The sequence below is a fragment of the Bidens hawaiensis genome, unplaced genomic scaffold (assembly GCF_021521415.1).
Source record: "Bidens hawaiensis isolate Kalapana, Puna unplaced genomic scaffold, B.hawaiensis_p1.1 tig00033830_1, whole genome shotgun sequence".
NCBI classification, from domain to species: domain Eukaryota; kingdom Viridiplantae; phylum Streptophyta; class Magnoliopsida; order Asterales; family Asteraceae; genus Bidens; species Bidens hawaiensis.
In genome coordinates, this window is record NW_027495812.1 from 164,851 (window position 1) to 230,245 (window position 65,395).

Sequence of the window (65,395 nt, forward strand, 5' to 3'; positions counted from 1 at the left end):
TTTAAGATGCTTTAAATATGAATTTGAACTTAACACTTGTATTTATTTTCTCTCGTAATTGCTAACAAAAGGTTAACCTGACATATTATCTTGTAAACAATAATAAATTAAAAAAAAATTAATTGGGAACAAATAAGATTTCAAAGAGATTATGACCATCATTCATAGAAGTAGGTGGACTACTTTGACAAATAAACGAGGGGAATTTAATTTTGTGTGGTCAACGTTTTAATAATTTAAAAATGAAAATTCTCAATTTTCTACTTCTAGAAATATGCAAGGTTACCGATGCCACCTCATCACTTAGCAAAGAATTAGTGGTCTTTGCTTCTTTGAAAGTGGAAGTGAAGAATTTTTTTCAACAACAAATCTTTTCGCCTTGCATAGTTGCATTCACCAAATTTTGCAAGAATTTGAACCCAAAACTACGCTTTTGAACGTTTAAGTAACCAAAATATATAATTTTTAATAAAATAGTTATATATCAATGCACCACCATAAACATACAACATCATAAATATTTATTAGAAAGAACTGAAAACGAACATTGCCAAGTTCGGATAGAAAGGTTACGCTGTTTCAAATAATAAATAAATAAAATCGTACAAGAGTTAATGGCCATTTTCGTCCATGTGGTTTGCTATTTTCGTCACTTCAGTCCAAAGTTTGAAATTTTGTCAATTTAGTCCTTATAGTTTTAAACATTAGCCAATTGCACCCCCATCTAACGACATCCAACTATTCCGTTAGTTTAAGGGGTATTTTTGTCTTTCTCTTGTTTACTTTTAGTTAATGGACATTTTCGTCCCTGTGGTTTGATACTTTTGCTACTTCAGTCCAAAGTTTGAAATTTTGTCAATTTTATGTTTAATTTAATTCAGTTTTTTTTTTGCTACTTCAGTCCATGATGGAATTCATTGATAAAGTGATCAGGGTAATTCTCTAAAACCAAACTATACAGAAAAAAACTAAAATCGTTTATATGATTAATGCATAATAGTTAGGATATCGTAGCAAACATCTGGGTCGAAATCAACATCAGAAGGTCAAATATCATGCATTTCCATGTTTGCTCAAGAAATTGATGCAATAAATCGCATGTGTATTCTTCAATTCGTGGTATTGTTCTTGAATTCGTCGAACTCAACCCTAGAGTTGTTGTCGATTTGAAGAATTCAAGAACAACACCACAATTTGAAGAACATGTGACATCTGCCCCGATCCGACCCGACCCAGGTACCCGTTTCTCTGACCCGATCTCTTTCTTTTATTATTTAATATTTATACTTATATTTTACTTTTAATAATAATAATATACTTTTCCTTCCCCCCTCTTTCTCTCTCTTTCTTTCCGCCGTCCCGTCCCTCTCCTTCTCTCTTTCCGCCTTCATTTCCCTTTTGTCGCCGTCCCGCCCTTAAGCCTTGTTTCCCTCTTTTTCTTCTAACTCTTTGCTTGTCCTTTGTTCCTTCCCGCCTAAGGTTGTCTGCGCAGCTCCACGCGCCAGACCCCTTACAAGGAATCCTGCGTGAAGACCACCTGTTTCAGCGATACGCGAGACGAACTCTTCTCGCAGCGCGCTAAGAATCGTAGTTCATCCCTCGACGCGCAAAGAATTATAGTTCTTCCCGCGGCGCGCTAGGAATTTTAGTTCCTCCCGCGGCGCGCTAAGAAATGTGATTCTTCCCGCGGCGCGCCTAGAAATGTAGTTCTTTCCGCGACGCGTTAAGGTTGGTTCTGTCTGCCTTCGCGCTCGCGCTCTCTTGACCTTCTGTGTCTGCCTGTGCGCTCGAGCTTTCTCGAGCTAAACCCTTTGAGTTTTCTTCTGTTTAATCTAGCCGTTTGCTTTTGTGTTGTCTTATCTTTTGTGCTGTTGACCTAATCTGCTTTATGTCTGAAAAGTTACTTTCGGCGCAGCATGCGCACCAACCCCATTGGTTGGCAGAAAAAGTGACTGACATAATCTTTTGAGATCTGCTTTTGCCATGCTTGACCAGTACCTTTTTCTGAACCGCCCATGCCTTTTTACTGTTCCCTGTCAGCCTTTTTCTCTTTTTCCCTGCTGCCATATCTTTTGATATCTTTTACTTGCTTTTGGATATCTTTTGCTATCTTTTGTTTTGTCTTGTTCTGTTTGTCTTGGAATCTTTTCCCCTTTTTCTGGATTCATGTCTCCTAGGGTTTCTCTATAAATAATAGTATTATTTTTCCTAACACTACACACACAAACACTTAATCTCTCCTGTTTTCCTTGCTCTCTGCCGCCTCCCTCTCTGCCTCCGTCTTCCTCCCTGTTCTGTCCTGCTTTTCCGGTAATATATATATTATATATAATAATTTAATTATGCTAACTTATATCAAGACTTAAAACAGATCGTTAAAACAATAATCTTTAATTATAGGTTAACTTGTGCTTGTTTAAAGTTGGTTCTTGCTTTATCTTACACCGCATCGTTTATCAAGTGAGTAATCTCGTACCTAATCCCTTTTTGCTTTTAATGTTTTGGGATGTTCATGTGTTCATACAAACTTAGAGTCTTAAACTTGTTTATGAGCTTTAGTCGCGCAGTATCCCATGTGTTGAGGACGTTTACTTGGCTGTTTATTTGTATGTGTGTATCATTAACCGCTTTGTTCGGCCTATTCCGCAGTTTTCATGGATCCATTAGATGAACACGGGAGACCTATCGTTTACGGTTTTCTTTGTTTACACTTGCACAGATGTTTTCTCGTTTTTGTGCTCAATTGGGAGCACGGATTGAACTATGAACTATGAGCTATGATCTATCTAGGCTTGATCACAATCTGATTGCACCCTTGTTAAACACCAGACATACACGTGTTGCGCGCGGATTTATTGTTATCTATGTATTGTATTAAACTTGATTTCTCACCAACACGCAAGTGTTTGACGTTTATTTTAACACATGTTCAGGTTTGCAGTAGCTGTTCTGGAGCTTGTGGACACTTAGGAAGTTTTCTTTATTTTGGACCTAGATTAAAATGTATCAAGACAAGTTTTTGCTGTTCGAATATTATGATTATAATATATTGATTTATGATGTTTTATGTCATCTGTGTTTACTCTGCGCGTGCGCGAATGAATGTATTTATTAAATATTGACACCCAATAGTGTCACGAGTAATGAAACAATATGTGGCGCCCCGATGTATAATCCGCCTTTGGTCGGGGTGTTACAGATTGGTATCAGAGCTCGTTGACTTTAGGATAGGTGGTTAGACGTAACGGCCTAGAATACCTAAGAGTCCCTTCTCGCGCATGAGAGAAATCTCATGTTCGCGCGCTTATTGTTAATTACTCGTTATTTATGAATATGCTCGCACTTGCGCAGTATATGATTTTATGTTTTATTTCGCGATATTTCGATTTTTGCTGAATTTCGATTTTTATTGATTTTTCTTGCATATTCGTTTGTTGGGTTTGAAAATCCGAAAAGTCATGGTGATACATGAATAGTTGATTTTCAATTTCCATTTACGATTATGTTATGAGGTTGGAGACTTGAAAAGTCATGGTGATACATGAATTGTCAACCTCCCATACTCATTTTCTTGTATATTTTATATTGAAGATTGAAAAGTCATGGTGATACATGAATCGTCAATCTCCAATACTTGTTTGCTCGTATATTTTAAATTGGGAATTCGGAAAGTCATGGTGATACATGAATTGTCGATTCTTGATTCGAAATTGTTACCTTTATTAAGTCTGCATTTAGGGTCATTTATTTTACTTTAACTTTGGACAGTAACTGACTCCGTGAAACCAAGCTTTTCGAGGTCATACTTTGCGCTAAAACCAAGATATTAACTAAAAATTAAAACTTTTATAGAATGCCTCCGCTATCTCGCCGATTTCAGAGAAGAGAAGCCTCGCGCATGCGTAGACAGCAACGTTCCCAGGAAATGGCCGCCGCGATAGCCCAAGCCTTGAGCCAAAACAATACCTCCAGTTATAACATTAAGTCCTTTAACGCGGGTAACCCTCCAAAGTTCACAGGTCTTGAAGGAGCCACCGTGATGCTCCAATGGCTCGAAAAGATTGAAAACACTTTCCTCCATACCCAATGCCCTCATGACAGACGAACCCTATATGCCTCCAGTGTCCTGGAATCCAGAGCGCTTACATGGTGGAATGGAGTAGCCCATGCGCGTGGCGCAGAAGCTGCTTCCAGCATACTCTGGGAGGAATTTAAGGATCTCTTGACGCGAGAATTCTGCCCTCCCAACGAAGTAAAGCGCCTAGAGGAAGAATTTTGGAACCTGAAGCAATACAGTGGAGAAGCGCGCGAGTACGCGACGCGCTTCCACGAGCTAAGCTTACTGGTCCCTCACCTTGTTACCCCTTCCCGCCGAGCAATCGAGAAATTCCTTGGGGGTCTCCCCATGGAAATTCAAGATTCTGTATGGGCCAGAAACCCAGTAACCCTTTCTGACGCCATCGAGTTGGCCGCTGTGCTCAGCGACAACCATGTCAGAGCAGGAACCCTGTTCCTGCGGGGAACAGAAAAGACCAAACCCACCAAAACTGCCCCTGAACCCGCAGAAACCAAACCTGAACCCTCAAACCGTAACAACCTCAAGCGCAGGCGCAAGGCCTATGCGCTTACCAACCCGCCCATTGCCCAGCAACCCATCTACCAACCCCCAGTTTATGCGCCTAACCCACTGTCAACCTACCCAACACCTCCTGTAGTCCACAACTATGCCTTAACCAATCCAGCACTCCCTGCCCCGCCACTTAAGAAACCTTACACAGGAAACCAACCCCTTTGCCCAACCTGTAGACTTCACCACCCAACTCAGACCCCGTGTCGACAATGTAACCGATGTGGCCGCATTGGTCACTCAACCGAATACTGTAGAGTCCCTCCCGCCAATCCAATTGCGCCAACACCACCAGTCTACCCGCAGAACCCACAACCAACCTACCAAAACCCACGACCCAGGTCGTGCTATAACTGCGGTGATCCCAGTCATTTCCGGAACGCGTGCCCGAGACTACAAGTTCAGATTACACAAGCGAATCCGGTGAACCAGATTTCAAACCAAGTAACGCGTGGACGAGCTTTTAACATAACCGCGCACCAAGCGCAAGCGAATAATGACGTAGTTAATGGTACATTTTTGCTTAACGGATTTTATGCTTCTGTACTTTTTGATACTGGCGCCGATCGAAGTTTTATCTCTCGCGCCCTCGAACAGAAACTTGCGCGACCGCGCAGTGACTTAAAAGAGGATTTTTCAGTTGAATTGGCTAATGGTGAAACTGTTTTAATTAACTCAGTGATTAAAGATTGCACGCTTAACCTTAACGAAAACGATTTTCTGATTGACCTCATCCCCATGCCTCTTGGAAGCTTTGATGTTATCATTGGTATGGACTGGCTCTCGAAGAATCGCGCCGAAGTTATTTGCGCCAAGAAATTGATTCGCATACCTCGAGAAAATGGTGATCTTCATATTTACGGCGAAAAACCCTCCAGTGGTCTTAAACTTATGTCTTGCGCCGAAGCCCAAAGACTTATGCGGAAGAAGTGTATTGCATTTCTAGCCCATGTGGTTAAACCTGATGAAGGAAAGAAGAAGCTTCGCGATATCCCTGTTGTGCGTGATTTTCCTGAAGTTTTTCCTGATGATCTTCCTGGTATCCCTCCCGCTCGTGAAGTCGAGTTCCGTATTGATCTTGTCCCTGGTGCTTCCCCCGTAGCTAAATCTCCTTACCGTCTTGCACCCGCTGAGATGCAAGAATTGGCCAGCCAACTTCAAGAGTTGACTGCTAAAGGATTCATTCGCCCTAGCTCTTCGCCCTGGGGTGCTCCGGTGTTGTTCGTTAAGAAGAAAGATGGATCGTTTCGCATGTGTATTGATTACCGCGAGTTGAACAAACTCACAATTAAAAACCGGTATCCCTTACCGCGTATTGACGACCTCTTTGATCAACTCCAAGGTGCCTCTTGTTTCTCCAAGATTGATCTCCGCTCTGGTTATCACCAGTTGCGCATCCGCGATGAAGATGTTCCGAAGACTGCTTTTCGAACTCGTTATGGCCATTTTGAATTCTTGGTCATGTCCTTCGGTCTAACCAACGCACCCGCCGTTTTCATGGATCTAATGAATCGGGTGTGTAGGCCTTTCTTGGATAAATTCGTGACTGTGTTTATCGATGATGTTCTGGTGTATTCTAAGACCAAGGCCGAGCATGAGCAACATCTCCGATTGGTATTGCAAAAGCTTAGAGCTGAGCAACTCTATGCTAAGCTTTCCAAGTGTGAATTCTGGTCTGATGAAGTACAGTTTCTTGGTCATGTTGTTAACAAGATGGGTATTCATGTCGACCCATCCAAAATTGAAGCAATCAAGAACTGGATTACGCCATCCTCTCCTTCTGAGATCCGTTCCTTTCTGGGCTTAGCTGGTTACTACCGGCGATTTATTTCGAACTTCTCAAAGATCGCTTTGCCTTTAACAGCTCTAACGCACAAAGGTAAACCGTATATTTGGGGCTCGAAGCAAGAAGAAGCCTTTCTAACGCTCAAGCGTTTGTTGTGTGAAGCTCCTGTTCTTGCGCTACCTGAGGGTAATGATGATTTTGTCGTGTATTGCGATGCATCCAACCAAGGTCTCGGTTGTGTTCTTATGCAACGAGGCAAGGTTATCGCTTACGCATCAAGGCAACTTAAGGTTCATGAAAAGAATTATACAACTCACGACCTCGAACTTGGTGCAGTTGTTTTTGCCTTGAAGATCTGGAGACACTACCTTTATGGTACTAAGTGTATCCTTTACACTGACCATAAAAGCCTTCAGCATATCTTTGATCAGAAGGAACTTAACATGAGGCAACGCCGATGGAACGAACTCATCAGCGATTACGATTGTGAGATCCGGTATCATCCTGGTAAGGCTAATGTGGTAGCCGATGCGCTCAGCCGAAAACCCTGCCAGCTTAACTGTATCTTGCCGCGCACGCAGCTTCACTTCGCGCCGATTCAAAGCAACCTTGAATCGCGTATTCGTGACGCGCAGCGCGCATCCATCAGTAATGGTAACCTTCGCGCCGAGTTAGCGTGTGGCGCGGAAGCGCATTTTGTGCCTAATCTGAGTGGAATTCTCTGCTATCTCAATCGCATCTGGATTCCCTTTGATGAGAATCTTCGCGCTGATATCTTGAGTGAAGCGCACAAATCTCGGTATTCTATTCATCCTGGCGCTGATAAGATGTACAAGGATTTGCGCATAACTTATTGGTGGCCCGGTATGAAAAAGGATATTGCTGTGTTCGTAGCTAGATGTCTGACTTGTTCTAAAGTGAAAGCTGAACACCAACGCCCATCTGGTTTGCTCGAACAACCAGAAATTCCTACGTGGAAATGGGAATGTGTAGCGATGGACTTTATTACCAAGTTACCTTTGACAGCAAGCAAACATGATAGCATTTGGGTAATAGTGGATCGATTGACTAAGTCTGCTCACTTTCTGCCCATTCGTGAAAACTACCGTGTTGAGCAACTCGCGCAGCTTTATGTCAAGGAAATTGTCTGCCGCCATGGTACTCCTTTGAGCATCATATCCGATCGCGATGGCCGTTTTATATCTCGCTTTTGGAAATCTCTCCAATCTGCGCTAGGAACTCGCTTGGACATGAGTACGGCATATCATCCCCAGACTAACGGTCAGTCTGAGCGAACTATTCAGACTCTTGAGGATATGCTCCGATCTTGTGTTCTTGATTTTGGAGGTAATTGGGATTCACACCTGCCTTTGATTGAGTTCTCTTATAATAACAGCTATCATTCCAGTATTGGTATGGCCCCATTTGAAGCACTTTACGGTCGTAAGTGCCGTTCCCCGATTTGTTGGAGCGAAGTGGGAGAAGCTCAAATCACAGGACCCGAACTTGTTCAAGAGACAACCGATAAAATCGCCAAGATCCGTGATCATCTGCTGACTGCCAGAAGCCGACAGAAGAGTTACGCAGATCGTAGGCGAAAGCCTCTCGAATTTCAAGTTGGTGATCTTGTTCTCCTCAAAGTGTCGCCTTGGAAAGGTGTTGTCCGCTTTGGGAAGAAGGGTAAGCTTGCTCCTCGTTATGTTGGTCCATTCAAGATTCTCGCGCGTGTAGGAAAAGTTGCCTACAGACTTGACCTGCCGCCCGCGCTCAGTAATGTGCATCCAACGTTCCATGTATCCAATCTCAAGAAGTGTTTAGCTGACGAGAACCTTCACATTCCACTTGATGAAGTTCAAGTTGATGAATCTATGCATTTCGTTGAGAAGCCTGTTGAGATTATGGATCGCGAGGTTAAGCAAACCAAGCGCAGTCGTATCCCTATCGTGAAAGTTCGTTGGGAGTCCAAGCGCGGAGCCGAGTTTACATGGGAAAGGGAAGATCAAATGAAGATCAAGTACCCGCACCTGTTCTCTGCGCAACCTACTTCGAGATAAATTTCGGGACGAAATTTCTTAAAGTAGGGGAGACTGTGACATCTGCCCCGATCCGACCCGACCCAGGTACCCGTTTCTCTGACCCGATCTCTTTCTTTTATTATTTAATATTTATACTTATATTTTACTTTTAATAATAATAATATACTTTTCCTTCCCGCCTCTTTCTCTCTCTTTCTTTCCGCCGTCCCGTCCCTCTCCTTCTCTCTTTCCGCCTTCTTTTCCCTTTTGTCGCCGTCCCGCCCTTAAGCCTTGTTTCCCTCTTTTTCTTCTAACTCTTTGCTTGTCCTTTGTTCCTTCCCGCCTAAGGTTGTCTGCGCAGCTCCACGCGCCAGACCCCTTACAAGGAATCCTGCGTGAAGACCACCTGTTTCAGCGATACGCGAGACGAACTCTTCTCGCAGCGCGCTAAGAATCGTAGTTCATCCCTCGACGCGCAAAGAATTATAGTTCTTCCCGCGGCGCGCTAGGAATTTTAGTTCCTCCCGCGGCGCGCTAAGAAATGTGATTCTTCCCGCGGCGCGCCTAGAAATGTAGTTCTTTCCGCGACGCGTTAAGGTTGGTTCTGTCTGCCTTCGCGCTCGCGCTCTCTTGACCTTCTGTGTCTGCCTGTGCGCTCGAGCTTTCTCGCGCTAAACCCTTTGAGTTTTCTTCTGTTTAATCTAGCCGTTTGCTTTTGTGTTGTCTTATCTTTTGTGCTGTTGACCTAATCTGCTTTATGTCTGAAAAGTTACTTTCGGCGCAGCATGCGCACCAACCCCATTGGTTGGCAGAAAAAGTGACTGACATAATCTTTTGAGATCTGCTTTTGCCATGCTTGACCAGTACCTTTTTCTGAACCGCCCATGCCTTTTTACTGTTCCCTGTCAGCCTTTTTCTCTTTTTCCCTGCTGCCATATCTTTTGATATCTTTTACTTGCTTTTGGATATCTTTTGCTATCTTTTGTTTTGTCTTGTTCTGTTTGTCTTGGAATCTTTTCCCCTTTTTCTGGATTCATGTCTCCTAGGGTTTCTCTATAAATAATAGTATTATTTTTCCTAACACTACACACACAAACACTTAATCTCTCCTGTTTTCCTTGCTCTCTGCCGCCTCCCTCTCTGCCTCCGTCTTCCTCCCTGTTCTGTCCTGCTTTTCCGGTAATATATATATTATATATAATAATTTAATTATGCTAACTTATATCAAGACTTAAAACAGATCGTTAAAACAATAATCTTTAATTATAGGTTAACTTGTGCTTGTTTAAAGTTGGTTCTTGCTTTATCTTACACCGCATCGTTTATCAAGTGAGTAATCTCGTACCTAATCCCTTTTTGCTTTTAATGTTTTGGGATGTTCATGTGTTCATACAAACTTAGAGTCTTAAACTTGTTTATGAGCTTTAGTCGCGCAGTATCCCATGTGTTGAGGACGTTTACTTGGCTGTTTATTTGTATGTGTGTATCATTAACCGCTTTGTTCGGCCTATTCCGCAGTTTTCATGGATCCATTAGATGAACACGGGAGACCTATCGTTTACGGTTTTCTTTGTTTACACTTGCACAGATGTTTTCTCGTTTTTGTGCTCAATTGGGAGCACGGATTGAACTATGAACTATGAGCTATGATCTATCTAGGCTTGATCACAATCTGATTGCACCCTTGTTAAACACCAGACATACACGTGTTGCGCGCGGATTTATTGTTATCTATGTATTGTATTAAACTTGATTTCTCACCAACACGCAAGTGTTTGACGTTTATTTTAACACATGTTCAGGTTTGCAGTAGCTGTTCTGGAGCTTGTGGACACTTAGGAAGTTTTCTTTATTTTGGACCTAGATTAAAATGTATCAAGACAAGTTTTTGCTGTTCGAATATTATGATTATAATATATTGATTTATGATGTTTTATGTCATCTGTGTTTACTCTGCGCGTGCGCGAATGAATGTATTTATTAAATATTGACACCCAATAGTGTCACGAGTAATGAAACAATATGTGGCGCCCCGATGTATAATCCGCCTTTGGTCGGGGTGTTACAGAACACACATGCGATCTAGTGTATCGATTTCTTGAGCAAACATGGAAATGCGGGATATTCGACTTCCTGGTGTTGATTTCGACTAAGATGTTTGCTATGATATGTTAATCTCTAAACCCTAACTATTATGTATTAACCAAATAAACGATTTTAGTTTTATCGGTATAGTACGGTTTCAGGGAATTACCTTGACCACTTTACCAATGAATTCCACAATGGGGGAGAGTTTAAGAAATGTCTATAAACTAAATACGAGGGGGGGGGGGTATTATAATTATTGTCGAAAGAGTAAATCTAGACCTATTTTGGTCGATGCTTGATGGTTTTGGGTTTGGATTATGCTCTTTGGGGTTATAGAAAAAAATTGAATTAAATTAAACAAAAAATTGACAAAATTTTAAACTTTGGACTGAAGTAGCAAAAGTATCAAATCACAGGAACGAAAATATCCATTAACTAAACTAAACAGGAGAAAGACAAAAATGCCCCCTAACTAACGGCATAGTTGGATGCCGTTATATGGGGGGACACAATTGGCTATTGTTTCAAACTATAAGGACTAAATTGACAAAATTTCAAACTTTGGACTGAAGTGGCGAAAGTAGCAATATATGTCTACAATCTGCCAAATCAAAATTATAAATCAATTTGGAGTTAAAAAGTTACTATTTGAACCGGAATATACAAGATTAAAATCATAATTTACTTTAGTAATAAATCTAACTAATATATTAAAGCAAGACATGTTTTCCACATGACCTTCAAATATGTCATCCACATAGGATGCCAACTAATCAATTTTCATTTATACATATTCCACTAATTAACTAATTTTTTAATTACCATTCATTCAATTTAACAAATTTTTATGTTAAATGATATAACAATTAATACATTTATTAGTATTTAATATTTATTAATTAGCTCAATTATGACTTTTTTAAAATTATATTATTAACAATTTTTTAATACTTCAATGTGGATGACATATTTGATGGTTATGTGAAAATCATGTTTTGTTTTAAATATAATATCATAACTATAATTGTTTCATATGCCATAACATGTACTTCATGTTTGATTTCACATATAACTTATATCGAATATGCAAACATTTTTTATTTGATATTATATTATTTTTTAGCTCGTGTAATACACGGGTTACTACCCTATAATAGAATATAGCATAAATTCAATGAGTTTAGCTAAAGCTCAGGTGCTCAACTAGTATTAAAGAGGAGATGAAGATTTGGGTTTCGGGAGACGAGTTTTTCCCGGAACACAAGATGGTGGGCTTGGGATACCCAACATTGTCTGCGATCGCAAACGTATGAAGTTGCATTTTGCTATTGGGTTATACCCTGGATGGATAGCTGAGCTTTATTCGTTGGTCGTTAAAAAAGAAAAAGAATATACCAGAAAGTGATGTGTATATGGGGTCGTAGAAGCAATAGCATTGAAGGAGTAGCTAGCCGTAGCCTTCCTGAGCTTGGCAAGTCAGCAACCGTGTGCCTTCCAACTTCAAATTTTTAAATTTTCATTTAAAAGTTATCTGCTGCAAAAATTCAGATCTATAACCATATTTCATTAAATCTGCCATAAATGGTTTTCATAGAAAATGCATATAAACGTATATGGTTATGTTTAATAACGAAAATATGTTACTTAAAAACTCATGGCATTCGCCGGTATTATGCTGGTTGTACTGGAAGACAGCCTTTAAATCTTAAATTAGGACTTAGGAGTGATTAACAAAATAAAACCGGGATCCAAATAATTTAACTATAAGAACCGAGAAACGGATCTGAAGAAAGTGGGTCGGTCCTGAGACTAGACCACGGTTTCTCATGGGTCAAGTGATTGGACCATTTAATTGGTTTGGCCATGAACTCCCAAAATTCACTAAAATCGACCAACCTAAAAAAATTTGAGCTCAGTATTCATATGATTTCCTTTCACATCTTTGACCACTGTGAGAGAGAGATTAGACGGCTCCATGAGGTTGTGATTCAACTCTATTTTTAACTAGTTATCCCTCAAAACTGTTCGAAGCGTTTTTAATAATCAATGATTGTATTTCCCAGAATCGGATTGAGCGGGAAACTCAACATTTGATAACTAAGAATCAACCATCATTACAACACGGGTTGATTTATATGGGTTTAGTGGGCTGGTTCCACACGACACACGTTGACTCATGAACTGCTAACCCGGGATCTCTACTATAGGGCATCTAAAAGATTATTCTTATTCCACCCTCTTAAAGGTTACACGCTTCGTTTTCGTAATTGCTAACAAAGCGTTAAACTAGCATGTTATTTATTATTTAAATTTAAAAATAAAAATTATAGATAAAAAAAATTAATTCTTGTATTAGTATTTAATAATTGGGAACAAATAAAGTTTTAGAGATCTACCATCATGACATCATTCATAGAAGCTCGACTAGTTTGACAAATAAAAGGAGAATTTAACTTTGTTTGTTCAACGTTTTAATAATTTAAATATCACAATTTCACTTTATCTATACTATATATATATATAAAGAGAATTCCAATGACCTCTTAATTTTTAAGAGGTCTAACAAACATTGCAAACTTTACAAGTTCTAATGCATGTCTTAACTTCTTTTTTGGGTAAAGATGTCTTTCTAAAAATACTTACATCTTTGGCCCCTTAATTTTATTAAACTTTAACTATATAAACAATATTTACATTTTTGGTCCCTTAAGTTAAACCAACTACCCATCACGCTTTTTAAATGATCGTAATTAATGCATACGTTAATATTTAAAAAAATAAACTACACCATAAAAACGAGAATTTTATTCTCTTTAATTTGAGTATAGTATTGCCATACTTTGAAATTTTAAAAAATTCACATGTTACGAGAATACGAGTTAGGACCGACAACTGGGTTCTGGCCAGGCGTTTAACATCGTCGGATTACACCAACACTAGTTAAGCGTTCGATGTCGGGTTACATGCGTACCGACATATGTTACGAGTCGGTTGCCGCGTTACACACATACCGACGCTAGATTTCGTGCGGTCAAGCACGGGTTACCCGCATACCGAATCCGGTTACGTATCCGATGATGCGTTATGCGTTTATCGTCATCAAGTTACGCTCGTACCGGTACCGGCTATGTGGCCGACGTTGAGTTACATGTGTATCGACATCGGTTACAAGTTTGATATCGCTTTATGCGACCGATGTGGGTTTATGTGCGTTCAAATGTTGGCTTACGTGCATAGCGACCCTGCTACGCGTTCCAATGTTGTGTTTTGTTCATAGCGGGTCGATGAAGTGTTCCATGTCGCATTACATGCATGCTAATGTCAGGTTATGCGTGCCATATCAACCTATTCTGATCATTTGTAAAAAAAATACCACCTAATTCTAACCCGTTTAAATAATAGCACCAACCCATTTTGATATGTACATAATAACGCAATATATGTTTGTAATTTTGCACCTACATAATTACGCATAAACAAAAATAATTATTCATCTTATACAATAATTATGCCACATATTTTCATAATTAAGCATGACTATAATCACACATATTATACGCACAACACACCTAGGTTTAAAGAAAATCACTTTTATATCTTTGAAAAAAAGTAGTATAGCAAAAAAGCGTAGTTTGTTTTTTTAGAAAAAAAATACTTATATAGTTTTTTTAAAAAATGCTTGATTTTATGGTCTTATTTTTTTATATGATAATTCCGTTTATAAAAGTTATCAATGCTTTTAAAAGTGAAAGAATTGTGCTTAATTTTGGTTCTCGTATAAAGAGGAGTAATGCAAATAAAATTCAATGGTTTAAGCAATTACAAGTGTTAAAACACATTAGAAATCTTACAAATAATTACAAGTTAAGTCTTTATAACAAGCAACTGACTTACTTAACTCTTTGGTTGAATAAAGTTTTAGAATTAATCCATCAACACGATTAAGTTATATGTTTGATATTTATGATAATAAATTGTAAAGTTGAGCCAAATTGTGCAAGCAAACAATCTCAAGTTTAATTTAGCGCCTACCCAAGCCAGCTTTGAATGAAGTTCGAGTCCAATTCGAGCTAGCCTTGGTTTGGATCAGATTAGTTCATTAACAACCTTTAAATATTGTTACCTGTCGCATCGTGCGGGCACACTACTAGCTTCTAGAAATATATATACAGGTTAGTAATGCCACGTCAGCACTTTTCTTTTCTTTTTTTTCTAAAGGCAAATTTTATCACCTCATCACTTAGCAAAGAATTAGTGGTCGACAATTTCGCATCGCTTTGATAGGTGCCTAAGCTTGTTCAAATGACATAATCATCACGTAAATACCTTTGAAACTAAAAGTGGGGAAATTAATTGGTAGTCAATAGCATGCTATAAAATAACAGAAATATACTTTAAATTAAAAAAAGTATATATATTAAGGGGAAGGTTCATGTACATTTGAATCTTAACATGAGAACGTAAGAAATAATACCAATTTATAAAAAAAAATGAGAACGTAAGAAACAATACCAATTACAATATCAATCTACATAAATAATGATTTATAATAACAAAGAAAAAAACTTAAAAATTACAACAAAAGAATCAAAATCAAGAATTAAATAATAACAACATATACTAGTAAATACTTATAACAGCAAAAGAAAAAATCTAATAATACCAACTATAAATCAGCAAATACTTCTAACGTCTCATAATAAAAAATTAGCAAATACGAACAAAAATAACAGCAAACACCTATAAAAATAAACCTAATAATAACAGCAAATTGATTATCATTATTTTCATGTTAAGGATAAAATGTATTTGATCCTGTTTCTGTATATTAATGTACCCACAAACATAAATCACATGAGCATCATAAAGAAATAGTTACACGGTGGAGGAAATTCTTTTTTGGCTTATGATATCTATGAAAACGGAAAAGAAAATGAGTGCACGTGTTAAAACTTGTCCATTTTAACCGTGAACACTCAAATAAAAAGGGTAACCTATACACGAGCCTAGTATATTTTATTATTATTAATATCTTTAAAATAAAAAAAATTACATTATCGTGTTAATTTATTGTTTTTCTCTCTTTGGAACCTATAAGTGTATGTTGCATAAGAATAAGAACTTTTTGATGGCAAATTTATTTTAAGCGAGTCATAATTTTTTTATGGCAAATTTATTTTAGCGAGTCATAATTAATTATGTATATGCTATCTAACGCTTATAAATAACCAATTTATTTAAGATTAAGAGTTAAAAAAAATAGTTTTGTTGTTAAAATATCAATAACTTTTTCAAAAGAATCAAAATTCACCTTGAAGGGTTTCAATGTCAGTAACTAAACTATTTAACATGTTAGAAATTAAATATAATATAATCAAAATTGTCACATATCAAGCTCAAATTATGTTTTTTTAGTACTATAGTTTAGGATACAAATAAAAGTACTAAAATTGGCTAAACAGTACTTAACAATTTTTTTAAATACGATTTTTCCTTGTTTTGTCTAAAAAAATTGATTGAAAAAAAGGGTATGTGTAGTCAAGTCTTGCTAATTTCTTTCCAATAGCCACCAAATGAGGTGCATCCAAATTTGTTCAAAGCTTTCAAACTCACGAGAAACATCCATAGACCATATGCTTAAAGAGCATTGTACATTGTGCATTAAAAACTTGTATTTTAGGGAAATATGTAATTTCCCTTGTTTAGGAAGGGAAAATATATAAAAATCCCTAATATTTAAAGTGTTTTGACACACCTTAGGCTAAGGGTAGTGGGGCACGGATGGGGGGCGCGGCCACCTGGCTCGCGAACACCGCTACCACCTTGGCGCGGATGGGGGCGCGGTTGGCCGGCGCGGGGCCGTCCGCGTGGAGAATATAGCTGTTGGTTTGGTTGATGGTGACCGTTGGGCTATTAAAATAAAAAAAATAAATTTCAAACTTTTTGTAAATATCACAATTCATTTTTTTTAAAATCATCCATCTCATTCTCTTTCTCTCAATATTTCTACTAATACCTCTCATTTGATTTTCCAAAGTTTGTTAAAAAATCATGTCGGGTTCGGGAAATTTCAACTACAACGCTCAATTTCAGATGCAGGGGTTGGACTACATGTCTGACGAGGCCTTTCAAGATCTAATGGCATCTCAAAACGCGACTTTTTTCAACTCGGATACACAGCCCGAGTTTTCCGTTCCGGAGACATAACCGGGACCGGATAAACCCACAAAACGCTCTCACAAAGGTAAGAAAACGAATAAAACCGAAGAATCGGGCGGTTCATCGACACCGGCTGTGACGAAGCGAAAGTCTACTCCTTGGAAAAATGATGAAAAATTAGCGTTGGCTAGAGCTTGGATTGAGATATCTCAAGATTGAAACGAGGGTAATTATTTTTTGGTGCATTTTTTTTAATTTAAATTTCAGTTTTTGTTTGCAATTTACTAAAGTTTTGTTATTTTTTTATAGCCGACTTTCATAAACGTCGAGTATTTTGGAGCAAAGTTCGGGAATTGTTTTATGAGCAAGTGGGGAGTAGGGACCGAACCGACAATATGATATCGGGTCAGTGGTCCGATATTCGTAAGTTTGTAGGATTATTTACCAACCTACATAACCGAAATGCAAACCGAATGCGACAAAGTGGGTCCGATGATCTTCAAGTTTTTCAATTCACTTGCGACGAGTGGAAAGCGGAGGTGTTAAGGAAGTACGGGATGGTGAAAACGTTTGACGAGCGCTACTTATGGGACGTGCTCAAGAAGTGCTCGAAATGGATTATGTTAGTTACTCTTGCGGATGTCGGAAAATAATTGGCTAAACGTACGAAAACTAGCGAGTCCGGCTCCTACTTCTCTTCTAATGGCTCGGAGACTCAAATTAACTTCGACCTAAACTTGTCCGAGGGCGATTTGAAAGAGCAAGGCTCTAGCCGCCCCCCGGGTAGAGAACGTGGGAAAAGAACCGCCGATCACGACTTCGGAAAAGAGATTGCTAGAATGTCAATTTGTCTCGAGTCGATTGGTCAGGCTAAACATAATAGAAACTGGATGAGGAGTTTGGAATTTCTAGCTAAGGACTATAGCCACCTACCGCCATCCGACCAAGCGATAATGGAGGAAGAAAAAGATCGTATTCGGAAGGAACTGACGAAAAAAAATTAAAAACGCTATTTTTATGTATTTTGTTTAGAGGTTGTTGCATTTTAAATTTATGTTTTTATTTTCCTTTTTAATTTATATTTTAATGAAATGTTTTAATTTAGTATTATTAATATTTATTTAGGATATAGTATTAAAAAAAAAACTCAACCAAGCCCCGGCTCACCTGGACCATTACACCCTTTGAGGCTTGGTTTAGAGGCTTGGTTGGCATGCCTAGTCAGCGCCACGTGTTATGAAGATGTTGGTTCACTTGGGGCTCAACCAAGCCCCATTACCCTTAGCCTTATGAAAGCCTCTAAAAGTCTTCAACCCAACCCCCTTTAAAACCCCCCCTTTATCTGTCTCAATTTTCATCCATTTTAAGGTTCTTTCAATTCTCTCTCTACATCTTTCTTTCACACACACAACATTTTAAAGTTTGAACCCACACAATCTAACACATGGGCACTTTGGTGGGACATGTTGCACCGGGGTGGCGGGGTTTGGTTTTCTTGTAATTGGTTTATGGCACCTTCTTAACCATATTAAACTTCATGTCCAAAATCCCAAAACCTACCATTCTTTGCCATGGTTTCCCTCTACCAAAATAAGGCATTTGGAACTTTTCTTGATTATGGTTGGTTGCACCATGTCCATAGCTATGGAGCTAGTTATCGGGCCAGATCGCCACCAACCGTTTGATACGGATGGCACCATTCCTTCTAATCATCTCCACAATTTTGAGCACTCATTCATTTCCATGACCTTTTTGGTCTACGCCGCTTTCACAATATTACTAGACAAGTTTGTCCCCAAAGTCCAATATGAACTGACTCAATTACTTGGAGGTCTCGCATTCGGGCAACAACTCCTCCTCTTTCACCTTCACTCGGCTGACCACATGAGCGTCGAAGGGCAATATCATATGTTTCTACAAATACTCATTCTTGTGTCTTTCATCACCACATTTATGGGCATTGGTTATCCAAAAAGCTTCATACTTGGCTTCATTAGGTCCATAAGCATATTCGTCCAAGGTCTTTGGCTAATGGTCATGGGTTTTATGCTTTGGACACCAAGCTTGATTCCTAAAGGTTGCTTCTTGAACTTGGAAGAAGGTCACCATGTGGTCCGATGTCATGGAGATGAAGCCTTAGACCGCGCAAAGTCATTAGTGAATATTCAGTTTAGTTGGTACTTAATATGGGTGACTATTTTTGCAATGTCGTTATATTTGGCTATGCATAAGATATACGAGGGAAGAATTGAGTATCAGCCACTAACAAAGTATGATCAAGATATCGAGGCTCAGAATAAAGCAATCAAACTTGACGAATCGAAAAGCTTTCTTTCTATGGAATTATCTTTTGCCCCAGTCGAAATGGAAAGGTAACGCGACAAGTTTAGGTAGTTTGGTGTGTTGATATAGTTGTCAATAGGTAAGTAGTTTTAAAGGCAAGAACAAGCTAGGAAAGTGTGTGATTATAATGTTTGGATTGATTGATTGTTTTATTAGCTTTAGGTGTGGTTCTTGTTTTCTTGTTTTTCAAGTCGTGTTTCAAGAAAGTAAGGGTTCATACGATATGAACCACAAATTTGTATAGGGTCGTGTGTTATAATATGAAAGTAGTAAATTAAATATGATTTGTTTCTTCCTTTTAAGAACATGTGTTATATATAATATAATAATTTAATGAAATAAAATAATAGTAAATAGATAAACTTCGGAATTTACCAAGATGGTGATGGGTTTGGAGTCGTAGAAGCAAAGCTTAATTTGGCTTGGCTGGATGGAGTAGGTAGCCGTAGCCACTCTCACCTACTTAGCCGCCGTGCCTTTTTTTTTTTGTTTTTTTTCTTTTAACGGCCAACAAACATAGAATGCTTAGTTACTTCATACAGAGTGGCCTAATGGCGAAAGGTCACCGCCAGCTGGTCCAACAAGCCGTACGGAGCCTTTAAGCGCTTCCAAGTTATTTCCAGTTCCGGGGAAAACCCACCCGCTCGAAGCCCCCCTGGTGGTAGAACCTGGACGCCATCAGGATTGAACTGGAGATCACAAAAATCCCCGTCTTCTATCATTGAGCTACCCATGTCCCCCAAAGTATTGTAAATGGGGATTGAACTTGAGTCTCTATTGAGAAACCAAAGCTTCTTACTATTACACCACATTGAACTCGGACCGCCGCGCCTTCACCTTCAATGCCTTTTTAACTAAGATATAAAAAATTTTCAATACAAAAAAAATCAAGGTTTAATCATATAACTAGTATTAGAATTTTCGGTTGAATGCATGTTAAATGATCAATATACATTTCCCCATAATACCCTGTCAACTGCCAAAAATAAATAAATAAATAAATAAAAATTGATAAACATGAGATGTTGGACTTGTCCAAATCATTACCGGAGAAGATGAAATGGGTTATTAATTTTGAGTAAATTATGCTTTTTGATCCTTGGGATTTGGTCTATTTAATCCTTTCCGTATATTTTCACATATCATAAATTAAGGTTTAAATTTCACAGTGGTACTAACCACGTCCATTTTCAGTTAAACATGATCATGCCCTTCATATAAGGAGCATTTTAGTTTTTCCTTTCCCCGCGATAATGATAGTATCTTGTACCTGAAAGGTGGCTCACTTTTTCTAAGTAATGAGGAAGAAGACCGAAACATACCACGTAAGTATCTTCAACGATAAACCATGTTTTAATTAGAGTAGGCCTATGTTCTTTATTCTAGCCCACTGGGCAGTACCCCCTAATATAATTTATCATTCAAACATGGCAGGCATCTTCACCATTAAAGATTGCAAATCGTATTAGACGAACATATTACTAAATATATTTGTGATTATCTTAATAATTCGGGATTTAATGTAGCAGATGGTGATTTTGAAATGTTTTCATCTTTTTTGCAACCCATGCATTGAGAGGAATTTAGAAATCTGTCATCCAAAATGCCCTGGATGGTGTCAAGGGAAAACGATGTTCGGTTTGTGAAGATACGATTACTTGGAAGTTGGAATATAATTTTAAGAAGCTAGTTTCTTGACATGGAAGCTTAAATGAAAGCTTTCATTAGAAGTTGGATGGATAATATAATAGTATTTAAGGATTTTAGTAGCAAAATCTTTACAATTATAGTCTTGTTTGATGTTTTAAGTCTGACCAAAAACATTAATATTAAAACTTAACAAAGCTTTAAGATTGTACTTACGCCATATCCTTCAATCTATATTAAGACCTATTAACACAACATAACTTCACATATAAAGTTAAACAAGTCAGTGTTTCAATGAAACAAGTTCAGGTCATAAACGAATTGGCACGTTAATGAATTAAAAACCTGTTTAAGAACAGGTTTTAAGCCGCCTAGCCCATTTACAACACAAATGACACGCTCAACTATTTGTGTTAATGGAGTTAACTTATCTGCATGAGGATTAGTAGTTTTGAGGTTTGATTAAATTGTAACTTGTGTCATGGTTAACTATCGTATTAAGTTATTTAATAACTTATCTACACGCTTATTATTAGTTTGTTGAGGTTTTTTGATATTGTAATTTCTAATAAATTTTACTTTATAATGTTATAAGCATGAGAAAAATTGCTAAGCATGAGAAAGCGTATCCCGAGATCAACACGTCTTCATTCCTTTTGCTTTTGATACATTTGAGTCCCTTGCCCCTGAAGCTATTACGTTTCTGAAAAGAGTTCATGGGTCGTGCACAGTAATTTATTGACGCCTAAGAACTATAACTTTATTTTCAGTAGGATCGGGTTTGGTATTCAAAAGGGGATGGCGGCGCAACTTGTTGCCTGCTTACCCACTTTTCTATTGTAATTGGATCATTTTGTTCAACAAAAAAAATAAATAAATAAAAATTTTGGGTTGTTCCTAATGTTATTATTGTATATTGACCGAGTTAATTGAGTAATCTTAAAAATATCATGCCATTCTTGTTATTGAAAAATGCTTATACTTACATTCATTTTATTAAGCTGGTTAAACTTCATGGTGCCACCAACTTGTATTGGTGTTTTAGTAAATGACAGGTCTAACTAAATGAGTCACGTTGAATAACTATGCGACTTTTAGCCGCCAACAACAATCTCAAGTTCAATACAACTATTGGCATAACCTGCCACACGGTAGACAAATTCAGATTAAGACACAATATCAGCATTTGCTACATGACCTTAAAACAAAGACCCAAACCCATTATGCAAAGTAGAATGTGTCAATAATTGTGCATCTAGCTTTCATCTAACTCTCACATGTTACACTTAAATAAAAGGTCCATCACATAACAGAATGCTATAACAAACACCTCATCATTTCACTCCAACCGATGCCATCAGGTCATCATACTCAAGATCACTATCTTGCTTTCTAGAATTTTGTAGGTTACCATGCTTATGTGGCACGACAGTAGGGGAAAACGGGTCATACACCTGTTGTGGTCCAGACGTGTTCAAACCAGGCCTACTCAAAGAATATGGCACATTGCCACGAAATGGCTGATTCATATGGCCTGATAAGTTCTGGGGTCGAAACCCCGGTTGACTTTGCTGAATCGGTCCAAAGTTTCCAGATCTGGGTGGGAACGAAATAACTGGTGGACCTGGACCAAACTGCCTAGGCCCGGGCCCCACATGGTTGGGTGGTGGTCTTGGACCATGCCCATGAAAAACTGGCTGTTGGCCTGGACCTTGATGTTGACCCCTTTGATGACTATTTTGTGGCCTATGAAAACCTTGCATGACAGGTGGCGGGGTAAGATAAGGGGTTTGTGCACGATTCGTTTGAAAGGTGAAATCATTGGAACTTGGTTGCTGCGGTCTAAGGGCGGCGGTTACGGGTGGGGACGGTATAGATGGTGGCGGTATTGACGTGGGTGTGGTTGGTGAGGAAAACCATGAAGTGGGACCCGGGTTACGCGGCCCTGTCTGAAACCCAACCGGTGGTGGTGGCGCAATTGGTTGTGGGCCTTGTGGCTGTTGAGGACGAGCCACAGGCTGCATTATCTGTGGCATGTTTACACCAACGGTTTGAGCCGGTGGTTGGGACCAACCAGTAGTGGTCAAAGGTCGTTCAGTGAACGTATAAGGTGGAACTGGTCGAGGAATAGCAGACCCCATTGGATGTGCGTTCGGGATCGGTTCACTTGGAGTTAAAAAGCTAGGCTGACGTGGCAAAGACGAATTATTCCTAGCTGGACCAGGATAGCCCATATTATGCATCTGAACCTTGGGTCGTGGACTAAATGATGACGTCATGGGTCCAGCATTTGAAGGGGTTGGAAAGGGCGGTGCAATGAACTGTGGTGACTGTGACTGACCGGGTGGGACCCATTGATTAGGGTATGGCTGGAACTGAGCTAACGGTGGTGCTAACGCAGGCCCTGTAATTACAGCCACAGGTGCGTCTTGGTTGAGACTAACCGTGTTTAGGTTATCTCCAGAAACTGAATCATTAACACTTGCCTAATGAAAGAATATCTGATATGAGCAAAACAAAATATATATTTTAAAAGATATTATTAAAAAATAACTTACTGAAACTGGTGTGACAAGTAACTCGATAAGAGAAACCGCAGCATCAACTTTCTCATACGTTTCAGCAGTCACAACCACAGACAACTTATCATAGTCACTATTAACTTCATTTCCATCAGATGAAGTTATCTCACTCTAGTTGTAACATAGGAGTAAAAAATAATCAATAAAAAACATTTGGCAAGATAAAAAAATAAAAAGGTAAAATTACCTCTTTCTTTGTATTGGCTTTGGTTCCATAAACTCGTATTTTCGCCCCGGTTTCCTAATACATAAATTGTAACAACGTTTCAAGTAAAATTGGCATCATTATCATTGAGAAAAATGTTACCTTTTCTAATCTTTTTTGAGTATCACCCGCATGCCCAAATATCAGCCCAATAAAATTGTGTCCAGGATATTCTTTGAGCTATTGATCAAAAGAAATAAAAGAAGTCATCCAAAATATAAAGGAGTTCTAACTTCTAAGTTCCAACATGTGATTTTTGAACTTACCGGAATTACAACTTTATCCTCTTTAAGCAACGGCTTGTAATCAGGCAGGGCCTTATAACTTGGATTCAGCTTTAATATTTCTCCTGTCAATCATTAAAAACAACATATGTAACACGAATCCGCGTGTATCATGTATAGAAAGTAGAAACTAATGTAACGGGTTAACGGTTAACCTACCAATAAACTCACGCCTTTCAACTTCCAACTCTAATTTCTGCATATAAAGTTACAATCTTAAGTGGCTTTTTAAGTGGGAAATCAGTAACATAAATATTAAAGTACTAAAAAGAAACTTAACCACAATGGCTTGGTGGTCTAAAGATTCTTGAGCTGCTGATGAATCATGATCAAGATCATCTCCAACCTCCAGAATTCCAGATTTTAGTTGTTGTGTAATTTGATCCAATCTAGTCTACCATGACAGAGGCAGTGATGTCATTAACAGACACCTGGGTATTGGAGTACATGCAGAACATTCACAGCTAAGCAATTAATGCGGAATAAAAAGATTGGATATCGGTCAAGGACCGGTATTTGAGATATCGGTTATCGCGGTGAGACATCGGCGGGATATCGGTAAATTTAACATAATGTAAAATTCATATATATAGCAATTAACACTAATAATTCAGTATACTCTTCTACCATTAACAAATTGACCACTTGAAACTTGCAAAACACTAACAATCGTAGCTAGTAGGAACTAATTAAGACTTAAAACACCAACATTGAACATTAAAAATTGATAATTAAGACTTAAAACGGGAATATCGGTGATATACCCGTCCAATGTTGTCGATATTGTCGGTACTGATATTTTGACCGATATTTTACCAATGGACCGATAACCGATCATATTACCAATATATAGACTACATAGATTCACAGAAACAACAGACATAAAATGTCCCTTCCTTAATTATAAAAATAGACCGTATGATACCAACTGTGTTCATGAATGAAAATTTAGACTATAATGATATACTACAATAACACAAATTCATATAAGAAATGGCTAAAAAATGCATGATTTCAAAGAGAATTCTAGAACAACTACCTGATATGCAGAAGCTCTTCCTTTTTTAACAAAAGCATCTTGTGTCAAATCCGGGCCCCATTTTGTTTTTCTCAGTATCTGTTTAGTACTTTCTTCGCTCTCCACGTCAGTGCCACCTGCCTTTTCCTTGGCACGATAGATAGGCACCAAAGAACCTGATAGCTTGTTTTTCGGTATTACAAATCCAGATTTCTTTGCAAACAGAGAAACTTTAGGGCTCACTGTTGATGATACAGATGTAGTAGTTGCTACATCCTGATTATGGTCCTCCATAGATACCGGTTGAACCTTCAAACTCATTTTGTGATTGTGTTCATTACTAAATCTTAACATGAACACATAAAATCACATATAGGTCAGATGCTCAATAGGTGCACACTACGTATTTATATAAACTTCAAGGATATATGAGTAAGAATTACAAAAAGAGGCATAATATAAAAATCTTCACACAATCAACTAGTGAAACATTGGGGGATTGGGGCATAATATCCACTTATCCCGAGCAACTGTGCACAAAAGAACAAACAAAATTGGGGAATTGAACTGTGGTTTTGACCATGGCACACTAGATATGGTCATATGCATAAGGTTGCTATCGAACGGAACATTAGGCGAACTGTGCGTGAACTATTCGGCTGGAAGTTCGTTTATTTTCATTCGTTTAATAAATGAGCTAACACGAACAAAATTTTGTTTGATTAACTAAATGCACGAACACAAACAGAGACCATGTTTGTTCAATTGAGTTCATAGGCGTTCGATTATGTGTTCGTTAATGTTTGTTCATTAAAGGCTTTTAATATTTTTAATGACTTTTCTAGCCTTCCGATTTTAGCCAAACTATTAACTATAAAACCAAAATTTATATGAGTATTGTGCGATTAATTTGTACGTAAACTTAAAATATGAATATGAAAATCAAATATTAAAAAATAAAAACACCAACACAAACTACGTAGCCTGAGTGCTTCTCGGTTAGCCAAATAAAATAAAACAGTGTTTGTGCTCGTGGACCGTTCACGAACAAGTTCATTTCCTTAATGAACTAACACGAACAAAAAATTCCGTTCGGTTCGGTTCGTTTGTCTGTTAAAAGTTTAGCTGAGGAACATGAACAAAAGGCATTTTTGGTTGGGTTTGGCATACGCATTTCTAATCGAATAACAAAACCAATAATATCTAAGCGCAGGATAACAGAACAACTGTGCCCTAATTTTGACAAGTATATTCGCACGACAAATCCAGATTTGTTTGCAAAGAGAGAAACTTTTGGATTCGCTGTTGACGATACAGATTGAGTAGTTGTTACGATGGTTGAACCTTTGAACTCATTTCACTCGCTATTATTACCATAAACACACAAATGCATATTAGTGAAAGATTGGGGCGTAATATCTACTTAATTGTGCACAATAAAAGAGGATTAAACTGTGCTTAATTTCATCAAACACTTGATGCGCATTTTAACAACAAAACGAATATCTATCTAAGCACAGGATGTGAATTAAATAGAACAATAAGGAAACATACATGCCCTAAGTATTAGAATTGGACAGAGAGAGAGAGAGCATGCCTACCGGAAACGGTTAACAACGGTGGAGATCCGGTGACAACATTATTTATTATTATTATTGCTCTGCTGGTGACTGGTGTTATAGTCGACGAAGCGGATGGTCGACGAAAGTTTATACTCGCATCGACCCGATCGGGTTTGGTTTGCTTTGGTTCTATGTTTTGGGCCGGCCTTGGGCTTTTACTTTCGACAGCATAACATTTATGTATGTTTTGATGAATGAAGAAACTTAATTGTTGTCAAAACCTTTTCATAAATACTCACACTACGGCTTAGCTTAATGCTTCTTGATTCTAGCATAACTTCGACTTATGATACGTCAGGTATTGGTAATTAGTTGGATAGCACTTCTACTATTATCGGAGTGTCAGGATATCATAATAAGCTCGAAACAAATCGTCGGTCTCAGGAATTTAATATCAGGTTTGCGTCATGTTTCTCGAGATTATTAGAGGGTTGGGTAGTGTTTATAGCTGAGCCCGACCACCCTCGACAAATAGTCGGGAATCGGGGATGGTTTGTCGGGCTTCCTTTTACGCCGCCTCTGCCCCATGTCAATAATATTCTAACATCGAATCCATAGCCGCCAACGGACAGTTGGCGTTGCCGTCATCTAACTGTCACAGTGGCATGTCATCAACACATGTCATTCTTCAGCAATTAGTCATCGGGGCACATTCTGGTTCAGTTCATTCGTTGCACGTGGCAGACTCTCGGCTCGACTCACGAAGGTCTGTTGCTCAAATGGTCGCTGATGGACCTTCGGCTATTTGCTAGCGGTTTGTCGGGAATCAATTTACTCTACTATGCAAAATATATATATATATATATATATATAGGAGGTTGGGGCCACCCCTCGCTTTAACAATGCTTTACCAATGGGTAGAATGACTAAATGGCCCTTCTACTATCGAAATTGACAAAAAAATTTGATACGGATTTTTTTGGATGTTAGAACATTGTTTAGAGTGTTTTTTCATATCTAATAATTAATTGATGATGTAAATATTGTTGTTTTATCTCTGATAAGTTCTTGGATAATAAAATGAAAACCTTTTATCTGTTTTTTTTTTATTTTTTTGTCTATTATAATAAAAATAACAACAATAATAATGATATAAAATTTAATTGAATAATGTTTCAAATATAAAATTTAAATAATTTTGCGTCTCTGTGTAGCTTATTTTTAGATACTATATACAATTAAACATTCATCATTTGTTATTTTTCACATGTTTCGTTCAGTTCTGTAATTATTAATATTCCATTTTATCTCGTTGAGGATTAAAGGGGACCCTGAAAACAAGATGACGAGGTTTGTAATTGGGCCCAATAAGAGGACCATGAAGACACGCTATTTTCATACTTAATTGATTTTCATTTTAATATATATTAAAAAGCAAATATGTGTCCTCTCACAATTTCCAATTGTTCATGGATTATGCGACTTCTTATAAAGTTTAATCACACCATAGATAATGAATATAATAGCCCTAAATCGGTTATTTTATGATTCAATTTTGTTATGACCCAAATAACTCAATGGTTTTTGACCCATGAATAGTTAGATTCAATGAGAGTAGAGAATAAGATTTTGGACGGTAAAACATGATCATGTTTCAATGTTGGATTGTCAAATGTCACTTATTATCTTCTTTAATTAAAAGAGTAAGATAAAATATGGTAAAGCTTATGCTAAAAACCAGTTTTTAAATCATTATTTAATATATTTTTGTCAAAAACTATAAAAAAAATCTTAATTGATCGCATCCAGCAATTATAATTGAATATAAAAAACTGTGAAAAAGAGTCCCACAATTTTTGTCTCCTACCAGCAATTGATGTATTTGTCTTCACTATAGCTTTTAATTTATGACACGTGATGAGTATTGTTCATATCCCTTAATATTTTATTAATATTACTAGCTTTAGAATCCGTGCAATGAATAAGATACTTAAAGAAATACAATTGTAACAACCTGAAACTTTGGGCTAACTTTGTCAGTTAATAAAAGTTGAAGGACCAAAATATGAAAACATGATTTTCCAACCCGACGCGATGGACAAGGATCAAGTCCATCTCGCTACACAAAGGACTTGGGAGAAAATCGAGGTTTGGGCGGTGTGACGCTACGTGACAGACTAGACCATTAGACCAACGCGCAACGCGACATCCACATTAAGTAATTAGTGCCACGTGTTGAACCACATGTTAACACGTGGCACGATGGCACAGGCCGAATTTCGACACGTGGTAGCTCCCGAGATTACAAGGGTGTCGCGCTAGTCGATAGAGTCTAAGCTTTTCCTATAAAAGAGGAGCCACAACATTTCAACAAGCATCCCAAACACACCTCACAAAACGCATACTTAACCTCAGTAAGTCTCGATCAATCGAACATGGTATCGTTACTGTAACATCCCAATAATTTCGGTCCAGATTTGACAACTTAGTAAAGATGAGGGATCTAATATTTCTCCAAAATAAGTAATGAAAAATATAAAATATGAATGTGGAAACATCCCATGTTGTGGAAATAAGAAAAGTGGGTTTGTCCCACATTGGTTGAAAAAGAAAGTGAAAAATTTTCACATGGGTATAAAAGAAGAGAACTTGTCCTATATCGTTAGAAAATAAAACTTGTGTGTTCCTTATAAGGTAATGAGTTCACATGATAATATTCTTATGTGGCAAGACGAACTCAATGGTTTTAGCGAGGGTGTGAAGAACCCAATACGTACGGGCGAAGGACGCAATGTGGCGCTTTGATGGTGCACTTTGCACTTCGCATTGCTGTTTGAAAGCCGTCTTAGTATTTTTGGAAAGTAGAAGGACCAAAAGTGAAAATTTTGAGTTTTGAAACCCATCGCGCTATGCGACGGGCAAGAGACAAGCCCATCATGATACGCGATCGAGTCTCACGCAATCTGGTTTTTGGGCGGTGTCGCGCTACTCGACGAACCAACCTTGAAGGGCATTGTGCTATGAGACGTAACCTCCACGACGATGTGACACGTGGCGGCTTCCAGAGAAGTTGAGTCATCTCGCTATGCGGTGACTTTGGTGAGCAGCCCGTCGTGATAAGAGGACCATGAAGACACGTTATTTTCATACTTGATTGATTTTCATTTTAATATATATTAAAAAGCAAATAAGTCTCCTTTCACAATTTCCAATTGTTCATGGATCATGCGACTTCTTTTTAAATCTAAAAATACGTCTTATATTTGCAACATCTTTTTTCCCACATCAATATTTTATTGAAATCTATAAATACGGCTCCAGGATGAAAGTTTGAAAACGAATCCTAGATTTTTTGATTTACCTAGTAGACCTACATAGTCAGAAGGGGGCTCAAGGGAACCCTCATGTTTTGAAATTAATTATATAGATCATTATATAGAAAAATGGTGTGAACTCCCGTATAAAATATGGGATGAGCACCTAAGAAAACTAAACAAGTGATGTAGTGGATAAGTTAGGGCTGGCATATCGTGTATATCCGTACACGATAAGACACGAACACGAAATGTGTAAACCTATACACGACACGCAAACTTATCGTGTACTCGTATCCCAAACAGAACACGAACCTGTTACTACCTTGTATACACAATAAAACACGATAATACACGATAAGAGTTGTTTAGAAACACATATTTGACAACTTGTTTAGTGAAACAAAAGTCATCGAAAGTTCATACCAGTCTTAAAATAAAGCATAAATCTATTATCCTTAACAAATTTAAGACAAAATCTATTGAATTCTAATCAAAACATCTATTTAAAACAATATGAAGTTAACACTTCCTGTAAGGCCCCGTTCCTGGGTGCCCTACTTTGGCATTGGATTTACTCATAAACATAGTTCTAAATATCAGAGTTAATTAAAACTTTCGCGGAATAATTAAAAATTCAACCACTATATTACAAAACATAAATCTTTGTCTTAAATAATCGAATTATCATAACATAACATCATAGAATAAACATCATAACATTTCTTCATAGATGCCAGCTTCTTCAATCCTTGCCATGTGTCTCCCTCAAGCCAGATGCTTTAACCTATTTGCCTGCGTGCATACTAAAAGTCAGCTACGGTGAATGAGTTTTAGTTAATCAGGAAACATACATTACATTCACATACTTACACATACGTATCCGAAGATACATATTACATACATAACCTGCTTACCTTTCCTTCATGCATGCATACATACATTATTTCATACATTCATACTTTAATACTATCTACGTAACTATCTCTACCATCTCAGATATTATTAGGATTTGGTCCCTTCTATCTTAGATTTTATTAGGGTCTAGTCTCTTCTATCTCAGATATTATTAGGGTCTGGTCCCTTCCCTCTCAGATATTATTAGGGTCTGGTCCCTTCTATCTCAGATATTATTAGGGTCTGGTCCCTTCTTTACGGATAACCATACCACCATACATACTTTACTTATTTATTGTTATATATTTATATACATAATCATACACTTCCACGTACATACTCCTAGCTCTTTCTATATTATTCACATATCGTTCATAGACATTCATCTAGCATACACTTACCACTTAAGGTAAGTGTATTCACTAAACACATAGGAGTATGCACACAACCCTGAAAACATAATAAAGAAATGGGCTAGAAACTCACCTGAATCCTGTTTCTCTCGGAGTTTATGGTCACACCTCTTTTCAGCTGGGCATGTCTAACTGTGTACAAATTACAAGCATCACTTAACTATTCCTAATCATATCATAATTCTAGGGTAGTGAAACTCCTAACGAACGGGGTCCGGGGGCAGCGCCCCTGGCAGTGGTCCAAGGGGTAGAGCCCCTGGTTGTCGAGCTGCTAGGTTAGCTTGGAAAAATTTTATTTTCGTTAATAAGTCTTTATTAAAAATTCATCAGAAAAACGAGTCGAGTTGAGTTATACAAACCATTCAACCATTCGGATTGCATATGAAACCAATCGTATGGATGCAATCCAATTGCATTGCATGGTTTGCAGTCGAATCGCATCGCATGGATGAAATCTAATCACATCGCATATGCAAAACCAATCGCATCGCACACCAAATGAATCGTATCACACACCAAATGAATCGCATCGCGTTCTTTAAACGAATCGCATCGCGTTTCTATGCGATGCGATTCTGTTCTTTGCTATCCAAATTTTGTTGTTGTCTTCATTTTACCATACTTTCAGCTATTTTGCCTTTTAACAATTTTTTATGACCCGTTTTACTATTCTAACGAGTTTTGGGTCGTAACAACTTTGTCTACTTGCTTTCATATGGCCCGAACGTTACTCGTTTGTTCTGAATCACCACCATTGACTCGTTTTTCATCAAGTATTTGTTTTTCTTACATCTTACAGCCCGATTTACTACCATACCGAGTTTCATGGCAAACCGACTTCAAACACTTAGCCTTTTAACCAAAACTTACCTTCTTAGTTTTGGTTTTGCCTCGGGTCCGATTTAGTACGTGATCTAGAGGTGTTTCTTGTTGTTTGATGATGTTTGAATATGAAATCTGCCCTTCTTTAGCTCGGATTTGGATCCGGGTTTGAAGGAGAGTGTTTGTGTGTGTTCTTGAGTGTGTATGGAGATAAGGTGATGGAAAAATGAGGTTTTAGGGGGTTAGTGGGGCTTATATAGGAAGCCCATTGACCTTACGGCCCATAACCATTCTGTAACCCATTTCCAAACCCATACCCACTTATTATTATTCAACATCATCAAATCAACAAAATTTCTTTATTTATTATTCGCAAAATTAGAATGTTACACTTCCAGGTTCCAATTGGTCTTTCTTCTCAAACCTTCAATTCCAAGCAAGCAAAAAATCAAACCTACACAAAAAATAAGTATAGTCAATTAGCCATATTAATCATGGACAATTGGACATATTCATATAGTTTCATCAAGAAACATTACTAGAAAGTTTTAGAGTGGGGTACCTTAGGATTGTTTATTGTTTTTAGCCAGCAACACTACTTGAAGCATTTGGAATTGGTACATTAGGATTGTTCACCGAGTTTGAAGCATTTGATTCACAACTAATGTCAAGCGACATTATATGGACGTTGAATCAACAAACATACCGTTGTTTTGGTGTCACACCCCGACTTAGGGCCTAGGTGCGACACCCATTAATTGATACATGTTTTGAAAATATATCAGAGTTGCGGTCTATTAGCTGAAGTCTTAAAATATTATTATATTAAAAACTCAGGAGTTGAACACCCGTTTTGATATTTCAAATATCTGTCATTTCAAAATATGATTCTTTTATATTATTTTAATAAAATATCTGAGCCATTAGATCACCTCTAATGACTATGTCTTCAATCTTCTATCAGTCTTCCCTATCAGTTCTATTCTTTACAGTTTCCCTGAAATGTGGGGGAAAAATACGTCAGAACACAGTCGGTGAATAACGCTGACTCAATAATACCAGTGTGTAAACAATAGCAATACCTTTGTGACAATACTCATTAGGCACCCAACTCAATTGGGTTAAAATTACCCTAAGTACATGTACAATTAATCATATACACAATATCATTTCTCTGATCAATCCTGTAGACTACGAGAGGCATGTTTGATGATATGCATGGCCTCGGGGAAATCCGAGTCACCATGTATGTATGGATCCAAACACATGTATACTCTTAATCTGAGTATGCCTGTTTCTTATTATTGTAACACAAAGTTTTAAGGATTCGTAAATCCTATGTAAACAGTTCAGACTCTAAAAGAGTTAAAAAAGTTTGGGGCGTATTGACCTTTTATGATTGTAATCAGTTTCTGATACTGATTCCTGTATATTGGTCAGTTTCTGTTACTGACCCCTGTTTGTAAATCAGTTTCTGTTACTGATTCCTATTTCTGTTTTCAGCTTTCTGATTGATTGATTGATTGTTATCTCGGACCTATAGTACGAGTATAACATTTGTATAAATATCTAGATCAATGATCTAGCTTCAGACCCCGTAGTCTGTTTTGTATAGCTGTAACCTTGACAATTCGTTTGTTTGTACAAAACATGTGGACTTTTAGTCCCTTTGTTTATTTATTAATTATATATCAGATTTCTTCTTTAGGAAGAAATATTTATACCAGGTTTCTTCTTTAAGAAGAAACATTACTTTGTCTATAACCCGTGTATGAATAGTATATTTCTTGATTATTAAGAAATACTATTTTTAACTATACCCTTTGTATATAAATGATTACGTTTCTTAATCATGAAGAAACTACATGTGCTTATGAAAAACTATATTATACTTAACAGTGATCAAGGTTCGGGCTATACCTCCGAGTATGGTCTAAGCTATTATAATAATAAAATAATAACTTAATCAGAACCCCTACGGGTATTTGGAGTTAAATGCTTATGATTGATCGAGCAGTACTTCTACTCTATATCGCGTATTATCGCTAAAACCATCAGAGCTTCGGAGCTTGGCATGCTTCACGAGTTCGGTACGCCTTTCAAAGTCGGCACACTTTTCCAGGTCGGTACGCAAAACGATGCAAAACGTGTGAAAAGTGAAGTGGTTGGTGTGAGTTGGAATGTGCTGAACACCCTTCTATTTATAGCTGAAATGTTGCAACTTCGCGTATCGCGAAAATGCACTAGCTTTGCTGAGTCAGCAGTAGGGTTGCCACGTGTCACGCATGCAGAGATGCAACTTCGTGTATCGCGAAGATGCCTGATCTGCAACTTCGTGTATCGCGAAGATGCAAGTTTTCAGATTTTCATTTCCAGACCTTGTACTATCCAAAAATACTAAAGCGGCCCTTATGCGGCTCGCGGCGATGCGAGCGTGCGAAGTGCGCCATTAAAACGCCACGTTACGCCCATCACCCGAGTCCGAGTCCGAGTCCGAGCGCGTGCGCGTCGGGTGCTTTGCACCCTCCGCTTGGACTATGGAGAGTGATTAACCACATTAAAACATTTATATGAAAACTTGCTTTCTTATAAAGAGCTTTCATTTATTTACTTGTTTTCATGTGGGATGAAAATTTCAGTCTTTATTTGTACCCATGGGAATGCTTTCCTTTTTCTTTCATTTTTCCATGTGGGATAGACTTTCTTACTTTCTTAACATAAAATGCTTATTTTTCTTATTTCATTATTCTCATGACTTATCTTGAGAATATTTTTAGTCCTTCAACTTTCAAAGTTGACAACTTTAGTCCAAAATAAATATGAGTTTTTCCTAGATGTTACATTTGGCTTTCTTATCCTTCGTCTTCTCCACCTTCTTTTGTGGGTTACTCATAATAACCTAAATAGTAAATACTAACAAATTTGAGCAATCAAAAGTTCAAAACCAAATAACTAATTGAAACAGCCCTATAATTCACATCGATACTTAATAGTTACATTAGATTATGTGTATCATGAAAATTAACCTCATTCCTAAACTGCAACAAAATAATAATATGAATCTAACCGCAAAAGTTGAAGCTACATCGTACAATTCGACTATTCTAGAGTAAGATAAACTATAAAAATCTAAAAACTAGATGAATAATAGGTAGGCAGTAAATTGGATTCCAAGTAGAGAGATTACTAACTTACTATGTAGGGTCAACGATGAGGCAACAAGCTATGACGACCGGAGGAAGCTGTAACATCCTAAAATTTTAATGATGAATAAAGAAAGCTATGTTTAGTGATTTCGCGTTATTAATTAATATCGGGTAAGGAGCGGATCATGGACTTAGATTAATTGAGATGGGTTAAATGAGAATGGGATCTAAGGGATATAAATATCCCCTAAACCCAAGATATCTTTCATTCCTTTCATTTTCTAATACTCCAAAAAGAAAAACACACACACGCACCACACACCACACTTCGCCGGCCGGACCAAGGGAAGAACCGGGCAGATCCAAGAGAGAGAGAGAGCGATTAGTGTGTTAACAAGTTGAACGAGATCCTAACAAGCTCAAAAAGGTATGATTCTTGATCTTTGAAGTTTAAAGATCCAAGCTTTTTAGTGTATAAGCGACCGAAAATGGTCGGGAAGCGTAGTGGGTGATGTTGAACCATAGCAAGGGTGTTAAAATCGCTCGAAATGCTGGTCAGAAACCGAACAGCGGCTGATCTGGACAACTTCGCCTGCAACTGGGCAACTTCGCCTTCAAAGCGATGAACTTCGCCTGCAAGCTAAGTTCGCCTGATGAACTTCGCCTGCAAGTTAAGTTCGCCTGATGGCAACTTCGCTGTAAAGTTAAGTTCGCCTAACTGGTAACTTCGCCTGAGGCCAAGTTCGCCTGATGACAACTTCGCCTGAAGCCAAGTTCGCCTGATGGCAACTTCGCTGTAAAGCTAAGTTCGCCTAGCTGGTAACTTCGCCTAAAGCTAAGTTCGCCTAAGGTTAACTTCGCCTAGAGCTAAGTTCGCCCGAGGGTTAACTTCGCCTAAAGTCAAGTTCGATTAGAAAATAAATTAAAAATCTAATGAAAAATGTGTTAAGACAGTTAATGGAAATAAATTCAGCTCGACCCCAGCCAGGGGCTCTGCCCCTTGGACCCTGCTAGGGGCTGCCGCCCCTAGACCCCGCTGCCAGGGGCGCTGCCCCCGGACCCCCGTTCGTTGTGGGTCATATAAAGATAGAAATACATTATGAGAAGTGATAGTTAATTGATACGTATACTTGTTATACAGTCAGCCGTGCACAACTGAAGAAAGGGATTACGATTAACGGTGAACGTAACCATGTTCAGGTGAGTTTCTAGCCCCATTTATGTGTTATGTTTTCGGGGCTGTGTGCATACTCAATATGTTTGTTAATACGCTTATCCTAAGAGATAAGTGTATGCCTTATGTGAATGAGATGATATGTATGAATGATTGCTTGATGGTACGTGAACGATCTTCGGATATTGCACGTACTGTCAGGTTGTAACGTTATGTGTAAGGTAAGTATGATATGTATGCTTATGTGTATGAACGTGATAAAGTTAATAAAAGAAGGAATTGACGGTTGCATGGTTGTATGGTTACGAAAAGGGTACCGAGCCCTAATAATACTCGAGGTATGATGTATGGTTGTATGGTAACGAAGAGGGAATCGAACCCTACTAATATTCGAGAACTAGGGAACTGAACCCTACTAATATTCGAGGAAAGAGGGAAACCGAGCCCTAATAATACTCGTGGAAAGAGGGAAACCGAACCCTAATAATACTCGTGGAAAAAGGGTACCGAGCCCTAATAATACTCGAGGAAGGAGGGTACCGAGCCCTAATAATACTCGAGGAAGGAGGGTACCGAGCCCTAATAATACTCGAGGAATGTAGGGCGTAATGCTCTTTACAACGTAAGATATGAAAGTAAGAAAGTAAGAAAGTATGAAAGTATGAATGAAAGAATATGAGTTTATGTGTATTGTATAGTGTATGATTAACTAGAACTCACTCAGCGTAGCTGACTTTTAGTATGCACGCAGGTGAGTAGGATGAGGCAGCTCGCTTGAGGAGACACGTGGCATTGAACAAGAGTCTGGCATCTGAAGACTTATGATGCTTTAATTTTAATGCTTTAATGTTGAAAGACAAAGAATGTTTGAGACTAGCTATGAATTATGTAATGTTTTATGCAAGTTTTATATTCAGCGTAAATGTTTTAATTAACTCTGATATTTAGAACTGTGTTTATGAGTAAATCCAACACGAAAGTAGGGCTACCGGTAACGGGGCCTTACAGAAGCACAGGTGGTTGCGGGGCCGGAGTTCAGAGGCGGCATTGATGGACGGAGTTCAGAGGAGGAGCTGATGGTTTGGTGCATTTGAGCCACTGTATGCGGGAGCACAGCAGCCATTTGCTTGGCGATCTGGGCTGTCATCTTGCAGTTGGAAGGACGACGGTTAAGGTGACGAGAAGCCATTCTGCAAACAAGCGTTATAAGAATCGTGAGTCTCGGAATTGTGTATGGTGTAAGAGTTCTTGTTAATGTTTGTTAAATATGAAAAATTGTAAAAATAAAATAAGTGTTGTGTGAAACTTAGAGTTTTCATGAACCACCATGGACTCTTATGTTCCAGCACAAAAATCAAAATTCGAAATTAAATCGAACCAAAAGTTGGGTATTTTTGTATCACCACGACTTGACAGACTTTCGGTTAAAACACATTGTAAAACATGGAGGGTCGGAGTCACAAGTCGCATGAATCACCATGACTTGTATGACATCCTAAGGAGTGTAACCATATCCTTATTACAAAGAGGACATGATCACGTTTGAAAACATAAAGTTGCGGTTCGTATGGCGTTTCGTGTGGTACGCTTTTGGCCTAGGGTTTCATGCCTTTTTCGAACTCTCCAGGTAAGCAACCAGGTCATGCGTCTGATTGGATATACGTGCATTGCTTATCCTTAGGTTTCAATAAACTTGGTGTCAAGAGTTCTAAAAACAAGCACGCCCCCTACAGTTACTACATACCTGCCACGTAAAACCGTTTTTATGAAGAAAAATATCGGAAAACCGAAATAAAACTGATTGAAAAATATTTTGAAAATATTTGTTTTAGGCCTAAACCTTGGAGTTTGTGTGTAAATATGTGTACAGGTGACGATATGAAATGTTATAAGTTCGAGCGTATGAATGAAACTTTAATGTAAGTGGGGCACATAGCATATAGAGTATTCATGCAGTTTGGGCCCTTAAATAAACTCTAACTATACTAGGCCGATACATCTAACAACCTATCTTATAGTTACGGCTCTGATACCAATCTATAACACCCCGGCTTTAAGCGGAATACACCCGGGTGTAATGTACAGATCATTCATAAGCTCGTAACGCTATTAAAGCGACATTAATTATAATTAATTCATTTCATATCATCAAAAGTACACACATTGTTCATAAATAAAAGAAAACAATAGCACTTCATTGAAAAAATAAACAAGTTTTTTATTTCAATATCCTAAGGCATACTAATGATCTTTGTCTGTAACACCCGTTAATTCTGATTTCAAGAATTAAAGATTGTTGAGTGTGTACCACTCTCGGGATTGATCCGACGTTTCTCGGAGGCCATTACGTCATCCCGGTACGCCTAATCGATTAACTTTTCTTCCAAGTTGCATTATTATTAAATTCCGGGGGCTAGAATGAAAATGTTTTATATTATAACATTAAACAAAAAAAATAAAACCCTAACCCTATGCAGCAGTTCGATCGGCCACTTCCAGCCCCCCCCCCCCTTCATTGCTTCGACTTTTTGATCGATTCCAAGTTCCTAGAGGTAGTTCAAGGTATGTACTACAATCCCTTACACTCTTTTTGCTCACCCCTAATCGTTTTGATGCTCAATTTTGCCGAAACTTTTCATTGGACAGATTTCGGTTAGAGTGCAATTGACCCACTTCCCGTGGATAAAAATTAGAGTTTCCGGTGTAGAAAGATCCCCAGGTATGGCATTTACATCATATTAAAATTTCGTGGTCATTGGAGGTGTTTAGGTCAGTCAATCGATTTTAGTTCGAAAACTAGGGTTTATCGGGTGTAGAATTGCAAATTGTTGAGTTTGATGCGTTAGTTGATCGGGTGACCGACCGATTCTGTTCGTGCAGCCCTAGGGGGGTTTAGGGGCTGTGGAAAAATTATTTTTTTGGTGCTCGGGGCTGTCGGGATTAGTGCTTCGTCAATCGAGTCGGTGGTGCGCGAATTTTCGTTTAAATGTTAAACTAAGTGTTGTAAAACGGAACCGTCAACCCTATCAACTCGGGTGACATAATTATGATGAATGAAAAGGTTTAAGATGGAATTTGGTCCATTCGGGGCTGATTCGGTTAAAAAATGGTTTTAAGGATTATTTCACGCGCATTCGACCCGATTTGACTATCTTTGGGCCTTGGGCCAAGTTGTTGGGCCTTGGGCCAAGTATTGGGCCTTGGGCCAAAGTGTTGGGCTTGTACGGCCCATTAGGCTAGAGTGTTCCTACAGTCTAGTTTAGTAACACATTATGTATAATTTACAGGCCCTTGCTTGTGATTTTGCCCTTAGGAACTTCCTAGCTCGTTGCAAGTATTCGATCGATCTCAGGTGAGTTCATGATGCCCTTTTTACTCATTTTACTTTTGGGCTAGCATGCGCACCTAAATGTTTTCTTACTTGATGAAATGTTTTTAAAAAAAGATTTTATATAGGCTTGCTTGTATATGGTAAGCCTTGGGATGTTAAATATATATACGTGTATATACATTATTTCTTGGCCTCTATTTGGCGATGTTGTAGTCGTTTCGACTACTGATGTTGTGTATGCCTACTTTGTGTTTGCATACACTGATGTTACGTGTTTGGGTTTACGTTTGCTCGACCCTGATGTTATACGTGGATGATATATATATATTGTTATGTATATAGGAATGTTATTGAATGGATGTTTACATATACATTTTGTATATGTATGTATGAGGATGTTTAAGTTCGGTAATGATGATTAGATGGATGTACCCTTTTACTTTTAGAAAACCTTTGATATGACTATCATGATTTTACTACTGATATCTTTTACTTAAAACTTGAACTCACTCAGCTCAAGCTGACTTTGTGTGCATGTTAGTGTAAGTTTCAGGATTCGGAAGAGGATGCCTTATCGCTTGGACGTGCACGGAGCTACTTGGATGGTGAAGGGCATACTGGAAGGAAGAATTATTATGAATGTTTTATTTCAAGGAAATTTATAAAAGTTATACTTACTTTAGATTTTGGGCAAAATTCCCGAGTTTCGGGAACTTATTTCATTTTTCATGTTTTCCGCAAAATTGATACTCTGAAATGTTTGTTTTAATGGAAGAAACGGTTTTTGAGTTTATTTAATTTTACGAGTGTTTTGAGTGATTACCAACTGTGGGGTTCCCGGGGTTCGGGGCCTTACATTGTCCTTAGCACACCATCGATTCAACCTGTAGCACGTTGAAAATAATATATTTTGTCAACAATTAAGTTGGTGAGTTTTTATAAGTTTTTGCGTATACATATATATAGAAAACTCGCGATTCAACAATCGTTATGCAATAAGTATTCAAGCGTAAAGTAAATGAAATCAAATAGTGTCGTCCTCCCGTTCATTAAGCCGAAGCCGTTGAAGTCGGGGAAATGAGAACTACCTTACGTAAACAACTGAAGTCGTAAGGTTAGACGGCGCGGGTACGTCCCGTCGGACTCTTCCACTATGTGTATGCGTTTGGGTTTGCGTAACTTCCACCATAAAAAAATAAACACGTTGCAAGCAAGTTCACGTATAATCATAAACAATATGCACGAATAATATTAACATGTACGATATAAGTGAATCGGTTTGTAAACAATCACATAACTAACGAAAGAAAAACTAGTGACGTGTTACCCCCAAAAATATTATAAAACGTTAAAATGGGGTTATGAAGAACTCACATGGAATAAGGAATACGGTAATGAGAAGACAGCAAAGATTAGAGTAAGCTAGTTGGTCCCGCGAGAATTCCCGACAATTTGTCCTAATTATTAAATCATAAATGAAATAAATACCCAAACGAAATAAATGAACAAGACACAAGGGTATGGGCTTATAACGGTCTTAGGGTTTATGTATTAGTTGTAGTTCATAAAATATTGATAAAGGTATAATTAAATTTTATTAATTAAAGAAAAGAAAAATAATAAATAAATAAAAAGTCATACTTGTTTATTAAAGAAAAAACGTTTAAAATATAAATACCGTCTTTTCTATGAAAACGTTTTATGTGATCTATAATAGTTTAACGAGTTTCCATTAAACAAGAAGAAAAAAAGATAAGAAACACATTATTTATTATTATTATTATTATTATTATTATTGTTTAGGTAAAAAAAATGTTTAGATATAAAAGATTATATATGTTTATATATTTAAATATGAATTTGAAATTTTATTTTGGAAACTTATCGGGGTTCGGTTCGCTTAAACAAGTGTAAACAATATAGGGTTTTTTTATAATTTTGTTAATAATTTTAATTAAAACAAGAAAACAAGTTAACTACAAAAATAAATAAAATAGGACCAGGGGGTTCGAACCTACGTCCCTGCCCGGGTTGTGTTTTAACAAGATGCACTGGCCAACTGAACTAATGAGATATTTGTTTATATCCAGTATGGTGTGAAGTTTCCTTAATTAACATAAACCCAAATTCATACAAATCCCAAATTGAAGATCAATAGCCCTTTGTCCTATGAAATTGGCAGAGGGCTTTGATTCCTTGAGTAAAACCGTACAAGAAACATGCAACAATTACCGTTTACAAGATTTAATTGATCGAAGGAGAAACGAGAGCTAGGGTTTCGGCTAGAACTTGAAATCAAAAATGATTCTGGAGAACTTCGATGTTGAAATTGAGTGAGGACTTAGCTTCAGACCTGTGAGGGGAGGGTGTGATGCTCGTGAATTGGATTTTGGCTTGTATTTATAAGCTAGCAAGATCAAACGGATCCGCATCCATTGTTCTCATGATTTTGGTTGATTATAACTTAATTAGCGAGCCGTTTCACGATGTTAATGTTGATTATGATTCGCATAGGTTACGGAGTAATCCAATTATCTTGATTTACGGGATTAAGCGAATCAAAACAGAAGAGGGGGTACTGGCGGTTGATGGGGAAGAAGGAAGAAGAGAAAAGAATATTTTTTAAAAGTTTTGCAATTTTGTCCCTAATCTTATGTTAATGTTCAGATGTGATAAGAACCATAATGTAAGGTTAAAAGTGCAAATACTCGATTCTATTACGCGTAAGAACATAATAAAACAAAACCGAAAGACATAATAAATACTTTGACGTTTTTAATAAATATGGAGATCCGATTACAAGACGGGTAATACATTTATTAAAACGAAAAATGACGTATGTCACATTTGTAATGTCAACGACACTAAATCAAAAAAAAAAATCTGTGAGCATCCAAAAAGGTATCATCACATGTACATCATAATGATTATAACGGCACGAATTTGGTTGTATCGATTAGCTTCGTTAAAGGTACTAACACTATACCCAAAAATTAAACTAGTAAACGCCCATAATACTCGTATGGTTTATAACACACAAAAAAACATAACATAATTAAAACAACGTATATAAGGTCGGTAAAATCCAGACGTTGTGGTGGCGAGTCGACGTGAATTCTGTTGGTTTCGGTTATGTACGTTATGGTACTAGAACTAAATAATAATAATAATAATAATAAACCTCATATATATCTTATTATATAAAAAAAATTAAATTATAACATATTTAAAACAACGCTTACTCAATCAGTATAATTCAGGTGTTGCGGCAACGACTGTCACTATTGTTTTCTGCGTTCATAGATTATTTTTGCATTTTGACTCCAGCACACAAGGATGTGATAGCTCTTATACACCTCTAAGCATTAGGGTTGAAAATGAGTCAGATTTGAAACAAGTGTAGATAAATCAAACCCAATACCTGATTATAAAATCTTGTCCCATACCCAGTCTAAACTAGTCGGGTGTAGGGTGTACCCATGAGTTTTGGGCATGTTAATACTCTGTGTACTTACAATATGCAAGATATATTATACATCTTATATGCTCAAAATAAATTGGACTGGTAAAAACTAGAAACATAATCGGGAATATATACTTAAAATAAATAAAAATGAAAGAAAATCATGTACGTTGTGTATATAATCGAGTATATGTTGTCCCGCCCTAAACCCGTGAAATAAAAATAAAAAATATGCGTGTTCCAAATGTTTTGAGTTTTGGATATTTTCATTGGGTTTGTCATCCCTAGTGAACACTTAACGATCTATAACAAAATTCAAAGTGCTTCCAGTCTAGTAATGTTAAGTTGATCATATAGGAGTGTTCCTTTTCAAGTATTGAGAATTCTAGTCCCGTTAGTTTGTAACACTAGTGAGTGTGAGGGCCGCTAGCTAGAAGCCTCTTTTGTGGCCTATATATACATCCTGCAAGTCTCTCTGAGTCTTCACAGCTCACCACATTAACCAGCCATGACCACTCTCCGTATCTCTCTCCTTCTTCTCGCCCTACTACCACTCATCACTACAGCCTCAAACGACGATGATATCCATTCACTCATCAAGGCGTTCGAACTCCCGCCTGGCATTTAACCGGATTCTGTCACATCTTACGAAAAAGAGCTAACAGGCAATGGTTACAGCCTCACCATCAACCTCAAGAAAGCATGCTACGTTAAGTATGGTGATTACCTTGTTCACTTCGACTCCAAGATCACCGGAACGATCTCCATCCAAAAACTCACCAACTTGAAAGGGCTTACAGTGGTGTCATTTCCGACATGCTTAAACATCGATGAAATGATGACAACGTTGGATGCGGTTGATAAGATTTATTTCTCTATCGGAGGTACCAATGTAGATTTTGATTTTGATCTGTTTAAGAAGATTCCGACTTGCGAAGATTGGACTTGCCAACTTTCATCCAGCCTCATCTCTAAGGTATAATCTTAGATCTTGAAGATTATGCATTACATTACTAATAAGCTATATACATATATAAAGAGTTAGATTAGAAACCAAAGGAAATAATATACTATGAAAATGGTATCAATATAATACTAAACCGTAGCTAATAATATAAAAAGTTGATAATTGTTACTTTAAGAGTCTAGTGGTATGCATATTTGGATTTTGGATGCTAGTTAATTAAATTAATAATATAAATATGCAAAATAATTGTAGTCTAATTATTATAGGAATTGTTGTTTTGCAGCTTACGATCAAAGAGAAAGAAGGCAGGCAAGAAGCTATTAGAATGATGATGGACTAGAAGATGTCTATGTTTGGTGATATGTATGTGTACGTTATTGATTAAATTAAGGAACCTGGTGGCAATTGTCGTTATATAATCTAGTTTTAATATATGAATAAGCCCAGAATGTAATCATGTTCTAATAAATAAATGTATTATTATTTGGTGTGATTTTTTAAAAGTTTGATGTCATTCCTTCTGCTCCATAACATCTAACATGAACCAAGTTAATTTAATTTATTATTAATAACAATAGTAAGTTGATAACAAGTAATTAAGAAGATTGAATGTAGGGAGTGGTGCCCTAATCATTCCTAGCTTCTTCATAAACATATGTTTATTTGTGTCGAATGTGTAGGTTTCGCCCATAACATGCATGAAGCGAGTTTATTATTAATAGTTATAGTAATTAGTTAATAAATAATGATGGCAAGTTAATGATAACACAATAATTATATTATTATAAAGTGCATAAATCAACTTTGAGTGGGATAAGGAAATGAATGGTGGTCATGAGAAGAGAGAATGTTACAGTGGGGTCACACTAGATATTGACCTAGCTTAAGCCGGGATGGGATAAAAACGGATTGACTATAAAATAGATCAACCAGAAAAATAATTATAAAATAATATAATTCATTATATATTCACATAAATTTAGGTTCCGTAATTAACAATGAGATGCTAGCAAAGCCGGTTTAGAAGTGTGTGCTTTTAATTTTCAATAAGAGCTAGGGCCTACTACCGATTAATCAAAGTTATTTCCAATATGTTGACAATGGTATGTTTGTTGTTGATGGTGTGCTTTCTGGTAAGTCTGCAACTCCATCTGCTTCAATTGGTCGGTATGTTTGTTAACAATTAATGATTACTTTGTTATTTTGGATCTTCAATATTCTAATTTCTATGTGATTTCAACTCTACTCTTTGGAAACAGCACCCTTTTGACCATGAATTGAAGAACAAACAGGGACGGACCCACATAGTATATATCAGGGTCCCAAAACACCAATGTTTTTTAAAAATTTATTAGAAGTGGTATATTAAATTTTGAAGGACCTCATAAAAATTAGAACTTGAAACCCATACTAAAAGTGTTGAGTTGGTCTAGTCGAAACTCTCCATCTTTTCCTTTGAAATGACCCGGGTTCAAGCCTTGTTAGGCTTCTTTTTTTGTTGTTTGTTAAATTATATTCAATATTAGTTAATTAAGTTTAGTTATCTTTTGTCTATAAGCCTTTGAATGTTATAGTTGTAAGGTTGACTTTTGTCCAGTACACATAATCTTGTTCTAATTTCATCGTTATTTTTCAAAGAGTAAAGTGTCATTTTCGTTTTTATGGTTTGGCAAATAATACTAATTTAGTTCAAAAAGTTTATTTTTGCATATGGATCCTTCACGTTTCCTAGTTATTGCCAATTACATCCAAATCACTAACTCCATTAAATTGAATCGTTAACTCAGGGGTAGACATGTTTTTTCACTCTTTCTTTATTACATGAGTACAGTACCAAAATCGTCCTAAAGTTTGGTCACATTTGCTAATTTCGTCCAAACATATTTTTTTTCGCAATTAAACCCTCGATGTTCCCCAACTGTTGTCAATTTCGTCCAATTTGTTAACTCGGTCTAAATTAACGTTAACTCAGGGGTGTTACTGTCCTTTTACATATTTGTTTACATTGTTATTATTATTACGCTGAGCTAAACCCCTTGTATGACTAAAAATAAAGAAGAATAAACAAACGGATAATATATTGGATTCAAATATAGGAATCGTCAAATGTTATATATGTTAGGGATGAGCAAAATGGGTACCGGTACCGATTGGTACCGTCGGTACCAAGGTTTTGAGTTTTCGGGACCGGTACGGTACGGTACCGGTATTTCCCGAATTTTACCTCAAATACCGTACCGGTACGGAACCGAACATTTCGGTACCGGTATCGGTACCAAACATTTGCGATTCTCGGGATCGTGATTTTCAGTACTGGTACCGGTACGGTACCGAGCTCATCCCTAATATATGTCATCAATCAAACACATAATAACAATAATGTAAACAAACATGTAAAAGGGCAGTAACACCAATAAGTTAACGTTGAATTTAGACCGAGTTAACAATTTAGATGAATTGGCAACGGTTGGGAAAAATCGAGGGTCTGCTTGCGAAAAAAAATATTTTTGGACGAAATTCGCAAATATGACCAAACCTCATGGACGATTTTGACACTTTACTCATATAATAAAGAAATAATGAAAAGACATGTCTATCCTTGACTTAACGATTAAATTTAACGAGGTTAGTGATTTGGATGTAATGGCAAGAATTGAAAAACATGGAGGGTCCATATGCAAAAAATAAACCTTTTGGATTAAATTCGCATTATTTGTCAAACCACAAGAACGAAAATGGCACCTTACTCTTTTCCAAAACTTAATACACGTAGTCTTTAGTCTTGTATTATCAAACTATTGTTAGAGGGTGACTTAGTTTTGTTAAAAACTTGAATTTTATGGCTAATTATTCAAAGATTATTGTAAAGGAAGTTTTAAGTCATCATCTTCTTCAAGTAATACTTCAAAAAAAATTGTTTGGAAACCTTCCATGTGATCTCTCCAAACGAAAACCAGTTTTATCGATCTTATCATGTTAACCAAATTGATGGAATTATACGAATAATGCTTGCATTTGTTAGATGAAAAGAGAGCTATCTGCATTCGTTTTCAAAACAGGAAAAATCGTAGGGAGCAACTTTAGAAGTTTGTAATGTTTTTATTTCTCGTGTTGAATAACATCGTATTTTGTGTGTTTTATTATCATATTGTTTTTTATTATGTTCTTTGTTTCGACCCGACCCGAACGACCGGCCCGAAAATTTTAGGCACCGAAAAAATAGGACTCCATTGTCCAAAAATCCTGGGTCCGCCACTGAGAAGAAACCTCAGTTTTGAAATATATAAACAATCGACTCAACAATGGAGTGAAGTAACAAGCAGCCTAATTAATGAATAAGGAGCCTTTTAACCATGGAATAAATTCACAAGACTGATTTTTGAAAAATATATATACAACCAGGCTAACCATAGATGCATGTAGATAACCAAGTTCTAATTTACCAATTATATACATGGCTGTTCATTAAAACGAATGACCATATGAGCATGTACAACACAAACAAAACATGGTACCAACTCGGCCATTGGCAACGCCCATGTACGATTACTAATTCATTTATAAATATCACAAAAACATGATCCAGTAAATAATAACATAAAATTTACCATAAAAAAATTTTATATAAAATCTTTATGTATAATTATAGTAGGTTACACCAGAAACTTTTTCACCCATAAATGGTACATCTTGTTCGCATAATTTATCTTTTCATAATAATGAGCATAAGCCTGGTATCCTTTGAACTTTGAAGTGTAACCTTGTGTGCTTAAGTGCTTTGTCTAGCTGGGATTTATTGGCCTTTTTCTTAGTAAGCTTAGCTTCCTTAAAAGACAGCACAAGTTTTTAAAATAAGAAAACTGTTCATAAATCAGAAGTTCATGTTGCTTTAATTAACAAAGCATAGTTTTCTTACTGTGGTATAAAATTATAATTTCAAAACGGGAGGAATATACACTTGAGAAGTGTTGTAATTGATAAAATAATAACCTCAGGTTTTCTCGGTGTCTTCTTCAACCGGCATTACATATAGCATTCATCATGTTCTATGTATTTGACTTCTAAGTAATAATGTGGTCTAAATTATACGGTAATAATATAAAGGATTCATACACTTCTAATAGTTTTTTATGCTAGTTTTTATTAAATATTACTCCTAAGTGGTTTGCATTTAAATAATAAAGATTTCAAGTGACAACTAGCTTACAGATTAATGTAAAATCAAGTCTCGTTCTATTTGGGTATGTTTGTTATTCGTTGTGTTTTAATCGAGTTCTAACAATTTGGTGGAGAGAAAGGTAAATTAAGACTATGTAATCCCAAATCAAAGATGTTTACTACTAAATAAATCAACAAGATAACAAAGAGTAGTATAAATTGTATATGAAGAATTACACAATCAGCAATACGAACTCTAAAACGTAATAAACACAAAATTGCACAAGAATGACTGATACTAAACATGACTTCTTAGGAATGATGAAACCTAAGACATGGGCGGCCCGTGGGCCAGCGAAAACAAGTTAGGGTTTTAGGCCCACACTTAATTAAAACCTCCTAGTTCAAAAAAGCATTATATATAGATATATTATAGCACGTAAAATAAGTTCAAAGTGAAGCATTGGTATTGTGGTAGGCTTGGTTGTTACTAAAGAATAAATTATGAGTTCAAAACTTGTATTACACGGTTTTTTTTTCTTTTCAATTGTCATAAAAAGGCCCAAAAATCTTATTTCGATTTAGGCCTCTACATTCGTTAAGCCGACACTGCCCTAAGATGAATACTATACTTCAAATGATCTTTAGAGAGTTGTAGTATAAACCGGGGAGACAACGATATAGAATGGAAGAGATGCATAATCTCTTCTTGAGCAAGCATATTAGAACTTTTGATGAAGTTGATGAGAACACGACTTGACAACCCGCTGATCATTGACTTTAAATCCTTGGTCAATACAAACTACAAAGCTACAACAACTTTAGCCAATAAGCACATGACCTCTTTTTGTACTTGAGCCCAATATTAACTAGCAATATGTAAAATACGCACATAAACGTATAAGAACAATATGCTTGAATAACATATTGAAAGAATAACAACATAGTACTTCACAGTTCACACAGCTAGCTACTTGTTTTCTAATTATTTATCGACACGTTACAGCTAACCTCTTCTTCTGCATGGTTTGGGGTTAACATTCTGCTTAAATAGATGATCTTGCTAGTTCCTTACTAAAATAGTCCACTCGGGGTTATGCATACACGATTTAGGTTCGAGCCGCACCAGATTTGGATGGCTATGTTTTAAAACTAATTGACAAAAGCTAGACATAAGCATAGCAGCAGTAGCTGAACCACCAGGCGAATTGATGAACAATTTAATACACTTTTTATTAATCTTCTGCACCGAGATTATAAAATCAGCTAACATATCCTCCACCTGCATAATTCCATTCTTGTCATTTTCACTTAATAAAAGTATAGATAACTACACAATAATTATCTAACATTCCATTATCGCCAGCCTCCCCACTTTCATCATTAACCACCAAAACAAAATACAAATGTATAAGAAAAGAACGTTATTAAAAATATCCATCAAGAATGCAGACAACTTTATTAAGACCACTCGTTTTAAATATGTAGTAGTATAATACAATTTAAATATTTTATCCCGAAGATACGTTATGTAAGTCTCCGTTGAGTCTTCACAACTCACCATATTAATTCACCACGGCCACTCCCCGAGTATCTGTCCTTCTTCTTGCCCTACTGGCACTCACCGCTATATCCTCTGCACAGCCAACCATCTACGAATTCGTCTCATGGTTCGGATTTCCTCCTGGCATTTTCCCCGATTATGTCTCGTCTTACACCGCAGCCCCACAAGGCAACGGTTACACGTTCGAAATCAACCTTCGGGAACCATGTTACATCATGTATGATTTATATGTTCACTTCGACTCCAAGATCACGGGATACATCAAGACTGGTAAAATCACCATTTACAAAGGGCTTACGGGGCAGCCAGATGGTTGGATTTGGTTTAAAGTCGATGAAATGAAACTACATGGCGACGTTATCACTAGGGCTGTAAACGAACCGAACGAACACGAACAAGGCCTTGTTCATGTTCGTTCGTTAAGAAAATAATGTGTTCACGAACACTTACCGAACAAGATTTTATGTTTGTGTTCGTTCATTAAGGAAATTAATGTGTTCACGAACACAAATAAAATTGGCAGAGCCTAGAGATTGAGACCGATGTATTCATCAATGTGAATAATGAATGGCTGTAAACGAATCGAATGAACACGAACAAGGGAATGTTCGTGTTCGTTCATTTAACTTTAAAAGAACACGGACACTTAATCGAACAAATATTTATGTTCATGTTCATTTATTTAAAAAGGGTCATTTGTGTTTGTTTAAAATATAAACGAACATAACTGAACAAAGATAAACGAACATACATGAACAAATGTAAAGGAACACAAATAAACACAAACGAACTTAAATGAAAAAACTTAAATGAACACAAATTAACAAATATAAAAAATTTAAGCAGATGACATATCTTGATAATATTTAATTATTTTCTATTAATACATAAACGAACATAAATAAACATACATAAACGGACATAAATAAACGAACATAAATAAATGAACATAAACGAACGTTCATGAACATAAATGAACGAACGGAACATGTGTTCATGTTCGTTCGTTTAATTAAACGAACACAAATTTTTTATTCATGTTCGTTCGTTTATTAAATAAACGAACATAAACGAACTTCCTGCCGAACGGTTCACGATAGTTCACCGAACGTTTGGTTCGTTTACAGGCCTAGTTATCACTTACACGCTCGCGCATGTTAAAGTAGATCTTGATATTGAACAGTTTGAGTGGATTCCGACATGTGGTTTTCCGATAGGTGCTAATCGCACTCGTTCATCCAACCTCATTTCTAAGGTACTTTTTTGATCACCAGTTCATAGCATCTCCGGCTCTTGACGTAGAATACTTAATCAAACTAACATGAATACGCAAATCGTAGTCCAATTATGATCGAAAAACTTGTTTTGCAGCTTCCAATCAATGCAAAAGGAGTTGGTAGAAAGATCATGGAGTAGAAGGTGCAGATGTTTGTTGATATGTATGTGTTACCTATAAATAAAAAATGAAGGCAATTGTTGTTAACTTGTTTTACATGAATAAGCACCAGGTTGAGATCATGTTCCAATAAATGTTAAATAACCTAGACAGGTGCATATAAATGGTAATCACTTACTGACTCGAGGAATTGAAGGCAGAGGTGCACAAACCGGGTATTCTCAGAAACCGGGTATAGTCAACAAAAGTCAAAACCGGGTCCGAGTAGGAACCTGTTCCGGGTATAGTCGGATATTTGACCGGTTCCATCGTTTTTTTTTTCAGGTTTCAGGTAGGGTACGACTGGGTTTTGACCAAGTATTGGTGAAACTGGTTCCACCGGGTCCGGGTCGGTTCCAGGTACAGTTTCAGGGGAAACCCAAAACCCGGTCCATACCCAAGGGTAGGGTAGGGTCCGGTTATGGGTAGGAACCGCCTGGTCGGGTCCGGAACCGGTTGTTTTGTGCACCTCTATTGATAGGCTCATAGGCATGTTAAATACTAAAAAAAATTAGCAACAATCAATACCATAACTAGACATTAAAGCACACTTTAATTTGGCCATAAGAAGCTCTGCAGAAAAACCACAACACGAAACCCGCAATAATCTACAGACCCTCAGCTCGGGTTGCAGAAATCAACATTTCATCGTATACATATTCGACCCGATTCCACAACCCATTAACCACCAAATTTAACCACGAAAATAAAGTTAAAAAAAACTACCCAAATTACCCTCAAAAGGGTAATAACAGATCCACTAAATCAAGTTATAGTTCAAACAAAGCAGCACTCAGTCCCAAGCACTCGCAACACCAGCACCATAACCACCGCCGCCGCCATAACCGCCACCATAGCCGCCAGAACCTCCATATCCGCCGCCGCCAAACCCGCCACCAGGTGCTCCATAAGCATTATTCATATTCCCACCGCCATAATAATCACCTCCGCCGCCGCCACCACGGTTGAAATTAAAGTCTCGCCGGAAATCACGGCCGCCAAACCGACCACCACCACGGCGGTTCTTACCACCACCATAAGAAGCTCGAGCTGCATAACGAGCCAGCCAAGCTGGAACTTCTTGGTTAGCTTCTTGCATAAGATCCGACAACGGACGAGCCATCGAGGCATTATTATCGTTAAAGAAAGCAGTGGCTAAACCAGACTTTCCAGCCCGGCCCGTTCTCCCAATACGGTGCACGTAATCATCAATGTCATTCGGTAAGTCAAAGTTGACCACGTGGGCCACGTGTGGGATATCGAGACCACGTGCTGCTACGTCTGTTGCAACCAGAATCGGGGTGTTCCCGCTTTTAAACGATCTTAACGCCTGCTCACGTTCCTGTAAATGTTTTCAAAATCACCAAACGTTAAAAAGCTTCGTTACAAAATTTTATAAATTTAAAGACAAAATAAAAATGCGCACCTGTTGTGTTCTATCACCATGAATAGTGGTGGCTGGAAAGCCATTCATGCATAACCAATATTCTAATGAGTCGGCTCCTTTCTTCGTTTCCACAAAAACCAATGTAAGAGCTTGCTGCAGATAACAAAATATATATCAAGAAATCATATCATAATATCTTCCGCATGCTAAAACGTTCTTGTTAAGGCCAACTATCTGTTAAAACAGTATTAGAAGCCGCCCAAGTATTGATTTGACTCTGTTTTTGCTGATTCTGGCAAACAAGCTTGTTGAAAAAGTGTAAAATGATGGAAATACCACTAACCTTTGAAATTTTCGTATCTATGAGTTGTTAAATGACAAAAATGACCTTGAATCTACTCAAATATGTTTCAACTTTTAACAATCCAACTAAGTTAATTCTTTTGACTATGATTTAACTTTTAACAATCCTTCTGCAGATAATTCTTATGGCAAGATTCTCGGGCATTTGTCATTTCACAATTTCTGGCAAGTATTTGCCAGTCTGCAACTCAGGGGTGAGCGCGAAAATGGAAAAAGCGATCCGTAACCGAAAACACCAATATAAAACAAAAACCGACTGTTTGGTATCATGTTTCTGTAAAAACCAGATTTTCAGTCCGACATTGGTTTTAATTTTGGTTTTGCATGTAATTAAAACCAAAAAAAACAAACCAAGTGGAATGTATAGATTTTCAATTTTAATTTTGAATGTTAACTTCCTGCAATCTAACAAATAGTGTGACCCAAATAATTTAGCCCAAATGTATAATAATCAAAAATAATTGATCAACAAAAAGATTTGAGACAAAATTCATTAAATTGGGCCAACATTCTTATCGACCCAAAAATTTCAAGCCTAAATGATAAAGCCACATAAACTGAAAAAATCGAATATTACCTTGCCATGAACACCATTAGCCCTTTGTGCATGTAAAAGATCCATAAGGTGGCTTCTTTTATCACTTTCTTGTACATATTCAACTCGTTGAGCAATCAAATCCGTACTCGAACCAACTCGCCCAACAGCCAAAAATATATAATTTGCAAGAAAATCAGACGCCAGTCTCTGCATATTAACCAAAACTGTATATAAATAACAAGATTACACCATTGTTACATAATATGCAAGAAATACAAAACCTGAATCTCCTTGGGGAAAGTGGCACTAAACAACATTGTTTGTCTGACACCTGGCGGCGGCATGCCCATTTGTTGAACGATTTTTCTTATTTGCGGTTCGAAACCCATATCGAGCATTCGGTCAGCTTCATCTAAAGCTAAATACCTGATATATTGTAGCGACACGCGGGCCCGCTCTAACAGATCTACCAACCGCCCAGGGGTTGCAACAAGAATGTCCACACCTCGTTCTAGCTCACGAAGCTGACCCGATACAAATTAGTTAGTATAGTTAATTAAAGAAAAGTAAATTACAGATTCATCCTTTATGTATTAACCCAATTGCAGGTTGGGTCCGTAATCTTCTATCAATTACAAAGAACATTGTTAAACGAAGAGGTTTGTAACACTTTACGTTCTTTGCACTAAGCCACTAACTGCCGTTAAAATTTCAGTTTAATCCTTGTTATATGACTGATATGCTCTTACCTATTATACCCTTACAAATTTTAAAGAACTTAAAACCAGTTTTATAAAAATAATCGTTTTTCTTTAAATAAAAATCAATATATAATAACATGAAGATAAAATAGTTTTGATGACTGGTTTTTCATGCAAAAATTTATTGTTAGAAATATATATTTACTTTGACTTCATTAAGAGGGATCAGAATAATTTTTTAATAAAAGTGGTATAATAGGTAAGAGCATACAGATCACCTAACATGAAATTAACTGAAAATTCTAACGGCGGTTAGTGTAAAGTGTTACAAACCCCTTAGTTTAAGGATGTCTAGTGTGATTAATAAACCCAACCTGTAATTAGGTATATACATAAAGGATGATGTCTGTAATTTATTCAAGAAAAATAATAACTAAATATGAAACGTAATGTTACCCATTGTTAATATTAACACACCTGTTGATTAATTGGGGCCCCACCGTAAGCAACAACCACTTTCACCCCGGTTTGATAAGCAAACTTCTTAGCTTCTTCATGAATCTACGTATCAAAATAACAAAATTAAAATAATAATAGAAATAGCAAGTCCTTCAAAATCAATGTGAATATTATGTATGAAAAAAGGAAAACAGAAACATACTTGACATGATAACTCGCGTGTGGGTGACAGAATAAGAGCAAGTGGACAAGCCGTACGGGGCATTCGTGGTGCTCGTTGACCAAATTGTCCTCGCATGATTCCACTAATAATAGGGAAGCAAAATGCAGCGGTTTTCCCCGACCCAGTTTGAGCGCACGCCATCAAATCCCGACCACCGAGTGATATTGGAATGGCGTGGCGCTGAACGGGTGTCGGTTTCACATACTTGCATCTCCTAATGTTCGAATTAAGCGCTTCGCCTAAATCAATCTCAGCAAACGTGTTGACAGGTGCCGGCACGTTGTCGCCACTTGTCTCAACAGGAATGTCTTCATACGCATCAAAGTTAATCCCAGTATTCTCCTGTTCAACAAATTCTTGGTCGGCACCATCATCATTCCCAAACGGGTTTACCTCGCGATCCCTACCTCGATCCCAACCGCCACCCCGATTGTGCCAACCACCTCCGCCACGTCCACCGCTAACATACCCCGACCTAAAATCATTTCTAGGACCAGCCCATCGATTACCACCACCACCACCGACGGAAGTGGATCCGGTGTTGGCGGCGACAACCGGTGGTGCCACCTCCGAACTGGCAGGGCGGTTACGCAAATGCGGAGGGACGTACGTCGGTCTGGTTGGGGCTAACGAATTGTACGAACCAGAACCAGAACCAGCAGCCGTGTTTTCAGCTGCGGCAACTGAATCAGCCCAGGAAGTTGGCATGCTCAAACAAAACCCTAATTCTCAAATTCCCAATTCCTTCAAATCCTTGTTCAAAACCCCTTGAAAATCTTCACAAATTCAAAAGCTTTTCAATTCAATCTACCGTCTAATTATTCGTCAATATCAAACGACAAAACCAGCCTTGTCTTTGAATTCAATTCCACTGTACCAAAATCCCTGATCAAAGCAAACCCTAAACTCATCATTTCCGAATAAAAAACACGTAATTTCAACAAAACAATAAAACCCACAAATAACCCAAATGATCTACACAATTCAACAAAACCCAATAGACAAATTACACAAAAATCAAGCATACGACGCAAAATAGTTGGACGCATAGTTTTAGGGTTCCAACCCGGTAACATAATAAAGAGATTAGAGTAAACAGCGAAGAATATAGATGAGAAAACTTACGATGAGAAACCCTAATTTTGTGAAGGCGATACGAAAAATGAAATGAAAAATATCTTCTTGAGGCCGTGTTTCTCTCTCTACCTACTTTTTGCAAATCTTTTATTTTAATTCAGATTTGATTTGATGATTTGGGGGATTTTCTTTTTCTTTTTTTTTTTTCTTTTTGAAGTCTTTGATGTTTCAAATAAGAGACAAATATTGTGGTTAGTATTTACAACAATTTTCTTCTTTTCTAACCATTTTTTTATTAGTCTTGTTCTTTTTATTTTAGATGCACACTGTATATATTATTATTATTATTATCTTCCCTTGAGGTATATAAGAAGTATGCATTCATGTATGTATCACTATCATCTCCACCATCATTATTTTCGTCATTGGCCACCCCACCACCTTAGTGTCGTCGACACCGCTCCTCCCGACACCATTGATACCTCCCCCACTATCGTTGTCATCGTCGTTGCCGTCAGCGTTGCAATCCCAGTGTCCCGCCTCATGCCACTACCACAATCCCAGAGTCATCGTTGTCAACTTTGCAACCAAGTGTTTCTTCAAACATAGGCTTTGATGCCAACTTGTAACACTCTTTTGTAAAAAGAATAAATATTATAATAAAAAACGAAGCTTGTTACCGGTTTTTTCTTAATTTGATCGCATATACATATTGAGTTTACTTACAAAATATTAACCTTGTACACTTACAAGAACTTTACATGTAAACCCAAAAAAACTTGCTTAAGAATCCAACAAGGTTAGGCAGGTTTGATAAAGGTGTAACAACGCCCATCATATAAGAAAGACATGTTTAACCCACTGTCCCGACACACAATCATGAACAACCTTTGGTTTCGGTACCTTGCATAAAAGTATATATCAAATAGCAGACCTATAAAACTAAGTGAGGCTGCTTTCTATTAACCCAAACAATAACCTCAAACTTAAGAACTAACGATCAAAATTTTAACCAAGACATAGTACGACGTTACAACCTAATTTTAGCGTATAAGCAGTGTACAATAAAAGCTTTCAACGTATAAACTTGCATACCGACATATGTGTGACAATCGTCAATTTCAGGTTAACTCCGTTAACCCAACTCCGTCAATTCAAACTTTAAGATCGTTAAATCTATAACGCACACTTCATTACATTTAAACTAGGGTTTAAATGACGCTTAACACTTACTACATGTGTGGTCTTTCGGGATTTGCACCGAAACGCAAACGAGTTGACGCAAACGATTGATAAATGAACGAAAAACGTCAAAACAATAATTATGTGATAATTATGTGTTAGATATATGTGTGTTACTTGATTTTGTTATGTGGAATGTTAAACAAGAAACAAGAACCAATTAGTTAGGCTAGAGATGTAACACTTGAAAGTAGAGGGACTAGAGTGTAACTTGTATCATTATAAATATATCCTTAACTAAACTCTAACCTATTATTTTCTAAACCTACAACCCCGATCGGCCTCTCTCTCCTTTGTTCTCCACGGCTGCCGTCCACAAACACACACATATACACATCAAATCAAGTGTTTGATCCAAGAACAAGGTGCTAGGAAGGTATAATTGATCATCCCTTACCTCCTTGTTGTTTAATTTTGATGTTTAATGGGTTAATCAAAAACCCTAGGCAGCCGATTTGCTTGTATATGTATGAGTTAACATGATGGTTGTTGAATTCATGATGATTGATAACTAGTATTGATGTTGATGCATGATTGATTGTTGTCTTTGATTTGAGTTGAAACACAAACCCTAATCTTGTATGCATGGTGTAATTGACATGCATGGATAGTGGTGGTAGTGTCTAGCATGTTATATGATTGATTTATGGTCCATAGATAGTTAAATTGTTGAGTTTTGATGTGAACAGATTCTGGACAGAATGTGTATACGATGTTTAAGTGACTGTAACGAAGTGTAAACGTGAAAATTGGTTGAGATTGTGGGTACTGCAGTAAACTAGGTTGAGTCTAGTTTCTATAAAGTATAAGTTTGTAATTTTTGGACAAGTAGAAGTTTACTTTTATGATTTTACAAAAACGTTGTGCAAAGCTGAGCTGTTAGACCTGCTGTTAGGTTATGTTGTAAATGTTATATCTCATGAACCACGAGGCCAATTGGGTTGGTTCCACTTCTGGAAGTTGACTCATTGAGTTAGGAACCAAACCCAAGTGGTCTTGCATTTATTGGATTTTTCATTTAACGGGAATTGCAAATAACATTCTGTTGCGCATGAATCTGACTGATATGAGTTTGCTGTAATGTTTTGGTCATTATAAGAAAAATATGTGGAATAAAAATAAGATAAAATATGTTCTGGAAACCTAAAGATATTTATGCTTCTGTGGTGATTTTTGGTGAATTAATTGAGACGTTATGATCGGTGAAATAGTACAATCTTTCAAGTAGAAATTCTGTCATAATGAAACTAACTGCTGAGTTGTGTAAAAATGCATGAAATATGATAGTTTTTATATATTTGTTATGTTTTGACCAAAATACCCTTGCGGGGAATAGTTGCTAATTGATTGCCATGAAGTGACCAAATTGCCCTTATGGGGAATAATGGTTAGTTAATTTTGTTTGTTGACCAAAATGCCCTTACGGGGATAATTGCTAGTAAAGTATGTTATTAGTACGTGACACGAAAGTAATTGCTCACTCATGTATCGTATCACAATTGTACTTGTTTAAGTCACACACGATTCACAAACGAAACACGAAATCTGTTACGTGCATAGGTATTATGTGCCGAGTCTAGAGACTCGTTAAACGTACCGATACTTAGAAAATCTCTTTGTTATTTAGAACGCTAGAGAGTTTCTACGACGCGCATCACTTGGTGATCTATATCGGGATATTCTTCGCAAACAGTGAGTTTCACTTACCCCGCTCTTTGAACTGTTTTCAAACGTTTTTCACTTGGGGGAGATAACATACTCCGATAAACGCATTTTCTGAGATAAACGCATATTTAAGATTTTGTTATAAATTATATATCACTTGTAAAGGCTAAGCGGCAAACGTAACATTTGAAGTCCCACACATCGAACCGGTTAATATTTGGAATAGCGAGTCACTGTTGAGTAGTACTACTGGGTTTGACAAACCCCACCCGACGCTAAGCTCAACTGGAGGTTGAGTTGGTGTAATTTTGGCTAACACTTACCATGGTCTGGGTTGACCTGGTGACGGGCACTTGATAAACAGTCAGCTTCGGTCTCGAACCACTTAGCGATACTTGTTGTATAGATTAGCTACCTATCGATATATAATTTGACGTAACACTATCTGGTAATGCAAAACACTTAAACACCGTAACGTGGTTACGCAAAACACTTAAACGCCGTAACGTGGTTACGCAAAACACTTAAACGCCGTAACGTGGTTACGCAAAACACTTAAACGCCGTAACGTGGTTACGCAAAACACTTAAACGCCGTAACGTGGTTACGCAAAACATTTAAACGCCGTAACGAGGTTACGCAAAACACTTAACGTAAACGCTGAATGCAAACGCTAAATGATTTATCTTATATAACCTGTGAACTCACCAACCTTGTGTTGACACTTTTAGTATGTTATTCTCAGGTAGCCGAGGCGGGCGCGCGGTTTAGGAGCATGCATTAAATGAAAACACTTTTATTCTGCAAACTTATTTTTAACAGTTATCTTTGGTTTTAAGTCGTCCTGCGTGACGCAGCTTTTGAATTAAGGTTTTTACGCTTCCGCACTTATTTGCATTTAAACGTTTTTATGGTTTGATTATAACTGATGATTCCGATCCTGCCAGTTCACACCCTCTGACGGTAAAACTCCGTTAGTGGATTTTGAGGGTGTGACAATATGGTAGACTAGTAAATGCTTATGCACATGTTATATGTCACTTTGACCTACATATCATCTTTAAACTTGTTAATATCGTTACATCAATCCCGAACCAAACCAAAACATATGATGATAATTATAACACCATTTTAAGTTATAAATCAATTTATGGCAAACACAACGATTTTTTTCAATTAGAAGTGACTGCCAAAGATTGCTTGCCTTGATTTGAACCTCATTTGTAATTTTTTTTTAAGAACAAAAGAAAAACGGACTTCTGTTTCATAATCTTTACATCACCATCGATTTTTATCTTCCGTGTTTTTCTTCAACAAAACAAGCACACCTCACACTTAACCGAGGCTTGCCAACAATGTAGATACGTGGCTTACTATTTGAGTCACTAATTCAATTCATTTTTCCACTTTTAACATTTTTAGTCCTCCCACTTGCAATACAATAAAACTTATGTCTCCAAGTTTGGAATTTGTCCACATCCTCGTGCTATTTAAATGTTATACTTAACCCAACTTCAATAACAATAAACCACATATTTCAACAAATCACTAGCACTAACTAAACTGGATGGTACACTTGTTCGGGTAAACATATATGTTTCAGGTAATTAGACAGGTATACTTAATGTCATGCATGTGAGCATGTCTGATAGGGTTGTGCAACAATTTGGAACCGAACTGGAACCAAACCAGAACCGAAAATAACTGAAAAATAGAACCGGAACCGAATCTACAATAGTAGGCCGGTTCGGTTCCAGAACCGCTAAAGTTGATTATCACTAATCGGTTCTGTGTCATAACCGGTTCGGTCGTTTATTATCAAATAGATTGTGCAAACTCGGCAAATTGCAAAACAAGTTTATATAATTGTATGTCTTCTTCCATGGTAAAAATAATTTAGATTACAACATGATCATCCATGATATTTTTATTAAAACCTATTGTTGAAGTTAAATAAATCATTAGTGGTGATAGATTAAAGAAATATCATATCATTTTATATTATATTACCTTGAAAACTTGAATAAAAATTGATTTTGGCTGCTAGGTATTGAACGCAGAGAAGATTTGAATTAAGGAATGACTGAATTGGTGTCGGCTAATAAGTTACCCTATAAAACATGGGGATTTGTAAATTTATATAAAAAGTTTTTAATATTCCGGTTCTTCGATTCCACATCTAGAACTGTCGGTTTTCCCCGGAACCGAACCGGGAAAAGTTTAATGCAAATACCAAGAACTGAGAACATTAAGGAAACACACGTTAGCGGTTCTGAGACGCCAGTTCAGTTCCGGTTCTTTCGGGGATTATGACGGTTCTGAACTGTTTCTTGCTCATCTATGATGTCTACCAACCAAATATATTTAAACCAATCCCATACCCATTATATAGTCGTCCCAAATATTCGCTGGGTCGCCAATGAGTAGTAAGATATCCAACTCCTTCGATTGAATTGTCTCACAATTTTAAAGAGGCGTCACACAATTTTATATAAAGGAATTAAAGTGAATTATTTCCAATTCATTTGCTAACAGTTAGATTCAAGTTTCTAACAAAACATGCGAAACAAACACAATGAGAAATTAAATTCAGACTTTAATCTTTCAGAATGTATGAACTGAATGCATATCAAACATTGTTTCCTTTAAGCATGCTATATAATACATCGTCTATCATTCGTTGCTGCTAACTTTTATCAAACACTATATACACAAATCAAGCACATTGAATAATGAAATTTAAAAAGACCAATGCTATTTATTATAGTAACTTATTGCACACATTCAAATACAATGCCGTCAATGAGCTTTAACTCAACTGGTATTGGATGAGAAATGAAGATTTGGGTTGAGCTCGTAAGGTCTCAAGTTCGAATCTAATCACAATCAGGTTTTATCGCAATTGGCCTTTCGGTGATGGGGAGCAGAAGATGGACTTGGAATCCAGCGCTAACTGTGATCGTGGATGTATAAGATTGCCTTTTGCCACTAGGTTGTCCCGAACGTTTAAAAAATGTGTATTGGTTTTTATTAATCTCAACCAAGAATGGACGTAGTTAATAATTAAGGGTAGCCTCCGCTACCCCTCAACTTTTCGTCGATAGTGTAAGATTATTTTTTTGGAGCGGTTTTCGTATTTCGCTACCTATGAAAAAAATATAATGTAACTCATATTTGTTTAAAGCCCAACCAAATTAAAAACTAAAACCAATTAAAGCCCAACCAGAGTAAAGCCCAAACAAAATAAAACCATTGTTCATTGTTCCTTCAGTCACCGAACCTCCACGCTGCAGCCAAGTAGCTGGTGGTCGGTGTTCCCCCAGTCTCTCTTCCACGGTTCGACTTCTATTTGTTCAATTATATATTCTTCTGCTTTTATCTAAATTTGTAATTGTTAATTTGTTTATATAAATTATTAATTTGGAATTGTTTATGGACAACTGAATATTTGAATAATTGATTATGGCCTATTGGATATCCGGATAATGTAAATTGGAAATTGTATTGATCAGGAATTTAGGGTTTATGTCTAAATTGAATTGATTAGGGATTTAAGGTTTATGTGTAAATTGGAATTGGTTATGAGTTTGTGGTTTAAATTTTGTTTTTTCTAAAATTAATGAACTTGGAAGATGAAGCGACAAAGTCATATTAGCAATCTTTTTTAAACGAAAATTCCAAGAAAATAATAATATCGGTCAAACACCAAGTTAAAACAAAAAAAAGTTTATTGTATGAAACACGATAAAAAAATTTAGTTATTGTATGAAATATGACAAAAAAAATTTCGTTTACATTCTGTGAGATACGGTAAAAAAAAATTATTTGAACGTTACTCTTGAGGTTTTGGTCTAGATCCTTCACTAATCCCAACTATAATTTTTTGATCGCTACCGGTCACAACTAACGAATTTACTGATAAAACACCTTTTATCGTGCATTGTTTCTAACTTTTATCAAAAACCATATACGCAAAATCAAGCATGTAGAAAAAAAATAATAAAAGACCAATGTTATCAATTATAATAATTTCTCTATACATATTTAGAAACAATACCTTTAATAAGTTTTAACTCAATTGACATTATACGAGAAATAAAGATTTGGACTAATACCATAAGGTCTAAAGTTCGAATCTGATCACAATAGGGTTTTATCACAGTTGGTCTTCGGGTGATGAGGAATAGAAGATGATGTGCTTGGGTTACCCAGCACTAAGGGTGAGCAAATTAACCGCAATAACAATTATGTAAGGCCCCGAACCCGGTGACCCTACTTTAGCGTCGGATTTACTCATAAACACAGTTCTTCAAATCAGAGTTTATTAAAACTTTTCGCGGAATATAAAACATCAATAATTTGTTACAAAACATTAAATCTTTTCTTTGATATAATAACACAAAACTTTATATTCAAAACATCTTTACTTCTTTCTTCAGATGCCAGCCGTTCAATCCATGCCATGCGTCATCCTCTTGCTAGCTCTGTAATCGGCTCACCTGCGTGCATACTAAAAGTCAGCTACGCTGAGTGAGTTCTAGTTAATCAGGTATCATACAATTTATTCCCATATATTACTTCCCGTATCCGAAGACACATATTACTACCTTAACCTTGTATAAATATCCATAGGAGGATCGTCACGTAATATCTATTAAAAGAACCATTACCATTACCCTACCATATATAATTTCCATAGGATGAACACTATACTATCCATAGAAGGAACACTTTACTATCCATAATAGGAACACTATACATTCCATAAAAGGAACACTATACCTTCCATAAAAGGAACACTATACCTTCCATAAAGGAAACACTATACCTTCCATAAAAGGAACACTATACCTTCCATAAAAGGAACACTATACTTTATTATTTAATATCCATGTGAGGAGCTAGTCACTTCCCTTGACGATACGTGCAATATCCGAAGATCGTTCACGTACCGTCAAGCAATCAATCGTATCGATCACATATACCATACACGGCATACACATAAAATTATATCCTTTCGTTCATACTTTCTTACCTTCTTTTGTATTATCTTACTTTCATATCTAACGTTATAAAGAGCATTACGCCCTACATTCCTCGAGTATTACTAGGGCTCGGTACCCTCTTCGTAACCATACAACCATACGTTATCATTTCTTTCTTCTATTATCTCTATCATGTTCATACACATAAACATACATAACATACTTACCTTATTCTTAGCGCTGCAACCTGACAGTACGTGCAATATCCGAAGATCGTTCACGTACCATCAAGCAATCATTCATATATTTCACATTATCCATATAAGGCATACACTTATCTCTTAGGATAAGTGTATTAACAAACATATTGAGTATGCACACAGCCCCGAAAACGTAACACATAAATGGGGCTAGAAACTCACCTGAATTCTGCTTCTTTTTCTGATAGCTGTAAATCCCTTCTCTAACTGAGCTCGGCTGACTGTACAAGTTACACGTATCAATACTCGTCTGATCTAATCTGGTGGCCTAGTATTAGCTTACTTTAACTTATCGCTTTATAATTTATTTTCTAATCAAACTTGGCTTTAGGCGAAGTTAACCCTCGGGCGAACTTAGCTCTAGGCGAAGTTAACCTTAGGCGAACTTAGCTTTACAGCGAAGTTGCCATCAGGCGAACTTGGCTTCAGGCGAAGTTGTCATCAGGCGAACTTGGCTTCAGGCGAAGTTGAACCTTAGGCGAACTTAACTTTACAGCGAAGTTGCCATCAGGCGAACTTAGCTTGCAGGCGAAGTTCATCAGGCGAACTTAGCTTGCAGGCGAAGTTCATCGCGTTGAAGGCGAAGTTGCCCAGATGAAGGCGAAGTTGCCCAGACGGCCGCTGTTCGGTTTCTTTCCAGCATTTTGAGCGTTTTTAACACCCTTGCTATGGTTCAATATCACCCATTACGCTTCCCGACCATCTTCGGTCGCTTATACACTAAAAAGCTTGGATATTTAAACCTCAAAGATCAAGAATCATACCTTTTTGAGCTTGTTTGGATCTCGTTTAACTTGGTAACACAACTAATCGCTCTCTCTCGGACCTGCCCGATTCTTCCCTTGGCTCAGCCGGTTCCGGCGAAGTTAGTGGGTATGTGTGTGTTAGGGAGTTTGGTGAAATATGAAAGATATTTTGGGGTTTAGGGGATATTTATATCCCTGAAATCCCATGGACCTAAGGCCCATTCTCATTTAACCCATCTCTATTAATCCAAATCCATAACCCACGTCCATTACCCAACGCTAGCCCGACCCATACCAACTCCTATTCTATTATCTATTTCCTGATAATCCGAGTAAACTTTCCCTCTATTATTAAGTAATATAATTAATATTATCTTGAAATTTCGGGATGTTACAAGTTAACCGAACCATAACCGACATAACTGAACCGATTTTAACCGATAACCACCATAACCAGTGGGTCGGTTTAATGAATTTCCGAAAACCGCCAAATGCGAGTTGGTTTTGGTTAAATTTAATTTCAAACCCGTGCTAACGAACAACCCATTTATTTAAATAATAACTAAGATAGTTTGTAACCCATCTCAAACACCTATTATGTCGATGATATTGGTGGATACCAATGGGGATGAGAATAAGATACTTTTCATAATGCATGCTATTGAATCGGTCATATTATATTGATTCCATAATTTACATTTTAAATTGACGTCTTCTGTATATCTAATATCAATTAGATGTATTCCATA

The 65,395-nt window shown here is 37.1% G+C and overlaps 2 protein-coding genes and 1 pseudogene across 2 annotated transcripts; 1 reads left to right on the forward strand and 2 right to left on the reverse strand.

Annotated features, from left to right (window-relative positions):
- Positions 1-18,053: 18,053 nt before the first annotated feature.
- LOC143585370 (uncharacterized) lies at positions 18,054-19,051 on the forward strand (annotated as a pseudogene).
- Positions 19,052-21,778: 2,727 nt separating this feature from the next.
- Positions 21,779-26,362, reverse strand: LOC143585361 (uncharacterized). Its single transcript, XM_077067167.1, has 9 exons — positions 26,356-26,362; positions 24,776-25,100; positions 24,017-24,130; positions 23,896-23,932; positions 23,719-23,801; positions 23,555-23,632; positions 23,435-23,488; positions 23,224-23,358; positions 21,779-23,151 (listed from the first exon to the last, which is right to left on the reverse strand). The coding sequence occupies exons 2-9, from the start codon at positions 25,073-25,075 to the stop codon at positions 22,000-22,002; spliced, it is 1,953 nt and encodes a 650-aa protein (XP_076923282.1). The 5' UTR covers positions 25,076-25,100; positions 26,356-26,362; the 3' UTR covers positions 21,779-21,999.
- Positions 26,363-51,628: 25,266 nt separating this feature from the next.
- Positions 51,629-55,498, reverse strand: LOC143585362 (DEAD-box ATP-dependent RNA helicase 37-like). Its single transcript, XM_077067168.1, has 6 exons — positions 54,651-55,498; positions 54,467-54,550; positions 53,570-53,812; positions 53,328-53,495; positions 52,427-52,540; positions 51,629-52,342 (listed from the first exon to the last, which is right to left on the reverse strand). Exons 1-6 carry the CDS (start codon positions 55,377-55,379, stop codon positions 51,794-51,796), a joined length of 1,887 nt encoding a protein of 628 aa, XP_076923283.1. The 5' UTR covers positions 55,380-55,498; the 3' UTR covers positions 51,629-51,793.
- Between the last annotated feature and the right edge of the window lie 9,897 nt (positions 55,499-65,395).

What these genes read in the sequence shown, in the direction of transcription:
- LOC143585361 (XM_077067167.1), bottom strand. Translation starts at nt 25,075, where the DNA reads ATGAGTTTGAAGGTTCAACCGGTATCTATGGAGGACCATAATCAGGAT. An exon ending in AGGATAAAGTTGTAATTCCG is followed by an intron (nt 23,633 to 23,718) that starts GTAAGTTCAAAA and finishes TTTGATCAATAG; the next exon opens with CTCAAAGAATATCCTGGACA. An exon ending in CTCAAAAAAGATTAGAAAAG is followed by an intron (nt 23,489 to 23,554) that starts GTAACATTTTTC and finishes TTTATGTATTAG; the next exon opens with GAAACCGGGGCGAAAATACG.
- LOC143585362 (XM_077067168.1), bottom strand. Translation starts at nt 55,379, where the DNA reads ATGCCAACTTCCTGGGCTGATTCAGTTGCCGCAGCTGAAAACACGGCT. An exon ending in GGGCCCCAATTAATCAACAG is followed by an intron (nt 53,813 to 54,466) that starts GTGTGTTAATAT and finishes GTATCGGGTCAG; the next exon opens with CTTCGTGAGCTAGAACGAGG. An exon ending in CTAATGGTGTTCATGGCAAG is followed by an intron (nt 52,541 to 53,327) that starts GTAATATTCGAT and finishes TGTTATCTGCAG; the next exon opens with CAAGCTCTTACATTGGTTTT.